Source organism: Oncorhynchus nerka, linkage group LG27, assembly GCF_034236695.1.
Source record: "Oncorhynchus nerka isolate Pitt River linkage group LG27, Oner_Uvic_2.0, whole genome shotgun sequence".
Taxonomy (NCBI): domain Eukaryota; kingdom Metazoa; phylum Chordata; class Actinopteri; order Salmoniformes; family Salmonidae; genus Oncorhynchus; species Oncorhynchus nerka.
Window position 1 is genome coordinate 80724795 of NC_088422.1, and position 71342 is coordinate 80796136.

Consider the following 71342-nt stretch of genomic DNA (forward strand, 5'->3'; position numbering starts at 1 on the left):
GAGATCCTGAGCCTATGTGATGCGGCTGGCCTAGCGTTGCTCTATGTGAGCTACTGATGAGAAAGAGATGCATGGCTTTGTTCAGCCACTAGACGGAAATGATACAAATCCACAACCCTTTCATGATGAAGCATCAAAGAGGTTCAATTTGAGCAAACACTATTGGCCTATTTATCTATACCAACTCAGTGGCCTTGTGGTTAAATGTCTGTTGGAAGGTTGGGAGTTCGATTCCCAACCAAGTCACTGCTTGGCACTAAGCATTAAGGAGATAGATAGATTAGTGTCTTGTCCAGGGGGTGTAGTTGTACATCAAGCTGCCTCGCCGAACAGGGCAGGCTCCTGCTCCTATGAGCTGCCCTGGCTCGTGGAAGGCTACTTACTATATATCTGTTCTAGAGTATAACAACAGCTCAAGAATACAATGTTTAAAGGGACTGCATTCAGCTTGATGATATGGGCCAAGATTGCCATTGGTTCAATACAGCACAATGTACAGTAGCATACTGTATGGAAACAGAGGTAGCAAACATGAGTCAAGAAACACCTATGTCTTTAAACAAAACACATTTCTAAGTGAGATAATGACAGCTAGCCAAAGTCTATGTTGCTTTGTGTGGTGCCCAATTAAATAGTTCCCCATGATTTTTCTGACTGCACTTCTCTCAGTACATAATGTATGTACACAGCATGACCACCAGATGTCAGCCTTTCACCTCATATTGCATCACACTGAGAGTTTAGAGATGGAGCATAATCTGGCCCAGATTGAGAGGACCTCCATGTATGCAATGTTGTAATGGGTTACATTTTATGACTTTATCTGGTGGTTTCCTTGGTCTACTACAATTTAAATAAATGCAAAATGTAAGTAAAGTCCTAATGAAAGGAAAAGATCAAAGCAGAAGCTGCTCGATGTCTGATGTTTAGCCATTCGACACATTCAACAAACCGCCATTATGTTGTATAGGCTGCTATACTCTACCAAACCTGTCATACTGAGCAGCCTATGAACATAGACCCATTATTGGGCCAATGGGTCCAATGGGTCAGATCGCGATTTTAGGGAGGTCAAAACCTACCGATACCAATATATCTGCCAATTACAGCAGGAAATTAAAAAGTGACATTGTTCCACACTGAGTTCTCTCAAATTGCCATTAAAGAGCAATTGTCCAAGAAATGCGCTTCAAATGTTGATTTCCTACACACTGACAATAATGACACATCATGAGAATGGCCACAAGTGTTCAGATAAGCATGAGATAAAAAAAAAAATGGAATATCAGTTATCGGTGGGATTATCACAGATATTGATATATCGGCTCTAATCTCCATGACAACACTAGAGATGACGTATTGTCACCACCGCAGTTGAATTATGAAATTGCCTTCGTTTTGCAATAGACTACTTATTTTCCAAGATGATCATTTATTTTCCATAATACATTTTCCAAGAGGCACATTTTGGAATAAAAAGACAGTCCCACAAGATCAGCACAGAGGCTGTGTGAAGAGATTAAGGGATGATTTACTTTGCATCCATTGGTTGGCATTGGCACCACTGTTCACCATCAGAGTCCGAACAGCAAACGGTCCAATAGCAAACTCTCAGAAGCTGGGAAAAAAGAGCAGAATAAAGTGCATTCCATGACAAGTTCACATGGAATTAGTGCTTGATATAGCTAGTGCTTGATGTAGCCTAGTCTATGAGAACAACATTGCTTTTCTTATCATGATTTGAAGCTAAACATATTTTTTTAGTTAACATAACATATTTTTTAATGTATTTTTTGTAATGGTAAGATACAGTATTAGTAGGCGGTCTAAGTTTGCTAAGGTACATTCTTAGAAAAAGGGTTCCAAAAGGGTTCTTCGGGTGACCCATAGGAGAACCCTTTTTGGTTCCAGGTAGGACCCTTTTTGGCTCCAGGTAGAACTCCTTAAAACTCTCTGGAAAGAGTTTTACATGGAACTCAAAAGGGTTCTACCTGGAAATAAAAGGGTTCTACCTGGAACCAAAAATAGTTCTTCATAGGGTCCTCCTATTTTGACAGCTGAATAACTCTTAGTTTCAAGATAGCATCTTATTCTCTATGAATGAAGTAGTAAACCACACCTAGGTCTATGATACTAAATGTACTGTTCCTTGCAGCAACAGGTGTCAGGGAAACATTTTGCTAACATAATCAGAAACGTTTTAAGAGGGGCGCTGCTCACCTTGTAGCCTATTTTGCGCATTTCGCTGCGTCACCCTTCCAACACACCTACAGTGTTCCGGGATTTTGGTACACCAGAATTACATTAATTTCCAATGAAACACTGCGTTTAGCTTGCACCATTGCAGTTGCTGTGCGTTCTGTGTGGTGCATACGTTGGATTTATCGAATGTATGCGTCAAACTTTATGCGTAGACGGCTTGACAGAAATGGTAGCAGAAGTTGAACTTTTGTTACATACATATCAAGATGATGCTGCATACCATTTTGCGCAAAAGCCCTTTCGGTGTGATCGAAGCGTTACAAGACATTCCCTGGAGTCCCGCGGTCCATGGCCTCTGTTTGTCGGTAGCCTAGAAAGGCGCACTCTTTATGCTGAATTTTCCCTATCTGTTTGGTTTCATTGTCAATCCATCTACTATTTATGCTGGATTTGTGCCAGCATTGTACCCGCTTCAATATATGTGCAAATACAACGAATAGGCCTAGCCTACAGTGCAAAGAACACCGACCACAGAGGCCAAGGGAGGCTAGGAATTACGCAGTAAACTCGTAATTGGAATAGGTCTCCGGTTACATTTCTCCAACGTTCCCCGATTTGGGGAGACTGCGCAGTCTGTAGCTTACACTTCCCGTAGAAAGCAGCATACAAAATTGCATGTGTAAGAACAACTGAGTTAGCAGACCTGGGTTGCAGTGCAGAATGTCCCGTTGAGGAGAAGATAAAGCAACAGAAGAGGCAAGAGGACATCCAACCCAGAAACGTTCTGTTTTTCTCCATCCTGATTACATACACAGCGATTCTCCACCGGGGAAAGATGGGGTGCCAGACGGCATTTAGCCCCCGACACCTTGTCCTCAAAGTGTTTTTGGTACAGTTAATCGCCTTTCTCCAGAAAACCTCTGCAGCCCCCTCGCCCATTATCAAGTTCCCAGGAGACGATAGTCCAAAAACAGACAAAGAAGTGGCTCTGGTAAGTGTTCCTTAAACAACTTTTCATAGTGGGAATGTAATGTGACTTTTTCTTCAAACTTCTTTATCGGTTATTTTCAATAAATTCAGGAAGATAGAACTTAAATTCCATTCTACCATTTGTGAATTACTTTAAAATGACAAATCATTCATGAAACTCATAATGTTTTGGCTTCAGACCTTATAGTTGGACACCCACTGGGCACACACTGGTTGAATCAACATTGTTTCCACTCATTTCAATGAAATTACATTGAACCAAGTGGAACAGACATTGAACTGACATCTGTGCCCAGTGGAGATGTTTCATTGTGTAATGCACACAAATGTTCATGTATTCATTGATACAGTATGGATGAATGCACTATATAGAGTAGGAAGGCATCAGAATAGATCCTATATCAACTCATAGGCTTGTCTTGTATTCTCTTCTGCAGCACTATCTGAACAAGTTCTATGGCTGCCCACAAGACAGATGTAATCTCATGGTGCTGAAAGACACCCTGAAGAAGATGCAGAAGTTCTTCTCTCTGCAAGAGACAGGCGAGATCGACCCAAAGACAGTGGAGATCATGAAGAAGCCCCGCTGTGGAGTTCCTGATGTTGCCCAATACAACTTCTTCCACAGGAAACCCAAGTGGCAGCAAAACGCCATCACCTACAGGTCAGTGGTCAAAACATGTTCGTTTGGCCCAAATAGTGTTCTGGTATAGGGAGTTGTGCATTAGGCTTTGAACCCCATGTGCAGTAGGGTTGTACTCCATATAACTCCCTATGTTGCTGTGCAATGTGCTGACTGCTGAACTAAGGAAATGACTAAGGAAATGACTCCTCCAGCCCCTGCAGTTTGTTTTGGGGAGATGAAAACCTCAACTATGTGCTGCCCACCAACCCAACCACAATCTGCTAACTCCAAGATTCCTGTACAATGTGTGCTTGTTTGATATGTTTTATTTGAGGTTAAGAAGAGAGTAAAGTTCTGTTGTTTACATCAGCCCTTCTGTGTCCTCATGACCACTCAGACTCACTGTATGTACCATGGAGAAAAACAAAGATGGGGAGGAGTTAACCAAAACAACAAGAGACAGAGCGTTATCCTGCTCAGACAGGCTCACATAGCAGGGGTTAGTTGCTGGACTCTCTCATGGAGCATTCTAACCACATGAGTCATAGGCAAGGCCTGAAGACTGATGGACTTTATGTCCAGAAGGGGAGTTTAGGAAAGCTCTGATCTATTGCTTTTGTCCTGTAAATAGAAGAGAGATGGGTGTACAAGCTTTTGTCTTCTGCATTTTGACATTGGTGAATCTCACGTTTGAGGGTTTTATATGCTGACATTGGTCCCTCTTCTGCTTGTAGTACATGTATTTCCTCAAGCATACCTAGTCAATCACACAGTAATATTCCATTATGTAAGATGTATCATGCAGCACATCTTCATCCAGGGATGAGCTGTTTAATGAGTCTCCTCCTCAGTTTCTTCTCCTCTGTGTTCCACCTCTCAGGATTCTAGGCCACTCTCCTGACCTGGACGAGGAGACTATTGATGACGCCTTCTTAAGGGCCTTCAAAGTCTGGAGTGACGTCACCCCACTCAAGTTCACCCGCCTCATGGATGGAGAGGCTGACATCATGATTAACTTTGGCCGCAACGGTACGGTATTACAGAACAGTTTTGACTTTTATATTCTGCTGAATGTACTGTATGAAACGTCAGCAATGCCAGATGATGAGTAGCCTAGTTAAACCAGACTTTATTCTGCTCTCACCTTCGTTCAGACTAGTTTAACCAGGCTACTCATCACCCGACTATTGCGCAAAAGGGCGGAATTGGCTGGGAACTAGATTAGAGGATGGGTGCTCAGTGCTGCTAATCGTATAGTGTGGTAGGCCTGCCTGAGTTACTAGTTCCTCTTTCTCTGGGTTCCCTGTGTCTCACATAAAGTCAATATTCTCGTGGCGAGGCCATACCTCACGTAAGAACATATAGAGGTCACTGTCTGACCGACTTGTGGTCAAAACAAGCACAGAATGACGTGTTTTCATTACATGTCTTCATGGCACCATCCCATACGTGATCTACACTACACTCCTTCCAGTTCTCTGCTGCCAATGACTGGAACGAACTATAAGAATCTCTGAAACTGGAAACACTTATCTCCCTCACTAGCTTTAAGCACCAACTGTCAGAGCAGCTCACAGATTACTGCACCTGTACATAGCCCACCTATAATTTAGCCCAAACAACTACCTCTTTCCCTACTATATTTATTTATTTATTTATTTTGCTCCTTTGCACCCCATTATTTTTATTTCTACTTTACACATTCTTCCACTGCAAATCTACCATTCCAGTGTTTTACTTGCTATATTGTATTTACTTTGCCACCATGGCCTTTTTTTGCCTTTACCTCCCTTATCTCACCTCATTTGCTCACATCGTATATAGACTTGTTTATACTGTATTATTGACTGTATGTTTGTTTTACTCCATGTGTAACTCTGTGTCGTTGTATGTGTCGAACTGCTTTGCTTTATCTTGGCCAGGTCACAATTGTAAATGAGAACTTGTTCTCAACTTGCCTACCTGGTTAAATAAAGCTGAAATAAAAAAATAAAAAGTCTAACACTAGCTACTTCAGAAACAGTTCTATTCTGAGTTGAATCCATCCAGTAAGGCTGTAATTGTATACTGATCTGTGCCTTGAGTCCTTTTGTTTTGACCCTTGTTATGTGAATCCACAGAGCATGGTGATGGCTACCCCTTCGATGGTAAAGATGGTCTGCTGGCTCATGCCTTCGCTCCTGGACCAGGCACCGGAGGAGACTCCCACTTTGATGACGACGAGCAGTGGACCCTGGGAGAAGGACAAGGTACTGGAGACTGTACTGTCTGAGTTGTAAATAAAGTCTGTAAATACAAGTTCATCCTGATCTAATATATAAACCTACTTGTTTTTATTTATCACCTATTCTTTCATGGTCATACATGGCATGTTTTTAAAGCAATCTGCGGTTAACATTTCACAAAAGAAATGGAGATAGCTGAACCACACAGTATCTGAAACAGCTCTGTTTGAGCTCTTTGGATCATCACCTCTCCCCTCACCCCCATCCCCCTCCTCTCCACAGTTGTGAAGGTGAAGTTTGGTAATGCAGAGGGGGAGTTCTGTAAGTTCCCCTTCATGTTTATGGGGAAGGAGTACAACAGCTGTACCAATCAGGGCCGTGATGATGGATTCCTCTGGTGCTCCACCACATACAACTTTGACGACGACGGCAAATACGGTTTCTGTCCCCATGAGTGTGAGTAGGAGCCAACATGGCTGTGTTTTTCTTTTTCCTCTAAATACTTCCTGGGTTTCTGTCCCCATGACTGTGAGTAGGAGCCAACATGGCTGTTCTTTTTCCCCTAAAGACTTCCTGGGTTTCTGTCCCAATGAGTGTGAATAGGAGCCAACATGGCTGTGTTTTTCTTTTTCCTCTAAAGAGTTCATGTGAATGTATTGTGCAAAACAGTTATAGTGTGCATTTTGATATCTACATGGACTGTATAAAGTTAAGAGTGTTGCATTCAGCAGTCCCTCAAGGAATGTCTATTGTGGTGTTTTAGCTATAGTTTCTGATGAGGAGTTGGCCAGGAGTTACTCCAGATGAGAGGTTTGTGATTAGTTAGAAGAAGCTGTGTTGCTGTTGGACTGGGACCAAATGGGTGGGAGTACATTCTGGGAAACTAGTGTTGTTGTCTGGGTCATAAAATACTCCCACTTCTCTGTGTTGCTGGGCAAGATTCATTAAGCTTTTCATCAGTCCTTTTGTCTGTCTGTTTGTGCTGCTGTCCATGATACTGACATTAGAGTATAGACTCACCATAAATGAGCGCAAAGACATATTGATACATATAGGCTTACAGTCGACTCATATGAGACCAACAGTCTTATGAAACATCATAACTGGTTATCCTTTGATCTTGAGAAAATGGCCTACTCAGTGAAGTCTTGTGAAACAGTTCTCTTGTTGATAGTTTTATACACTGCTGATATACTGTAGCAATAAACATTTTAGTCTGGACAGAGTGGATGTGTAACACCCTGACAAACAATGATTTTGCGGTTCAGTTGGCTTATGATTGAGTCTGTGAAATCACTCAAACTCAGGCTCAACGTAACTGCCATGGCATTTGATTAAATTATGGAAACCTACTGTAAACTGTATAGATAATTCCTTCAACTTCCTGTGTTACAGTGCTGTTCACCCTGGGTGGAAACGCGGACGGAGCTCCCTGTAAGTTCCCCTTCACGTTCCAAGGGGAGAACTATGATGGTTGCACCACTCAGGGGCGTGACGACGGCTACCGCTGGTGTGCTACGACTGAGAACTATGACAATGACAAGTCCTACGGGTTCTGCCCTGAAACAGGTGGGTTCCCAGTTCATACTGCCCAAGCCCAAAGGTGTCTCTCCTTCCATATAGCATACAAGCCTCATCAGTTGTGTTAACCCAAACAGCTAAGGGCACTGATGCATCCAACAGACCTGACTGTTGCATGGAAACCTTAATCTGAGGATTATACATAAATATGTGTGCTTTCAATTGTACTTGAGCCAGTTTGTGTGTGTGCTAGCGTGTGTTAGTGGTGTGCGGGTCAGCTGTTTCTTCACCCGCCCACTATTGCTATTAACCCATCCGCAACCGCCCGACTATATGTGATAGTGAAAATCTGAGGCCTTCCCCCATCCCTAACCTGTGATAGTGAAAATCTGAGGCCTTCCCCCATCCCTAACCTGTGATATTGAAAATCTGAGGCCTTCCCCCATCCCTAACCTGTGATAGTGAAAATCTGAGGCCTTCCCCCATCCCTAACCTGTGATAGTCAAAATCTGAGGCCTTCCCCCATCCCTAACCTGTGATAGTGAAAATCTGAGGCCTTCCCCCATCCCTAACCTGTGATAGTGAAAATCTGAGGCCTTCCCCCATCCCTAACCTGTGATAGTGAAAATCTGAGGCCTTCCCCCATCCCTAACCTGTGATAGTGAAAATCTGAGGCCTTCCCCCATCCCTAACCTGTGATAGTGAAAATCTGAGGCCTTCCCCATCCCTAACCTGTGATAGTGAAAATCTGAGGCCTTCCCCATCCCTAACCTGTGATAGTGAAAATCTGAGGCCTTCCCCCATCCCTAACCTGTGAATGTAGAAAATCTGAGGCCCTCACCCATCCCTAACCTGTGATAGTGAAAATCTGAGGCCTTCCCCCATCACTAACCTGTGAATGTAGAAAAATCTGAGGCCTTCCCCTATCCCTAACCTGTGATAGTGAAAATCTGAGGCCTTCCCCCATCCCTAACCTGTGATAGTGAAAATCTGAGGCCTTCCCCCATCCCTAACCTGTGAATGTAGAAAATCTGAGGCCTTCCCCATCCCAAACCTGTGAATGTAGAAAATCTGAGGCCTTCCCCAACCCTAACCTGTGAATGTAGAAAATCTGAGGCCTTCCCCCAACCCTAACCTGTGATAGTGAAAATCTGAGGCCTTCCCCCATCCCTAACCTGTGAATGTAGAAAATCTGAGGCCTTCCCCCAACCCTAACCTGTGAATGTAGAAAATCTGAGGCCTTCCCCCATCCCTAACCTGTGATAGTGAAAATCTGAGGCCTTCCCCCATCCCTAACCTGTGATAGTGAAAATCTGAGGCCTTCCCCCATCCCTAACCTGTGAATGTAGAAAATCTGAGGCCTTCCCCATCCCTAACCTGTGAATGTAGAAAATATGAGGCCTTCCCCCATCCCTAACCTGTGAATGTAGAAAATCTGAGGCCTTCCCCCATCCCTAACCTGTGAATGTAGAAAATCTGAGGCCTTCCCCCAACCCTAACCTGTGATAGTGAAAATCTGAGGCCTTCCCCCATCCCTAACCTGTGAATGTAGAAAATCTGAGGCCTTCCCCCATCCCTAACCTGTGAATGTAGAAAATCTAAGGCCTTCCCCCATCCCTAACCTGTGAATGTAGACAATCTGAGGCCTTCCCCAACCCTAACCTGTGAATGTAGACAATCTGAGGCCTTCCCCAACCCTAACCTGTGAATGTAGAAAATCTGAGGCCTTCCCCCAACCCTAACCTGTGAATGTAGAAAATCTGAGGCCTTCCCCCAACCCTAACCTGTGAATGTAGAAAATCTGAGGCCTTCCCCAACCCTAACCTGTGAATGTAGAAAATCTGAGGCCTTCCCCAACCCTAACCTGTGAATGTAGAAAATCTGTGAATGAGGCCTTCCCCAACCCTAACCTGTGAATGTAGACAATCTGAGGCCTTCCCCCATCCCTAACCTGTGAATGTGAAAATCTGAGGCCTTTCCCAACCCTAACCTGAAAATCTGAGGCCTTCCCCAACCCTAAACTGTGTAGAAAATCTGAGGCCTTCCCCAACCCTAACCTGTGAATGTAGACAATCTGAGGCCTTCCCCCAACCCTAACCTGTGAATGTAGAAAATCTGAGGCCTTCCCCAACCCTAACCTGTGAATGTAGAAAAGGCCTTCCTCCATCCCTAACCTGTGAATGTAGACAATCTGAGGCCTTCCCCCCATCCCTAACCTGTGAATGTAGAAAATCCCTAACCTGTGATAGTGAAAATCTGAGGCCTTCCCCAACCCTAACCTGTGAATGTAGAAAAAGGCCTTCCCCAACCCTAACCTGTGAATGTAGAAAAAGGCCTTCCCCCAACCCTAAACTGTGAATGTAGAAAATCTGAGGCCTTCCCCCAACCCTAACCTGTGAATGTAGAAAATCTGAGGCCTTCCCCCAACCCTAACCTGTGAATGTAGACAATCTGAGGCCTTCCCCCATCCCTAACCTGTGAATGTAGACAATATGAGGCCTTCCCCCATCCCTAACCTGTGATAGTGAAAATCTGAGGCCTTCCCCCAACCCTAACCTGTGAATGTAGACAATCTGAGGCCTTCCCCATCCCTAACCTGTGATAGTGAAAATCTGAGGCCTTTCCCAACCCTAACCTGTGATAGTGAAAATCTGAGGCCTTCCCCCAACCCTAACCTGTGAATGTAGAAAATCTGAGGCCTTCCCCCAACCCTAACCTGTGAATGTAGAAAATCTGAGGCCTTCCCCAACCCTAACCTGTGAATGTAGACAATCTGAGGCCTTCCTCCATCCCTAACCTGTGAATGTAGACAATATGAGGCCTTCCCCCATCCCTAACCTGTGATAGTGAAAATCTGAGGCCTTCCCCCATCCCTAACCTGTGATAGTGAAAATCTGAGGCCTTCCCCCAACCCTAACCTGTGAATGTAGAAAATCTGAGGCCTTCCCCCAACCCTAACCTGTGAATGTAGAAAATCTGAGGCCTTCCCCCAACCCTAACCTGTGAATGTAGAAAATCTGAGGCCTTCCCCCAACCCTAACCTGTGAATGTAGAAAATCTGAGGCCTTCCCCCAACCCTAACCTGTGAATGTAGACAATCTGAGGCCTTCCCCCATCCCTAACCTGTGAATGTAGACAATCTGAGGCCTTCCCCCATCCCTAACCTGTGATAGTGAAAATCTGAGGCCTTCCCCCATCCCTAACCTGTGAATGTAGACAATCTGAGGCCTTCCCCCATCCCTAACCTGTGATAGTGAATATCTGAGGCCTTCCCCCAACCCTAACCTGTGAATGTAGACAATCTGAGGCCTTCCCCCATCCCTAACCTGTGAATGTAGACAATCTGAGGCCTTCACCCATCCCTAACCTGTGAATGTAGACAATCTGAGGCCTTCCCCCAACCCTAACCTGTGATAGTGAAAATCTGAGGCCTTCCCCCATCCCTAACCTGTGAATGTAGACAATCTGAGGCCTTCCCCCATCCCTAACCTGTGATAGTGAATATCTGAGGCCTTCCCCCATCCCTAACCTGTGATAGTGAAAATCTGAGGCCTTCCCCCATCCCTAACCTGTGAATGTAGACAATCTGAGGCCTTCCCCATCCCTAACCTGTGATAGTGAATATCTGAGGCCTTCCCCCATCCCTAACCTGTGATAGTGAATATCTGAGGCCTTCCCCCAACCCTAACCTGTGAATGTAGAAAATGTGCTATAGGCTACAGTCAAAGACGACAGAACAATTTTGTCGACGGGATTTAGATATGTGTCTGCTTATAATTTACAACATTTTGGTGGGCTATTTGTTAGCCAACTTGTCTATAATTAGATACATGTAGCTGTCATTATACAGTGCACACATTTTGTAACGTTACAGCCTTATTTAAAAAATATATATATAAATTTATCCCATAATGACAAAGCGAAAAAAGGTTTTTAGAATTTTGTGCAAATGTAATTAAAAATAAAAATCTGAAATACCTTATTTACGTACACTACCATTCAAAAGTTTGGGGTCATTTCATACATGAAATGAGTTGCAAAACAAATAGGAAATATAGTCAAGACGTTGACGAGGTTAAAAATAATTATTTTTAATTTCAATAATAATTGTGTCCTTCAAACATTGCTTTCGTCAAAGAATCCTCCATTTGCAGCAATTACAGCCTTGCAGACCTTTGACAATCTAGTTGACAATTTGTTGAGGTAATCTGAAAGGATTTCACCCCATGCTTCCTGAAGCACCTCCCACAAGTTGGATTGGCTTGATGGGCACTTCTTACTGTCAAGCTGCTCCCACAACAGCTCAATAGGGTTGAGATCCGGTGACTGTGCTGACCACTCCATTATAGACATAATACCAGCTGACTGCTTCTTCCCTAAATAGTTATTGCATGTTTGGCGCTGTGCTTTGGGTCATTGTCCTGTTGTAGGAGGAAATTGGCTCCAATTAAGAGCCGTCCACAGGGTATGGCATGGCATTGCAAAATGATTAGCCTTCCTTCTTCAAGATCCCTTTTACCCTGTACAAATCTCCCACTTCACCACCACCAAAGCACCCCCAGACCATCACAGGACCACTAGGATAGCCTAGTGGTTAGTGTGTTGGACTAGTAACCAAAAGGTTGCAAGTTCAAACCCCTGAGCTGACAAGGTACAAATCTGTCGTTCTGCCCCTGAACAGGCAGTTAACCCACTGTTTCTAGGCCGTCATTGAAAATAAGAATTTGTTCTTAACTGACTTCTTAACTGCCTAGTTAAAGAAAGGTAAAATAAAAAACATTGCCTCCACCATGCTTGACAGATGGCATCAAGCACTCCTCCAGCATCTTTTCATTATTTCTGCGTCTCACGAATGTTCTTCTTTGTGATCCGAACACCTCAAACTTAGATTTGTCTGTCCATAACACTTTTTTCTAAATCTTCCTCTGTCCAGTGTCTGTGTTCTTTTACCCATCTTTTAATCTTTTCTTTTTATTGGCCAGTCTGAGATATGTCTTTTTCTTTGCAACTCGGAGTCACCTCTTCACTGTTGACATTGAGACTGGTGTTTTGCAGGTACTATTTAATAAAGCTACCAGTTGAGGACTTGTGAGGCATCTGTTTCTCAAACTAGACACTCTAATGTACTTGTCCTCTTGCTCAGTTGTGAACCGGGGCCTCTCTCTCCTCTTTGTATTCTGGTTAGGTCCAGTTTGCACTGTTCTGTGAAGGGAGTAGTACACAGCGTTGTACGAGATCTTCAGTTTATTGCCAGTTTCTGAATAGCATTAATTTCTCAGAACAAGAATAGACTGACGAGTTTCAGAAGTAAGGTCTTTGGTTTCTGGGAATTTTGAGCCTGTAATCGAACCCACAAATGCTTGGGAGTAAAACAGTTTTTACCCCCAAGCCATAAGATTCCTGAACAGGTAAGCAAATGGCTACCCGGACTATTTGCATTGTGTGCCTCCCCCAAACCCCTATTTTACGCTGCTGATACTCTCTGTTTATCATATATGCATAGTCACTTTAACTATACATTCATGTACATACTACCTCAATTGGCCCGATCAACCAGTGCCCCCCGCACATTGGCTAACCGGGCTATCTGCATTGTGTCCCGCCACCCCCAAACCGCCAACCCCTCTTTTACACTACTGCTACTCTCTGGGTATCATATATGTATAGTCACTTTAACCATATCTACATGTACATACTACCTCAATCAGCCCGACTAACCGGTGTCTGTATGTAGCCTCGCTACTGTATATAGCCTCGCTACTGTTATTTTTCACTGTCTTATTACTGTTGTTTTATTTCTTTACCTACCTATTGTTCACCTAATACCTTTTTTGTACTGTTGGTTAGAGCCTGTAAGTAAGCATTTCACTGTAAGGTCTACTACACTTGTTGTAGACCTGACAAATAAACTTTGATTTGATGCTCCAGATACTCAACTAGTCTAAAGAAGGCCAGTTTTATTGCTTCTTTAATCAGAACAACAGTTTTCAGCTGTGCTAACATAATTGCAAAAGGGTTTTCTAATGATCAGTTAGCCTTTTAAAATGATAAACTTGGATTAGCTCATTTCCAGCTACGATAGTCATTAACATTTACATTTACAACAATGTCTACACTGTATTTCTGACTAATTTGATGTTATTTTAATGGACAAAAAATGTTATTTTCTTTCAAAAACAAGGACATTTCTAAGTGACCCCAAACTTTTGAACGGTTGAAATTGAGCTCAGGTGCGTCCTGTTTCAATTGACCATCCTTGAGATGTTTCTACAACTTGATTGGAGTCTACCTGTGGTAAATTCAGTTGATTGGACATTATTTGGAAAGGCACACACCTGTAACGTCCCACAGTTGACAGTGCATGTCAGAGCAAAAACCATGCCAAGAGGTAAAAGGAATTGCAAGAAATGCTTAATTCTGCAGGAGTTATTTTTAAGGCTATGTGAGAGGTTATAGACCTACAGTCAGTGTCCAGATTTCAGTTTCCCATTAACCAATCTGAACAGTAGGCTACAGTTCCCTTGACATGCCATAGGCCTATTTGAAGTCCCGTCTTGTGGCTGTGGAATTTGTGTACCACCTCACAATCATCACACATAACGTAGCCGGTACTGCTATAATCCTCTTTTACCACTTCACCAAATATTTTCTGAACATTACTTTTCTGGCCCTCCCTCCTATTTGTTTTCAGTTCTTCTTTCGCAGCTTTTGTCTCATTGAATTCAGCTTCGACAATGTCCTTTTTGTCTCTGTGTATTGACGCAAACTTTTTTCTGCCCATTAAGAAAAGTATTATTTGGCTTTGTGCCCATTCCCAAAAGCATTATTTGGCTTTCTGCCCATTCCCAAAAGCATTATTTGGCTTTCTGTACATTCCCAAAAGCATTATTTGGCTTTCTGCTCATTCCCAAAAGCATTATTTGGCTTTCTGCTCATTCCCAAAAGCATTATTTGGCTTTCTGCTCATTCCCAAAAGCATTATTTGGCTTTCTGTACATTCCCAAAAGCATTATTTGGCTTTCTGTACATTCCCAAAAGCATTATTTTTTTTATTTCACCTTTATTTAACCAGGTAGGCTAGTTGAGAACAAGTTCTCATTTGCAACTGCGACCTGGCCAAGATAAAGCATAGCAGTGTGAACAGACAACACAGAGTTACACATGGAGTAAACAATTAACAAGTCAATATCACAGTAGAAAAAAAAGGGGGAGTCTATATACAATGTGTGCAAAAGGCATGAGGTAGGCGAATAATTACAATTTTGCAGATTAACACTGGAGTGATAAATGATCAGATGGTCATGTACAGGTAGAGATATTGGTGTGCAAAAGAGCAGAAAAGTAAATAAATAAAACAGTATGGGGATGAGGTAGGTGAAAATGGGTGGGCTATTTACCAATAGACTATGTACAACTGCAGCGATCGGTTAGCTGCTCAGATAGCTGTTGTTTGAAGCGATTTTTGCAATTCGTTCCAGTCACAGGCAGCAGAGTACTGGAACGAAAGGCGGCCGAATGAGGTGTTGGCTTTAGGGATGATCAATGAGATACACCTGCTGGAGCGCGTGCTACGGATGGGTGTTGCCATCGTGACCAGTGAACTGAGATAAGGCGGAGCTTTACCTAGCATGGACTTGTAGATGACCTGGAGCCAGTGGGTCTGGCGACGAATATGTAGCGAGGGCCAGCCGACTAGAGCATACAAGTCGCAGTGGTGGGTGGTATAAGGTGCTTTAGTGACAAAACGGATGGCACTGTGATAGACTGCATCCAGTTTGCTGAGTAGAGTGTTGGAAGCCATTTTGTAGATGACATCGCCGAAGTCGAGGATCGGTAGGATAGTCAGTTTTACTAGGGTAAGCTTGGCGGCGTGAGTGAAGGAGGCTTTGTTGCGGAATAGAAAGCCGACTCTTGATTTGATTTTCGATTGGAGATGTTTGATATGAGTCTGGAAGGAGAGTTTGCAGTCTAGCCAGACACCTAGGTACTTATAGATGTCCACATATTCAAGGTCGGAACCATCCAGGGTGGTGATGCTAGTCGGGCATGCGGGTGCAGGCAGCGATCGGTTGAAAAGCATGCATTTGGTTTTACTAGCGTTTAAGAGCAGTTGGAGGCCACGGAAGGAGTGTTGTATGGCATTGAAGCTCGTTTGGAGGTTAGATAGCACAGTGTCCAATGACGGGCCGAAAGTATATAGAATGGTGTCGTCTGCGTAGAGGTGGATCAGGGAATCGCCCGCAGCAAGAGCAACATCATTGATATATACAGAGAAAAGAGTCGGCCCGAGAATTGAACCCTGTGGCACCCCCATAGAGACTGCCAGAGGACCGGACAGCATGCCTTCCGATTTGACACACTGAACTCTGTCTGCAAAGTAATTGGTGAACCAGGCAAGGCAGTCATCCGAAAAAACCGAGGCTACTGAGTCTGCCGATAAGAATATGGTGATTGACAGAGTCGAAGGCCTTGGCAAGGTCGATGAAGACGGCTGCACAGTACTGTCTTTCATCGATGGCGGTTATGATATCGTTTAGTACCTTGAGTGTGGCTGAGGTGCACCCGTGACCGGCTCGGAAACCAGATTGCACAGCGGAGAAGGTACGGTGGGATTCGAGATGGTCAGTGACCTGTTTGTTGACTTGGCTTTCGAAGACCTTAGATAGGCAGGGCAGGATGGATATAGGTCTGTAACAGTTTGAGTCCAAGGTGTCTCCCCTTTTGAAGAGGGGGATGACTGCGGCAGCTTTCCAATCCTTGGGGATCTCGGACGATATGAAAGAGAGGTTGAACAGGCTGGTAAAAGGGGTTGCGACAATGGCGGCGGATAGTTTCAGAAATAGAGGGTCCAGATTGTCAAGCCCAGCTGATTTGTACGGGTCCAGGTTTTGGAGCTCTTTCAGAACATCTGCTATCTGGATTTGGATAAAGGAGAACCTGGAGAGGCTTGGGCGAGGAGCTGCGGGGGGGGTGGAGCTGTTGGCCGAGGTTGGAGAAGCCAGGCGGAAGGCATGGCCAGCCGTTGAGAAATGCTTATTGAAGTTTTCGATAATCATGGATTTATCGGTGGTGACCGTGTTACCTAGCCTCAGTGCAGTGGGTAGCTGGGAGGAGGTGCTCTTGTTCTCCATGGACTTCACAGTGTCCCAGAACTTTTTGGAGTTGGAGCTACAGGATGCAAACTTCTGCCTGAAGAAGCTGGCCTTAGCTGACTGCGTGTAATGGTTCCTGACTTCCCTGAACAGTTGCATATCACGGGGACTCTTTGATGCTATTGCAGTCCGCCACAGGATGTTTTTGTGCTGGTCGAGGGCAGTCAGGTCTGGAGTGAACCAAGGGCTGTATCTGTTCTTGGTTCTGCATTTTTTGAACGGAGCATGCTTATCTAAAATGGAGAGGAAGTTGCTTTTAAAGAATGACCAGGCATCCTCAACTGACGGGATGAGGTCAATGTCCTTCCAGGATACCCGGGCCAGGTCGATTGGGAAGGCCTGCTCACAGAAGTGTTTTAGGGAGCGTTTGACAGTGATGAGGGGTGGTCGTTTGACTGCGGCTCCGTAGCGGATACAGGCAATGAGGCAGTGATCGCTGAGATCCTGGTTGAAGACAGCGGAGGTGTATTTGGAGGGCCAGTTGGTCAGGATGACGTCTATGAGGGTGCCCTTGTTTACAGAGTTAGGGTTGTACCTGGTGGGTTCCTTGATGATTTGTGTGAGATTGAGGGCATCTAGCTTAGATTGTAGGACTGCCGGGGTGTTAAGCATATCCCAGTTTAGGTCACCTAACAGAACAAACTCTGAAGCTAGATGGGGGCGATCAATTCACAAATGGTGTCCAGGGCACAGCTGGGAGCTGAGGGGGGTCGGTAGCAGGCGGCAACAGTGAGAGACTTATTTCTGGAGAGAGTAATTTTCAAAATTAGTAGTTCGAACTGTTTGGGTATGGACCTGGAAAGTATGACATTACTTTGCAGGCTATCTCTGCAGTAGACTGCAACTCCTCCCCCTTTGGCAGTTCTATCTTGACGGAAGATGTTATAGTTGGGTATGGAAATCTCTGAATTTTTGGTGGCCTTCCTGAGCCAGGATTCAGACACAGCAAGGACATCAGGGTTAGCAGAGTGTGCTAAAGCAGTGAGTAAAACAAACTTAGGGAGGAGGCTTCTGATGTTGACATGCATGAAACCAAGGCTTTTTCGATCACAGAAGTCAACAAATGAGGGTGCCTGGGGACATGCAGGGCCTGGGTTTACCTCCACATCACCCGCGGAACAGAGAAGGAGTAGTATGAGGGTGCGGCTAAAGGCTATCAAAACTGGTCGCCTAGAGCGTTGGGGACAGAGAATAAGAGGAGCAGGTTTCTGGGCATGGTAGAATATATTCAGGGCATAATGCGCAGACAGGGGTATGGTGGGGTGCGGGTACAGCGGAGGTAAGCCCAGGCCCCGGGTGATGATGAGAGAGGTTGTATCTCTGGACATGCTGGTTGTAATGGGTGAGGTTACCGCATGTGTGGGAGGTGGGACAAAGGAGTTATCAGGGGTATGAAGAGTGGAACTAGGGGGTCCATTGTGAACTAAAACAATGATAACTAACCTGAACAACAGTATACAAGGCATATTGACATTTGAGAGAGGCATACAGCGAGGCATACAGTAATCACAGGTGTTGAATTGGGAAAGCTAGCTAAAACAGTAGGTTAGACAACAACAGCTAATCAGCTGGCACGACAACAGCAGGTAAAATGGCGTTGACTAGGCAACGGGGCCAACAGATAAAACAAACAAGCAGAATGGAGTACCGTGATTAATGGACAGTCCAGCGTGCATCAGCTATGTGGCCAAGAGATCAGTGTCCAGGGGGCAGCGGTGGATGGGGCAGGGAAGCTGGACTGGCGAGTGTTATCCAGGTTAAAAAAAACGAACAATGGCTAAATTGCTTGTAGCTAGTTAGCTGGTTAGCTTCTGGAGGTTCTTGAGTGTGTTCTAAAAAAATTAAAAATAATAGCGATTCCGTATCACATTTGGGTGAGGCAGGTTTCCGGAAGGTATAAACAAATTAAAAATCAAAAGCATTATTTGGCTTTCTGTCCATTCCCAAAGGCATTATTTGGCTTTCTGTCCATTCCCAAAGGCATTATTTGGCTTTCTGTCCATTCCCAAAGGCATTATTTGGTGATTGGCGGTGTAGGCTTTTTGGCACACGTACAGTTAAGCCCTGAAGCTTAGGCTTATGCACTAATACCAGATAGCCTAAAATAATCAAAGAAAAACCTCAGTGTAACCTATATATATCGCACAAGAATTATACATTTATGGATTTTCTAAGGTATTGTTTCTCTTTATTCAACCCACCCGTCTACCCACCCACCCTTCAGCCACACAATATTTAATGACCCTAAACCCATCCTCCCGGGACTGCAGGTTATGAGTCAACCTGCGCATCACTAGTGTGGGTGCTTGCATTTATTAGTCAAGCTGTGCTGATGCCTCCATGTATTGGTGTAGGAGAATGTTATAATGTTCCAGACGTATGGTTTCCAATCTTGCAGCAGCTAGTCTCCTGAATGACTGTAAAAGTATTTTACTGAGTGGCTGCTGGCGGGGGTTATTTTCCATTGTGTCAGTGGGGCTGGCTCAGGGGTTTGGGGTAGAGTGGGGATATGGGGAGGGAGAGAGGCGGGGGGGGGGTTTAAGGCTGAGGTTTTCATCTGGTTCTAATTGGTTGGGAATGCTGGCATGCAGTGTAGCCTTGTGTGTAAGAAGCACTGAATAAGAAACAGGCTGCTTAAAAAACTACACAGGCCCAGTATTGTGCTGTACCAACCCAGATCCCAGATATAATATTATCATGCAGAAAAAGAAAAGCCCCTTTTTGGAGAGTAGTATTTGGTTTTGTTTTGGATATACCGTAGCTACAAAATACATCTGATGTCAATGTCATTACAGTCATGGTAGTTTCTCAAGCAAATCCATTTAGCAATTCAACCCAAATCAAGTTGATAACTTTTAGCACGACCTCATCGGCACACAAAGAAAAGTCCATTTGGTCCTGAAATATGTGTTTTTGTTCACCCATGCAGCCATGTCCACCGTTGGAGGAAACTCTGAGGGTTCCCCCTGTGTGTTCCCCTTCACGTTCCTTGGAGACACTTATGACAGTTGCACCGCCTCTGGACGTAGCGACGGTAAGATGTGGTGCGCCTCCACCAAGAGCTACGACGATGACCGCAAGTGGGGCTTCTGTCCTGATCAAGGTAAATATGTCATCAATGACCTTTGACATTATGCTTGTTTGTAGGTGGTTTTAGCAGTTTAGTGGACAATGACAATTCATATTTATTTGAATCATTTGTATTATTATTCTGTTTTATTCATTATTGTATTCAGTCATTGTCTATGCAGAATGAAGGGAAAGTGGCCAACAGGAATTTCCCAACATGGAAACTATTTTCATTCACCTGAATATAACTTGACTTGTTATGCTTTTAATATATATATTTTTAACCTTTAGGCGAGTCAGTTAAGAATAATGGCCTAGGAACAGTGGGATAACTGCCTGTTCAGAGGTAGAACGACAGATTTGTACCTTGTCAGCTTGGGGACTTGAACTTGCAACCTTTCGGTTACTAGTCCAATGCTTTAACCACTAGGCTACCCTGCCACCCCAACATATGTGTTGCTGTATCTCTCACTCCTATTGGTGTTGTCCAGGCTACAGTCTGTTCCTGGTTGCGGCCCATGAGTTTGGCCACGCCCTGGGCTTGGAACACTCCCAGGACCCTGGTGCTCTGATGGCCCCCATGTACACCTTCACCAAGAACTTTAGACTGTCCAACGACGACATCAAGGGAATCCAGGAGCTCTATGGTCAGTTTGAAATTCTTATGTACTGCTTATGGGTTATGTATGGGTTATGAATGTGTTATGAAGTCATTATGTAGGTACCTTTTAAAATAACGTGTAACCATGACTTCACCCACTGTTCATAACCAGAGTGCTTTGGTGAATGTCCTGCAGGTAACACATGTATTTCTCCTTGTTGAAGGATATCAATCTCATCTACTCAATGCTCACCATGTTGCCTCTCCTTTTCCTCTCAGGTGCTGGTACAGACAAGCCTGTGCCTCCCACCCAGGGCCCAGTCACTCCTATGGACATCTGTAATGAACCTGTGGTGTTTGATGCTGTGGCCCAGATCAGAGGAGAGACCTTCTTCTTCAAGGACCGGTAAATTATTTACTGGGGATTCTACAGTATTACTTCTGATCGCCAATGGTTAGAGCAACATTTGACTTGTAGGTAATCCACTTTTGTTTGGTCTTCTCAAAAAGCATGTTGCCAATCTGACCACTGATCTGTCTACAGGAAACAGGCAGAAAGAACATATAACCTGAAGACTCTTATTTTAAGACTCTGTGGTTAGAGTCATTGGAGCAGACCAGTCCTCACAATCCACAACTAAATCATTTCACCACAAACAATCGGTAGTTAAATAGGGGGCTTTGTTTGGTCTCACAATGCATTCTTTTCTCTTGGCAATCAGGTGTTTTGTTTGAATGAAGGGGGTGGTGTTCTCTGTTTGTCTGAGCTCTAATGCTTATCCCATGCTGTGATAAGTATAAAGTTATGAATCAACTGGTAATAATAACCACTCTCACAATCCTGTATCAACTATGGTAAACCAAAATGGCTGCCTGTTATTAAGATTGTAAACCATTGCCTACTGTACAGTACAGGCTACAGACTTCAACTGGGATTGTCCTATAAGTGTAGAAAAGGAGAAAAGGAATAGGCCTTCTGTATCTCTCCATCTTACATTATCTGTTGTGGTTCATTCTCAGCTTTCCATGACTCAGTGTACTTTTCCTCTGAAACATGAACTCTTCACCACAACAGATTAATCCTGTCTGGGACAAATTATGTTAGGAACACTTTCAACCCAAACAATAAGCAATTGCATGGCATCCAAATGACAAAATGTTGACTGAAAAGCAGGTTTAGATTAGGATTCATTGGACATTGATATGTTCCTTCTCAGACTTTGACGCCACATCTTTTAGCCTTCAAGGTTTTAAGGTGAGCTTTACTATATAGCTGTCATTGCTGACTTGGAACGGTGTCCAAAGCAAACAAGTAGACTTTTTGGACTCAAAAGACTGCAGTCATTCAGCCTGCCTGGCTTTGCCCCCTGCACACCGTGAATCTGGGGCTGGAGGGAAACCACCCTCAAATCATGCTTACAAATCCTGCTTTAGTTCATAGAATCCTGCTTTAGTTCATAGAATCCTGCTTTAGTTCATAGAATCCTGCTTTAGTTCATAGAATCCTGCTTTAGTTCATGGAATCCTGCTTTAGTTCATGGAATCCTGCTTTAGTTCATGGAATCCTGCTTTAGTTCATGGAATCCTGCTTTAGTTCATGGAATCCTGCTTTAGTTCATGGAATCCTGCTTTAGTTCATAGAATCCTGCTTTAGTTCATAGAATCCTGCTTTAGTTCATAGAATCCTGCTTTAGTTCATGAAATCCTGCTTTAGTTCATAGAATCCTGCTTTAGTTCATAGAATCCTGCTTTAGTTCATGGAATCCTGCTTTAGTTCATGGAATCCTGCTTTAGTTCATAGAATCCTGCTTTAGTTCATAGAATCCTGCTTTAGTTCATAGAATCCTGCTTTAGTTCATAGAATCCTGCTTTAGTTCATGGAATCCTGCTTTAGTTAAGCGTTAAGTCTTTACTCGCTGTGGTTCACCATGCATTAACACTGTTCAGGGAACAGGGACAAACATCATGCTGAAGGCTGTTCTGTGGACTATAAACTACTGTATAAACAGTGTCGTGTTTGACTTCACTTTTGTTTGATCTTCTCAAAAAGCATGTTGCCAATCTGACCACTGATCTGTCTACAGGAAACAGGCAGAAAGAACATATAACCTGAAGACTCTTATTTTAAGACTCTGTGGTTAGAGTCATTGGAGCAGACCAGTCCATGTGTCAACGTAATATTAACTGTTAAAGGAGGGAGGACTGCCAATTAAAACCGGAGTATGGTTTTAACAGTAGAATTTCTCTCAATAGTTAGTTTAGAAATTATTTGACTATGCCTGTAAGTCATATCTTTGATTGGGTTAGTTTGGTTATTTTTTAGGTATATCATCTGTTGTCTGCTGCTCAAACATCCTAGAGCATCCAAATCCACAAGATATCCAGCCACCATGATAAAAGCTGGCAGAATACCTATACAATGATGTGTTGTGGACAAGACACTGGACCTGGGGATTCCAGGAGAGATTCTCCATTTCCTCATCAGCAAGTTCATTGTCTCATTCAAAATGATTTGCGGTGTTCTAGTTCTAAATATCACAAATACCATGATATCATTAACAATGACACATATTCACTGATAGCTATTATTATGGGGTGTATCTCTCAGATGGAGGGAAATGCCATTACGGAGGGAGTTACGGCTGAAGGATCTTAATTTGAGCCAGTTTGCTGTAGTAAGGAAATAATCCTGAAGCAAAAGGAAATGTGAGTAATTATGTGGATCATAATTAATGGAATTTTTTTGTAGGGGTTGATACATTTTAAGTTCGTGCAAATTCGAGTCTGAAATGTTAAAGTGGAAATTACAAACTATAGAAGCCTTTTTAAAACTTGAATAAACTGCTGTGCAGGACAATTCTCATCAACAAAAGAGTGGTCAAATTAAAATCCGACATCTCTATGGAGGAGTTACAATACCAAACCCATAGCTGAAAGATATCTGGACTCAGAGGGCCAGTTAGGCTGTATCTCAGGTTTCAGTGGTGGGAGGACGTGGGTCCCTAGTTATTCATTGTTGGCTCTAGGTCACCAGATGGTTTAGCTATCAGAGCCATGGAGCAGAGGAGTGAGAGTGAGGAGAGATTCAATAAAGAGAACGTGAGGAGAGATTCAATGTAGAGAGAAAGAGTGAGGAGAGATTCAAAATAGAACGTGAGGAGAGATTCAATGTAGAGAGAAAGAGTGAGGAGAGATTCAATATAGAGAGAAAGAGTGAGGAGAGATTCAATATAGAGAGAAGGAGTGAGGAGAGATTCAATATAGAGAGAAAGTGAGGAGAGATTCAATATAGAGAGAAAGAGTGAGGAGAGATTCAATATAGAGAGAAAGTGAGGAGAGATTCAATATAGAGAGAAAGAGTGAGGAGAGAGAAAGAGTGAGGAGAGATTCAATATAGAGAGAAAGAGTGAGGAGAGATTCAATATAGAGAGAAAGAGTGAGGAGAGATTCAATATAGAGAGAAAGTGAGGAGAGATTCAATATAGAGAGAAAGAGTGAGGAGAGTCAATATAGAGAGAAAGAGTGAGGAGAGATTCAATATAGAGAGAAAGAGTGAGGAGAGTCAATATAGAGAGAAAGAGTGAGGAGAGATTCAATATAGAGAGAAAGAGTGAGGAGATTCAATATAGAGAAAGTGAGGAGAGATTCAATATAGAGAGAAAGTGAGGAGATATTCAATATAGAGAGAAAGAGTGAGGAGAGTCAATATAGAGAGAAAGAGTGAGGAGAGATTCAATATAGAGAGAAAGAGTGAGGAGAGATTCAATATAGAGAGAAAGAGTGAGGAGATTCAATATAGAGAGAAAGAGTGAGGAGAGTCAATATAGAGAGAAAGAGTGAGGAGAGATTCAATATAGAGAGAAAGAGTGAGGAGAGATTCAATATAGAGAGAAAGAGTGAGGAGAGATTCAATATAGAGAGAAAGTGAGGAGAGATTCATTATAGAGAGAAAGAGTGAGGAGAGATTCAATATAGAGAGAAAGAGTGAGGAGAGATTCAATATAGAGAGAAAGAGTGAGGAGAGATTCAATATAGAGAGAAAGAGTGAGGAGAGATTCAATATAGAGAGAAAGAGTGAGGAGAGATTCAATATAGAGAGAAAGAGTGAGGAGAGATTCAATATAGAGAGAAAGAGTGAGGAGAGATTCATTATAGAGAGAAAGAGTGAGGAGAGATTCATTATAGAGAGAAAGAGTGAGGAGATTCAATATAGAGACAGAGTGAGGAGAGATTCAATATAGAGACAAAGAGTGAGGAGAGATTCAATATAGAGACAAAGAGTGAGGAGAGATTCAATATAGAGACAAAAAGTGAGGAGAGATTCAATATAGAGACAAAGAGTGAGGAGAGATTCAATATAGAGACAAAGAGTGAGGAGAGATTCAATATAGAGACAAAGAGTGAGGAGAGATTCAATATAGAGACAAAGAGTGAGGAGAGATTCAATATAGAGACAAAGAGTGAGGAGAGATTCAATATAGAGACAAAGAGTGAGGAGAGATTCAATATAGAGACAAAGAGTGAGGAGAGATTCAATATAGAGAGAAAGAGTGAGGAGAGATTCAATATAGAGAGAAAGAGTGAGGAGAGATTCAATATAGAGAGAAAGAGTGAGGAGATTCAATATAGAGACAAAGAGTGAGGAGAGATTCAATATAGAGAGAAAGAGTGAGGAGAGATTCAATATAGAGACAAAGAGTGAGGAGAGATTCAATATAGAGACAAAGAGTGAGGAGATTCAATATAGAGACAAAGAGTGAGGAGATTCAATATAGAGACAAAGAGTGAGGAGAGATTCAATATAGAGACAAAGAGTGAGGAGAGTGGGTCAATGTAATGTCTGGAGGGCAGTCACCAGTCTAGTGGGTCAATGTAATGTCTGGAGGGCAGTCACCAGTCTAATGGGCCAATGTAATGTCTGGAGGGCAGTCACCAGTCTAGTGGGTCAATGTAATGTCTGGAGGGCAGTCACCAGTCTAGTGGGCCAATGTAATGTCTGGAGGGCAGTCACCAGTCTAGTGGGCCAATGTAATGTCTGGAGGGCAGTCACCAGTCTAGTGGGTCAATGTAATGTCTGGAGGGCAGTCACCAGTCTAGTGGGTCAATGTAATGTCTGGAGTCTGGAGGGCTACTAGACTGGACACAGTGTGCATCAGTTTAAAAGTGTTGTCACCCAGCTAACACTTTTTTGAGAGTAGATCCCTCTGGTGTGGGTAGAATTCTCTCTCTAATCTCTCTGGTGTAGGTTTGAATCTCTCTCTAATCTCTCTGGTGTGGGTAGAATCCTCTCTCTAATCTCTCTGGTGTAGGTAGAATCTCTCTCTAATCTCTCTGGTGTAGGTAGAATTCTCTCTCTAATCTCTCTGGTGTGGGTTGAATCTCTCTCTAATCTCTCTGGTGTAGAATCCTCTCTCTAAATTCTCTCTCTAATCTCTCTGGTGTGGGTTTGAATCTTCTCTCTAATCTCTCTGGTGTAGGTAGAATTCTCTCTCTAATCTCTCTGGTGTGGGTAGAATCTCTCTCTAATCTCTCTCTGGTGTAGGTAGAATCCTCTCTCTAATCTCTCTGGTGTAGGTAGAATCCTCTCTCTAATCTCTCTGGTGTAGGTAGAATCCTCTCTCTAATCTCTCTGGTGTAGGTAGAATCCTCTCTCTAATCTCTCTGGTGTAGGTAGAATTCTCTCTCTAATCTCTCTGGTGTCGGTAGAATCTCTCTCTAATCTCTCTGGTGTAGGTAGAATCCTCTCTCTAATCTCTCTGGTGTGGGTAGAATTCTCTCTCTAATCTCTCTGGTGTAGATAGAATCCTCTCTCTAATCTCTCTGGTGTAGGTAGAATCCTCTCTCTAATCTCTCTGGTGTGGGTAGAATCCTCTCTCTAATCTCTCTGGTGTAGGTAGAATCCTCTCTCTAATCTCTCTGGTGTGGGTTTGAATCCTCTCTCTAATCTCTCTGGTGTGGGTAGAATTCTCTCTCTAATCTCTCTGGTGTAGGTAGAATCCTCTCTCTAATCTCTCTGGTGTAGGTAGAATCCTCTCTCTAATCTCTCTGGTGTAGGTAGAATCCTCTCTCTAATCTCTCTCTGGTGTAGGTAGAATCCTCTCTCTAATCTCTCTGGTGTGGGTTTGAATCCTCTCTCTAATCTCTCTGGTGTGGGTAGAATTCTCTCTCTAATCTCTCTGGTGTAGGTAGAATCCTCTCTCTAATCTCTCTGGTGTAGGTAGAATCCTCTCTCTAATCTCTCTGGTGTGGGTAGAATTCTCTCTCTAATCTCTCTGGTGTAGGTAGAATCCTCTCTCTAATCTCTCTGGTGTAGGTAGAATCCTCTCTCTAATCTCTCTGGTGTAGGTAGAATCCTCTCTCTAATCTCTCTGGTGTAGGTAGAATCCTCTCTCTAATCTCTCTGGTGTAGGTAGAATCCTCTCTCTAATCTCTCTGGTGTGGGTTTGAATCCTCTCTCTAATCTCTCTGGTGTGGGTTTGAATCCTCTCTCTAATCTCTCTGGTGTCGGTAGAATCCTCTCTCTAATCTCTCTGGTGTGGGTAGAATCCTCTCTCTAATCTCTCTGGTGTAGGTAGAATCCTCTCTCTAATCTCTCTCTAATCTCTCTGGTCTCTCTAGGTAGAATCCTCTCTCTAATCTCTCTGGTGTAGGTAGAATCCTCTCTCTAATCTATCTGGTGTAGGTAGAATCCTCGCTCTAATCTCTCTGGTGTAGGTAGAATCTTCTCTCTAATCTCTCTGGTGTAGGTAGAATCCTCTCTCTAATCTCTCTGGTGTAGGTAGAATCCTCTCTCTAATCTCTCTGGTGTAGGTAGAATCTTCTCTCTAATCTCTCTGGTGTAGGTAGAATCCTCTCTCTAATCTCTCTGGTGTAGGTAGAATCCTCCCTCTAATCTCTCTGGTGTAGGTAGAATCTTCTCTCTAATCTCTCTGGTGTAGGTAGAATCCTCTCTCTAATCTCTCTGGTGTAGGTAGAATCCTCTCTCTAATCTCTCTGGTGTAGGTAGAATCCTCTCTCTAATCTCTCTGGTGTAGGTAGAATCCTCTCTCTAATCTCTCTGGTGTAGGTAGAATCCTCCCTCTAATCTCTCTGGTGTAGGTAGAATCTTCTCTCTAATCTCTCTGGTGTAGGTAGAATCCTCTCTCTAATCTCTCTGGTGTAGGTAGAATCCTCTCTCTAATCTCTCTGGTGTAGATAGAATCCTCTCTCTAATCTCTCCTGTCTCAACATGTAGATGGAAAGCAGACCTGGACATGAAGGATGAGTAAAACATGCTGGTGGTCTAACTTCACTGTGTGCTCAGCACCTTATTTACAGTCAATGGCTCAGCACAGGGCTGGGTGGGAAGTCTGCAGAATAATCCACTGAACTGAACCCACTGTTCACTGTCACTGTTCACTGGCCTAGTGATTAAAAAAATCTATATATTTAACCTTTATTTAACTAGGCAAATCAGTTAAGAACAAATTCTTATTTACAATGACGGCCTACACCGGCCAAACCCAGACGACGCTGGGGCAATTGTGCACCACCCTACGGAACTCCCAATCATGGCAGGTTTGGCCGGTGATGAGGTGGACCTGTATGGGATCGAGACACTGAACACAGACAGCCCTGCTAGCTAGGTTTCTCTAACCTCTCTGGCTGCATCTTATGCAGGAAGTGTATTACATATGCATCCAGAATGTGACAAGAATGAGTGAAATGATTAAATCTCTGTGACCCAGATATACAATTTCCTGTTATCTCACAATCAGAGGTGCACATGGATTGTCTTCCTGTCTGATTCAGGGTCAGGTTGGCTTGTTTTGTGGGGCTAATTCAACATACCTCAACCTTGAATAGATTTCTATAGCAGATCATCATATGACTACTTTGTCCATATCTGCATAGCATTTTATAACCATTAACAGGCTTTATCTATCTGAGAAATATCTGGCTCTTTGAAAAATAGGTCAATGGACAAGACTTGTGGAGCTGCTGCTGCTGTTGTTGCTCATGCAGCTGCCTGTTGGAAATCTGTGCAAGATGGGTCTTGTTCCCCTGGCTTCTATAAACCCCGGTCCTAACGAGAACCAGATGCTGAATGAATCAGGCTATTGTGGCTTCGCTGCCTGGGCTGCTGAAACTCTCCCTCTCACTCACTGCCCCTCTCTCTCTTTCCCCCTTACTTTCCCCTCTCCCCTCTCTCTTTCCCCCTTCCCTCCTCTTCTCTCTCTTTTCCCTCTCCCCTCTCTCTTTCCCTCTTCCCTCCTCTCCCCTCTCTCTTTCCCCCTTCCCTCCTCTCCCCTCTCTCTTTCCCTCTTTCCCCTTTCCCCTCTCTCTTTCCCTCTTCCCTCCTCTCCCTCTCTAGTTCCCTCTTCCCTCTCTCTTTCCCCCTTCCCTCCTCTCCCCTCTCTCTTTCCCTCCTCTCCCCTCTCTCTTTCCCCCTTCCCTCCTCTCCCCTCTCTCTGTCCCTCTTCCCTCCTCTCCCTCTCTCTTTCTCCCTTCCCTCCTCTCCCCCTCTCTCTGTCCCCTCTCTCTTTCCCCTCTCTCTTTCCCCCTTCCCTCCTCTCTCTCTCTCTCTTCCCATCTTTCCTTCACCCCTTTCTCGCTGTTTCTCTCCCATATCTCCTCTCCCCTTCCCCCTCTCCTCTCTTCCCCACTGTCCTCTACTCTCCCTTCACCTGCCCCCCCCCTTTTCTCTCCTCTCCTCTCCTCTCCTCTCCTCTCCTCTCTGCACCCTCTTACATGATTTGAACCCGTAGGTAACTCCTCTCTCTGCTCTCTCTATCAGGTTCATATTCAGGTCAACCAACTTCCGGGGCAAGCCTTCAGGTCCCATGCTGGTAGCCACCTACTGGCCTGAGCTCCCGGTCACCATCGACGCTGCCTATGAGAACCCACTGGAGGAGAAGACTGTGTTCTTTGCAGGTAATGTATGTATGGGAGACTGAGTTGTGTCATCCACCGTTGAGATACAGTGCTTTGGGAAAGTATTCAGACCCCTTGACTTTTTCCACATTTTGTAATGTTACAACTTTATTCCAAAATTGCTTCTTTTTTTAAAACACACAATATCACAATAATGACAAAGTCAAAACAGGTTTTTAGATATTTTGGGGAAATTTATTAAAAATAAAAAACAGAAATACCTTATTTACATAAGTATTCAGACCCTTTCTATCATAAAGTCAAGGGGTCTGAATACTTAAAAATGCACTATACATACATACATACATACATACATACATACATGTATTGTCTATGGTTTTTGTATGTCTAGGGTTTTGTAGGTCTAGGGGTTTTTGTAATTCTATGTTGGCCTGATATGGTTCCCAATCAGAGACAGCTGTTTATCGTTGTCTCTGATTGAGGATAAAATTTAGGTAGCCATTTCCCTTTGGTGTTTGTGGGATCTTGTCTATGTGTAGTTGCCTGTCAGCACTCGTTTGTATAGCTTCACGTTTTGTTTTGTTATTTTGTTAGTTTGTTCAGTGTTCATTCTTTAAATAAATAAGAATGTACACATGCCACCCTGCGCCTTGGTCCGATCCTTATAACGAACGTGACAATAAAGAATATAAATATGTCTGGATTTGATTAGAGCTTTGATCAGCATGAAGATTAAAACCTGATGCTACCTGAGCCTGACGAGCCATATATTAAATACATTTAATGAGCCCTACATTAACCACATTTAATGAACCCAAACCCAAAAACGCCCAAATAGTTGTAGCTAGCAATATGCTCTCTTTGGTAGTAAAATGAAACTATCTCCCGTAGGCTAATCTTTTTGAGTGTGAACAGTATTACTGTACTGTATTGTATTATTTGGACTGGAATTACACACATCATTCAAACCATGATAAAGCAGAATAGAACATGCAATTCTGAAGCAGAACATGTGGCCTACAAAGTTACAAGTATAGCCTAGAAATTTGATTTTAATTTTGGAATTTGTATAATTAGTAGGCTGACGCTTCATTCCTTCCTCACTTTCAACAGTTAAATGAAATACGTTTTTGATGTCCTTATCTTCATCATTCCAGCAAGCTATTCTAGTCTGGCTTTTCCAGCATTGGACTCCCAGAGCTAAGGAGCGTTTTTTTAAGGAGGCCAGGGGAGCAGAGGTGCTTGTGTATTGCACAAGAGACAGGGGCTATAAGTTATAAGCTTATTATGCATAACTCATCATTAATTAGCTAAATATAAGGTTAATACCTTATTGAATGTATTACCTGATAGCGGTAGGTGAGGACATCTATATATAGGGCTGTATGTCAATCTAGAACAGGATGATCTATTTTGAATAGAGTTGATGGAGAGAGAGAGAGACTACACGGGCACTGATTTAAAGCAACGACAGGCTGTTTTACAACTCTGCAGCTGCAATACAAAACATGTTCTATCTTTGCAGTTAAAAAACAAGGCGACCCCTGGAAGCCAGATGGAGATGGGTAAATTAGAGGTGCATTCAGTCGTTCTATTACTGAGCATAGATGCTGTAGCAAATATAGGCCCACCTGTCACAAGAAGAAAAGTTACCATGATGATATGATAGGTCTATATGCACAGTGAACTACGCTCCATACTGAGATGGGCTGTCTGTCCCCACCCTGAGATGGGCTGTCTGTCCCCACCCTGAGATGGGCTGTCTGTCCCCACCCTGAGATGGGCTGTCTGTCCCCACCCTGAGATGGGCTGTCTGTCCCCACCCTGAGATGGGCTGTCTGTCCCCACCCTGAGATGGGCTGTCTGTCCCCACCCTGAGATGGGCTGTCTGTCCCCACTCTGAGATGGGCTGTCTGTCCCCACTCTGAGATGGGCTGTCTGTCCCCACTCTGAGATGGGCTGTCTGTCCCCACCCTGAGATGGGCTGTCTGTCCCCACCCTGAGATGGGCTGTCTGTCCCCACTCTGAGATGGGCTGTCTGTCCCCACCCTGAGATGGGCTGTCTGTCCCCACCCTGAGATGGGCTGTCTGTCCCCACCCTGAGATGGGCTGTCTGTCCCCCACCCTGAGATGGGCTGTCTGTCCCCACCCTGAGATGGGCTGTCTGTCCCCACCCTGAGATGGGCTGTCTGTCCCCACCCTGAGATGGGCTGTCTGTCCCCACCCTGAGATGGGCTGTCTGTCCCCACCCTGAGATGGGCTGTCTGTCCCCACCCTGAGATGGGCTGTCTGTCCCCACCCTGAGATGGGCTGTCTGTCCCCACCCTGAGATGGGCTGTCTGTCCCCACCCTGAGATGGGCTGTCTGTCCCCACCCTGAGATGGGCTGTCTGTCCCCACCCTGAGATGGGCTGTCTGTCCCCACCCTGAGATGGGCTGTCTGTCCCCACCCTGAGATGGGCTGTCTGTCCCCACCCTGAGATGGGCTGTCTGTCCCCACCCTGAGATGGGCTGTCTGTCCCCACCCTGAGATGGGCTGTCTGTCCCCACCCTGAGATGGGCTGTCTGTCCCCACCCTGAGATGGACTGTCTGTCCCCACCCTGAGATGGACTGTCTGTCCCCACCCTGAGATGGGCTGTCTGTCCCCACCCTGAGATGGGCTGTCTGTCCCCACCCTGAGATGGGCTGTCTGTCCCCACCCTGAGATGGGCTGTCTGTCCCCACCCTGAGATGGGCTGTCTGTCCCCACCCTGAGATGGGCTGTCTGTCCCCACCCTGAGATGGGCTGTCTGTCCCCACCCTGAGATGGGCTGTCTGTCCCCACCCTGAGATAGGCTGTCTGTCCCCAACCTGAGCGTTGATTCATCATGAGGCCGTAGAAATGTAAGATTTAGAAATTGCAAATAATTTAACAATTCCATTTCACGCCATGCTGTTCATATAAATAATTTATTATAATTTACCGGTTTCTCACAGTTACTGTATTAATCCCGGGAAAGGGGAGTGGTAAATCTCAGTAACCGGTTTCTCTCAGTTACTGTATTTATCCCGGGAAAGGGGAGTGGTAAATCTCAGTAACCGGTTTCTCACAGTTACTGTATTTATCCCGGGAAAGGGGAGTGGTAAATCTCAGTAACCGGTTTCTCTCAGTTACTGTATTTATCCCGGGAAAGGGGAGTGGTAAATCTCAGTAACCGGTTTCTCTGTTACTGTATTTATCCTGGGAAAGGGGAGTGGTAAATCTCAGTAACTGGTTTCTCAGTTACTGTATTTATCCCGGGAAAGGGGAGTGGTAAATCTCAGTAACCGGTTTCTCAGTTACTGTATTTATCCCGGGAAAGGGGAGTGGTAAATCTCAGTAACCTGTTTCCCGCCATTCAACCCTAATACATACATACAGTTTTTTTGGTATGTATGAATGGGATAGTATGTAGATTAGTTGTCATTGATGTTGATACTCAGGAGAACAATCCAGGACTGCACGCTTGCATATATGCATTTCATTGTTGTGCTTATTGACTTGATCAGAAAAACACACAATGACATTTTCATGCCGGTTTCCTCTCTCTATCACCATTAAACGGTTGTGACAATTTCCAATAAATAACATCCTATTTCTAAGAAGTTCACCGTTAGGAGAATCATAAGTGTGTCTTTTAGTATTTCAGTCAAGTATACTGCTAGTATGTGGTTTGGACATTTTGGACATTAGTACTGTAAGTAGTTACTAGTGGTCTATAATACATGCCATGCATTGTAGAAGCATGCTATTCTACTTTAGAAAAGCTCCATGAAATCAGAGCCCTTCCAAAACATAGTGTCTCTATTTAAGAAGATGAATGCTTGGCCTTGTAGAACAGAACCATTTATTTTCCATCCAGCCCTTTAATTGTAAAGCTAGGAGTCACATTTCCTCAATCATTTATCCAGTCCTCCCTAACCACACGATATGATCAAATGTTAGCCTGGCCCCAGATCTGTTTGTGCTGTCTTGCCAACTCCTATGATCATTGTCTCTCTGTGGCTAATGAAAAGGTAAGAGTTTAGAGAAACTCTATCCTCACAAACCCTTCCCTGTGAGCATCTTGACCTGTGCTCATTTGTCATCTCTCCCCTCCTCTCTCTCATATAGGCAATGAGATGTGGATCTTCAATGCAGACCAGATAGAGAAAGGCTACCCCAAGAGAATCTCCTCTATAGGCCTGCCCACAGACCTGAAAGGCATTGACGCAGCCTTCTCCTTTGGAAAGAGCCAGAAGACCTACCTGTTCGCTGGAGACCAGTTCTGGAGGTGAGTCACCACAACACAACCCCTACCAAAGCCTGTGTCTGATCCACTCAGGATTGTAGCGATGACATCGCTATAGAATTAGAATTACTTTCAAATCTAATTCTATAGACGTCACTGTGTGTTGATGTGTTGGTGGGCTGCTGTGCTGAGCCATGTCTGCTTTTAATGAGAGACCTTAGCTTCCAATGGACTGTTAAAACAGCTCACTCTGCTCTTACCTAATACAGGGATAATGTAAGATACTGTTGCTGTATGTACTTAACTCTTTGTCAACCAAAACGGCCCAATTTTCTCGTACCTAACAGACTAACATAGTATCATGTACTCATGACTAAACATTGATATCATGGCCTCTGTGTGTTATCATGCCCCTCCAGGTACAATGAAGCCAAGAAAAAGATGGACCCTGGCTTCCCCAAGCTCATCGCTGACTCCTGGAACGGAATCCCAGACGGCATTGACTCTGCCTTTAGTCTGAATGGCATCGGTAAGCATACTAGAATACAATACTGTATAATAGATATTTTATTGAACATCACCACACATACAGAGCAGGGGGATAGAGGTAGAGAGGGAGCGAGAGAGAGAGAGAGGGAGGGGGTAGAGGTATAGAGGGAGACAGAGAGAGAGGGGGAGAGAGGGAAGAGAGATGAGGAAGAGAGGGGATGAGGAAGAGGGGTACTTTGGGATATTTATTGAGAAACAAGCTTCAACCAGTGTGTGCCCATTGGGATATCTACTGAAGAGAGAAATAGAGAGAGAAAGAGATGTCAACTGGAAGAGAGAGAGGTAGCTGGGGCCTGTGGGAACATGGAGGGAGCACTGCTTCCTGCTTCAGTCTGAGCTGTACTGACACACCACTGGCTGCAGGCTTACATTCCTGGCAGTTAGAACCCAACCTGACGCCGCCAGTCCTCTCATTATGAACTGGCACCTGGCCTTAAAGCTGGAATCCTTAGTGGTGAAACTGCCACGTCTGTTTAGATATTACAACAACAAAGACGTTACTTAAAACAACCAAAACTGTTTTACCCCCCCCCCCCCCCCATCATTGCACGCCCGATAGGCAGGAGGAGAGAGAGGGAGCAGACGCAGGAGGAGTGAGAGTAGAGGGCAAGAGAGGGTAAGAGAGGGTAGAGGCAGGAGGAGAGAGTAGAGGCAGGAGGAGAGAGCAAGGAGAGAGAGTAGAGGGCAAGAGAGGGTAGAGGCAGGAGGAGAGAGGGTAGAGGCAGGAGGAGAGAGGGTAGAGGCAGGAGGAGAGAGAGTAGAGGCAGGAGGAGAGAGAGTAGAGGCAGGAGGAGAGAGAGTAGAGGCAGGAGGAGAGAGAGTAGAGGGAGTAGTAGAGAGAGTAGAGGCAGGAGGAGAGAGAGAGGAGGCAGGAGGAGAGAGAGGGTAGAGGCAGGAGGAGAGAGCAAGGAGAGAGAGTAGAGGGCAAGAGAGGGTAGAGGCAGGAGGAGAGAGATTAGAGGTAGGATGCGAGAGAGAGCAAGGAGAGAGAGTAGAGGCAGAAGGCGAGAGAGAGGAAGGACTGAGTAGAGGCAAGAGGAAAGCGAGAAAGCAAGGAGAGAGAGTAGAGAGAGGAGGAAGTAGAGAGCAAGCAGCGAGAGTAGTATAACACAGGAGGTAAATCTTAAGTTAACCAGGTTTTTTTTTACCCTTGCTTCTGACACACTTATACTATACATCACACACCACGCTTCCCGACTAAGAAACAGTGTTTGATAGAGCCAGCCTGTGCTGCTTCACAGAGGTACCTCTGTCTTCATTCTAATTAGCCTGAGCTCCTCCACCGCTGATTCCTGATTGGGTGTTTTTACTGAGGAGACGAGTGACATCATCATGTCCTCTTCCTCTGGCTGAGATGATAGTGTGTTACTAAGTTATAAGCTTCTAGGGGACATATTTTACACTAGCTCAAATTTCCCTTCTAGTGTGTAAGGCCTCGTGGCTTGCTCAAGGTGAAATTAGATGTAAATTTGATGCACTGAATGTGATGATTTTGATGTACCTTGTCTCTCATCATAATGTTTGTTTTCCAGATTACACCTACTTCTTCAAAGGTGCCCACTACTTCAAAATGGATGACAGTAGCCTGAAGATCGTCAAACTGGGCGAGATTACAAAGGACTGGCTGGGTTGTCACTAAGCAACAGTGAGACGCATAGACGTTGGCTAAGCTCTCAGCGGACTGATTCCCCCATCCCTATCCAACCAGCCTATCCTGCACCCTAGCCTAGAAACTAAAGACACCCTCTAACACACCGTGGGGCCATCTACACAGGCTGAACATAGGCAACAGGATTTTGTATTATATTACTGTGTGATATTATCAGTTTCTATGTTATGATGATGCAGATTTACTTTGATCTCTCTACCCTGTTGTTTGTTATTAGAAACTCAGACATCCGGTATGTCCACACTACATAGAGACAGGCAGTGTTGTACTGGAAGATATTCTCCTATATAAATGTACCTTCACCTGAGCAGTATTGCATCATCTGGAGAATGAATGCTGTCTATATTTACTGCTATGTCTGCAATCTAGAGACTACATGATACCGCATTAGAATGAGAAATAGTCAATAGCAATTTCAGTGTTGTGGAATACATTTGAAAATATGAATTTGCACAATATGTCTGGACAGATAATGGTGCTTATAGAAAATGTTTATTTGCATGATCCTATATTTGATATGCAGTTTTTCTACATTCTGTTCAGACTATTTTCAGAAGTAAGTACTTATAGACACACCTTATTCTTCAAATAGGGCTAGCACTTTGTATTAGACTATACAGGGGTACTGCACAAATGTGGAGACCAAATTCTCCTTTTTTTGTAGGATCTGTCTATTGTTTCACTGATGGTACAGGGAGATGAAAGGCACGGACTGCCTAGAGACTGTATCTGGTTTGTTGTTGTATGATGGAGTCATGACAAGAGAAGTACCACAGAAGTATTGTGTAATAATCTTGTTGTTTTGATACTAGTCATTTTGTTTTTGATTCATATGCTTTTTTATAATGTTTTGTGCAATGTGTCATTCTCTGTCTGTAAAATAATAAAGATGGATGGTCAATATATATGTGTGTGTGTGAGAGAGAGAAACGCCCTTAACGTTTCTTACTAGATGGGACTATGTCACACTAGATAGGACTATGCCTTTCTGTAAGCCTACTAGCACACAATTTGTAATCAGTAAATTAATAGCCTATAAATAGGTGTAGTTCTAATACGTTTTTTCTCAAGTACACTTCAAACTGTACATTTGTATTCAGGTCCTTGTTGAGCCGTTCTGAGGGCCCTTACATACAGTACCTCTGGTCAATGTAAATGCCATATTTGACTAACAGGTGACATCTTGTGGATGGATGAAGGTCTGAAAAACGCTTTGTTGTGGTTTTTATTATGGAGCAGAGCACATCATCATGCCAGCCATAGTATGCCTTTGCACTTGAGATATGACTTAGTTAATTTCATACAAATGAACACAACAATTTGACCCCAATTGCTAAGCTGTGAAACGAAACCTCAATGACTATTCTTATTCTTCTATGGGTATTTCTGTGTTTTCTTTTCTTTAGGCCCTATATCTAGTCTATTGAATGCCACCCTGATGTACATGAACTAATCTTGTAAAGTTGCTTCAAAATTATACATTTTGTAATTCAACATGAATATTTGACTTGTTCACTCCATTTATTTCAGCCAATCAATTTCAATTTAAGGGGCTTTATTGGCATGGTGTGCAAATAGTTCAAGTACAAAAGGGAAAATAAATTAACATAAATATAGGTTTATTTACAATGGTGTTCTTCACTGGTTGCCCTTTTCTTGTGGCAACATGTCACACATCTTGCTGTTGTGATTGCAAACTGTGGTATTTCACCCAATAGATATGAGAGTTTTTAAAATTGGATTTGTTTTTAAATTCTTTGTGGGTCTGTGTAATCTGAGGGAAATATGTGTCTCTAATATGGTCATACATTTGGCAGGCAGTTGGGAAGTGCAGCTCAGTTTCCACCTCATTTTGTGGGCAGTGTGCACATAGCCTGCCTTCTCTTGAGAGCCAGATCTGCCTTCGGTGGCCTTTCTCAATATCAAGGCTATGCTAACTGTGTCTGTACAGCATACATAGTCAAAGATTTTAGGTCAGTCAAAGTGGTCAGGTATTCTGCCACGGTGTACTCTGTTTAGGGTCAAATAGCATTCTAGTTTGCTCTGGGGTTTTTGTAAATTCTTTCCAATGTGTCAAGTAATTAAATTTGTGGTTTCACCCCACCACTGCTCACCAGGCAAAAGGTTACAATCCCACGTAAACCCAGTGCAGTAGGTGGGGCCTAAAAGTAATCGGAGGCAGAGTGCCAGATCACTCGTCCTTGCTCTACGGTTGTTGTGAACGATGTTATCGCAACATTCGGAGAACGAACAGAATTCGCAAGATTCGAAGTGGGGTGATTGCAGCACTACTGTGCAATTCTAAAGCTTCTTGACGCCATACCGCGACCCGAGCGAGAAGAATGACTCCCCGGAGAGTGTTCGCGCTACCCAGGCAGCAATCTCTGTTTCTTCCGGCCGTCCTTAATCCTTTTGTGCAGGAGGTGAAATTGGCCAAGGCTGACATTATCAAAGTGAGTATAAAATGTAAAATAAATCGATTAACTCATTAATTTATCCGTCACAGAACTGGGGTTGGTATTAAACGTAAACAGTTGAGCGCAGCCGGGTAGTTGTCCACAGCTCCTCGGCTGTGTGTGTGTCTGGTGGTGCGTGACTATAGCATACAGTACAGGTACATAGCTAATCTAAGCCTATGAAACCCTGACAATCCTTTTGTAATGCCTTGTTATTGTGTAACACAAACAATGGAGGCATTTATGTAGCCTCTAGAAATTCCTCCAACCATGTGAATTTCTAGAATGAAAAGTCTATAACGTGCGTATCCCTTGGTCAATGGTTGTAATCGTTGCGCATTATATATGTTGGTTAGGAAATGTGTGTTTTAAAATGGCTCTTTAAAGTCCTTTGAGTGGCATGAAGTCAGTCATCTTAACACGTTGTAGATCTGTAAAAAAAACTGGCGTGTGTATGATGTGTTTTTTTCTCTCTTTGCAGTGTGTATTCCGGGGAATCTTCCTGGTACCTATCCGTGCCATCTTCCTGACTCTGGTTCTCATGGTAACATGGCCTGTTGCTGTCATAACAACATTCATGCACCCTCTCAAAGGAGCAGTGGCACCCATGACCGGATGGAGACGGTAAATATACTGCAAAATACCATCCTGTGCCACTACTGGTCTGTATGTATAACTATATTTCAACTATGCATCCACTATGAGTACTTTAATCATTAGTTCCAGAGGATGTACAAAGCATTGTTGTTTATGACTTAAGTAGTTAGGCCTATGGGCAGTTCCATGGTAACAGAGTTTTGAGAAAGGAAAGAAGATGAGCTAGCTCGTGTTTTGGACAATACAGACAAATATCTAATGAAGACAGCTTCAGCTACACAGAACGAGCTGATGTAGGCTACATTCCTTAACAGCTTGACAGTTTGTTTTTAGTTGAGGATGAACAATAATTAAACTAGTGTGAAATTACATAGTTGTTACTCCTCCCTCCTTCCTGCGTTTCTCAATCCCACAGCTCTTGATGCGTAGGGGTATTTCCACATTAACAGAACTGCACAAACAGCACAAACCATCATTCTTTTACCAAATGTTGCATGTGCACTGTGTGTTTTTGGAACATTTTCTGTGGAAATTGTTCAAAGTAGTCATTGTGCATATAGTTGTATGGTTTGTTTAAAGTGAAAATATGTAAATGTTTGGGCAACGGACCAAATTCACAAATTTCAAATATGAGTTATAGATCGATCATTCTGCTTGAAAGCAAGTATAGGAATTGGTAGATCTGTGCACTATTTCTATGCTTTCCGTCAAGTTTTGTTTTTGCGTCTATTACTTTCGGTTTTGTACACCAGTTTCAAACAGCTGAAAAAAATATTATTTTGATTATGGAAACTATATGTCACAGGGGTTTTGATGGTACAATGATTCTCTACACTATACTAGCTTATTTTGTCATATAAACTGAAATTAGGCTAGCTATTAGAGTTTTAGCAACCAGGAAATTGCGTAGAGATTCCTGCATAGTGCAACTTTAACTTTGCAGTTTTTGTTTGACCTAGATTTTAAAGTGAAAAATCTGTCTCAGCATCACTCTGTTACCATGGAATTGCCCCTATACATCAAGAGCTGTGGGATTTTTACACATTGAGAAATGCAGGAAGAACAAAGGAGTAACAACTATGCAATTTCACACTAGTTCTTGTTCATCCTCAACTAAAAATGAACTGTCAAGCTGTTAAAACCTCTTAAAGGATCCACCACTTTTTTCCAATTGTCGCCTAAAATGACATACCCAAATCTAACTGCCTGTAGCTCAGGACCTGAAGCAAGGATATGCATATTATTGATACCATTTGAAAGGAAACACTTTGAAGTTTGTAGAAATGTGAAATTAATGTAGGAGAATATAACACATTCGATATGGTAAAAACAAGTGTTTTTTGTACCATCATCTTTGAAATGCAAGAGAAAGGCCATAATGTACTATTCCAGCCCAGGCGCAATTTAGATTTTTGCTACTAGAAAAAAACAAGTGTTTTGTACAAAGCAGTGTATGTACAAAGTTTTGGATTGATCCATTAAATATCACCATAATTTGCAAATAAATTCATTAAAAATCCTACAATGTGATTTTCTGGATTTTTTTTCCTCATTTTGTCTGTCATAGTTGAAGTGTACCTATGATGACAATTACAGGCCTCTCTCATCTTTTTAAGTGGGAGAACTTGCATAATTGGTGGCTGACTAAATACTTTTTTGCCCCACTGTATATTAACAAGAATTTAAGCTTTGAAACCTTAAATGCTAATCACCTCATGCTAATCACATTAACCGTCCCGTGAGGGATACCGATCCTGTAGAGGTTTTAAGGAATGTAGCCTACATCAGCCCTTTCTGTGTATTTATGTAACCTTTATTTAACAAATCAAGTCAGCTAAGAGCAAATTGTTATTTAAAATGATGGCCTACCAAGAGGCAAAACGCTTCTTGCAGGGGCTGGGATAAAAAAAATAAAAAGTAGGACAAAACACATCAAGACGAGAGACATCACAACACTACATAAAGAGAGACCTAAGACGACAACACAGCATGGCTGCAACACATGACAACGCAGCATGGTAGTAACTAGAGGTCGACTGATTAATCGGAATGGCCGATTAATTATGGCTGATTAATTAGAGCCGATTTCAAGTTTTTTGGACACCGATTTGGCCGATTTAAAAATAAATATATATATTTACACCTTTATTTAACTAGGCAAGTCAGTTAAGAACACATTCTTATTTTCAATGACGGCCTAGGAACGGTGGTTTAACTAACTGCCTTGTTCAGGGGTAGAACAACAGATTTTTACCTTGACAGCTTGGGGATTCGTTTTTGCAACCTTCCGGTTACTAGTCCAACGCTCTAACCACCTGCCTTACATTGCACTCCATGGTTGATGATATTACTGGCTACCTGTTACGCGAGGGCAGCAAGAAGCCACGGTAAGTTGCTAGCTAGCATTAAACTTATAAAAAACAATCAATCTTCACATAATCACTAGTTAACTACACATGGTTGATGATATTACTAGTTTATCTAGCGTGTCCTGCATTGCATGTAATCGATGCGGTGCCCATTAATTTCTCATCGAATCACAGCCTACTTCGCCAAACAGGTGATGATTTAGCACTGTCGTTGCACCAAACCTAACCATAAATATCAATGCCTTTCTTTAAAATCAATACACAAGTATATATTTTTTTACCTGCATATTTAGTTAAGATTGCCTGCTGACATGAATTTCTTATAATTAGGGAAATTGTGTCAATTCTCTTGCGTTCCGTGCAAGCAGTCTGGGCCGCCTGGCTAATTGCGAACTGTGTGAAGTCCATTTATTCGTAACAAAGACCGTAATTAATTTGCCAGGATTGTACATAATTATGACATAATATTGAAGGTTTTACAATGTAACAGCAATATTTAGACTTAGGGATGCCACCGTTAGATACAATACGTAACGGTTCCGTATTTCACTGAAAGAATAAACGTTTTGTTTTCGAAATGATAGTTTCCGGATTCGACCATATTAATGACCAAAGACTCGTATTTCTGTGTGTTATTATATTATAGTCTATGAGTTGATAGAGCAGTCTGACTGAGCGATGGTAGGCAGCAGCAGGCTCGTACGCATTCATTCAAACAGCACTTTCGTGCGTTTTGCCAGCAGCTCTTCGCAATGCTTCAAGCATTGAGCTGTTTATGACTTCAAGCCTATCAACTCCCGAGATTAGGCTGGTGTAAACGATGTGAAATGGCCAGCTAGTTAGCGGGGTGCGCGCTAATAGCGTTTCAATCGGTGACGTCACTCGCTCTGAGACTTGGAGTAGTTGTTCCCCTTGCTCTGCAAGGGCCGTGGCTTTTGTGGAGCAATGGGTAACAATGCTTCGAGGGTGGCTGTTGTCGATGTGTTCCTGGTTCGAGCCCCAAGTAGGGGCGAGGAGAGGGACGGACGCTATACTGTTACACTGGCAATACTAAAGTGCCTATAAGTACATCTAATAGTCAAAGGTATATGAAATGCAAATGGTATAGAGAGAAATAGTCCGATAATTCCTATAATAACTACAACCTAAAACGTCTTACCTGGGAATATTGAAGACTCATGTTAAAAGGAACCACAAGCTTTCTTATGTTCTCATGTTCTGAGCAAGGAACTTAAACGTTAGCTTTTTTTATGGCACATATTGCACTTTTACTTTCTTCTCCAACACTTTGTTTTTGCATTATTTAAACCAAATTGAACATGTTTCATTATTTATTTGAGGCTAAATAGATTTTTTTTATAAGTGTTCATTCAGTATTGTTGTAATTGTCATTATTACAAATACATTTAAAAAATTGGCTGATTAATCGGTATCGGCTTTTTTTGGTTCTCCAATAATCGGTATCGGCGTTGAAAAATCATATTCGGTCGACCTCTAGTAGTAACACAACATAACAACAACCTGATAGCGACACAACATGGTAGTAGCACAAATGTGGTACAAACATTATTAGGCGCATAAAACAGCACAAAGGGCAAAAAGGTGGAGACAACAATACATGATGCAAAGCAGCCACAAGTGTCAGTAAGTGTAAATGATTGAGTCTTTGAATGCAGAGATGGAGATAAAACTCTCCAGTTTGTGTGTAGCTGAAGCAGTCTTCATTAGATCTTGTCTGTATCGAACGAAACACTATCTACCTCTTCTTTATTTCCTCAGAATGGAGGGGGTCATAGAGATATGTTGCATGAGGCCTGATGCAACACATGATAAATAAACCAAATGTGTTCTTCTGTGACTCAAAAGCAGCCCACTTCCCTCTCTCTTTGATTGTATGTGTTGATATGACCACAGCTACATGCAGCTGCTGGTTGTTTATCGCTCGTGTTCAGGTCTGTTTTATTTGATAGTTGATAACACTAACTAGCTGATGAACATGGAGCACCAACTTAGTACAGTACTACTGACCATCAAAAGGCTAAGCTGAGGTCCTGACAACACACAGATCTATGTTGACTGTAATATTGGTCCATTCAGATGTAGGCTATATGTATCCATGTTCAGTGTCTCTATGTGAATATTCCTGACAGTATACAACTGTTAGTTTAATCTGTATAGTTTCATGCTAAATCTCTGTTGTTTGACTCTCTGGTTCCCCAGGTTCATGTGTCGGCGTGTGATGGCGTTCCTGGGGAGGTCCTACTACTTCTTCATGGGCTTCAGGGTGGTGGTGAAGGGCCAGCAGGTGAGCAGTGCAGAGGCCCCCATTCTGGCTGTGGCCCCACACTCCACCTTCTTTGATGGCATTGTGTGCATCGTAGCAGGCCTGCCCTCCACTGTGTCCCGCACTGAGAACCTCGCCACTCCTATATTTGGCAGTGAGTGTTGTTTCTGTCTGTTTTTTTTTAGAGGCTTAGGTTTTTTTTTTTAGAGTGTGTGTTTGTGAGTCAGCGATCAGTGTGTGTAGGTCTGTCAATGATAAGTGTGGGTATTTATGCTGATTCTGTTTGCAGATTTAATATCCGTTAGTGTTTATCTGATGTGTGTTTCCTCTCCAGGGTTTGTGCGGTGCCTCCAGCCTGTAATGGTGTGCGTTAGTGCTGAGCGATTAACTGACATTTTTAACAACTAATTGACCAACAGCGGTTCAATTATTTCATTTCCATTTAGTTATTTTTTTTGTTGCTGTGAGCTCAATGCGTACATTCTCGTACATTCTCTGGACATAAATCAGATCCAGCCTGAAGTGTGTGATGTCGTAGGGGGTTGTAGTTTCCAACAGGCCAATATTATGCGTAGTTTAGTGCATAAAACGTGGTAATTAACTACAATGACCATAATCTATTGCACATCTGCTTGTCCGGTCTGTGTTTCTTTTACACCTGCAACGGAAGACAGAAGAATGCGAGATCGTGAGGTGATATAGAGAGCAGATGTAACTTCGTGAGGCATCTCTAACTAAAAATACATGATCTTAGTGATTGATAGTTGGTATTCAGCAGTCATAAAGTATGCCTTATTTACTTTGAGGAACTACAAAATAGTGATTTTGTCAGACAGCATAGGTATAGAGATGAGATGATGACTTGGAATGAAATAATGAATCCATCAAATTAAAAAAATGTAATATACACAGCAACTTAAATATTTTATTAAAGAAAAGTAATGTGAATAAATGATGGTTAATAGGTGATAAGCAGTAATGGACAGTCACTACCATCATGGGACTTTTATTAATTGTTTCATTCTGTGTTACAGCATTCAACCCACATAATGCATAGTGCATTTAATCTTTAAAAAAATAATCGTAATCTAAACACTAAAAAACTCTAATTGCTCAGCACTAGTGTGTGAGTTTATCTTTCCTTTCTCCATCCAGGGTTTGTGCGGTGCCTCCAGCCGGTGCTGGTCTCCAGACAGGACCCAGACTCCCGTAAGAACACCATTATGGAGATAGACAGCAGAGCCAAGTCTGGAGGCCGCTGGCCACAGGTCTGTCGCAGGCATACACACACACACACACAGTTTTGAATAACTAACCTTGTGGGGACACACAATTCAGTCCCATTCAAAATCCTATTTTCCCTAACCCTCAACCTAATTCTAACACTAATTCTGACCGTAACCCTAAACCCCCCATAAATACCATTTGATCTTGTGGGGACTAACAAAATGTCCCTAGTTGGTCAATTTATTTTCTTAATTTACTATTCATGTGGGGACTTCTGTTCCCTTGTAAACCTCTTCTCGCGTGACATATTCTTCAAACACAATTGCTCTTGCTTCTTCTTTGTGACAGAAAGTCTACTTCATTCAGCATAGAATGAAACACTGGAATAGATCCATCTACATTGTCAGTGGTGGTAGCCTAGTGGTTAGAGCATTGGGCCAGTAACCGAAAGGTTGCTGGAGCGAATCCCCGAGCTGACAAGGTAAAAATCTGTCGTTCTGCCACTGAGCAAGGCAGTTTAACCCACTGTTCCCTGGGCACCGATGATGTGGATGCCAATAAAGGCAGCCCCCTGCACCTCTCTGATTCAGAGGGGTTGGGTTAAATGCAGAAGACACATTTCAGTTGTACAACTGAAAAGAAACATGTAGTTATTTATGTTCCAGATCCTGGTCTTCCCTGAGGGGACTTGTACAAATCGCTCATGTCTCATCACTTTCAAACAAGGTAGGTTGAACTTCACTACAATGTTTGTTTTTTAAATAGGAGTAGAAACACCTTTGTATGGATCCAAGGTATCAATATTATACCAAACAGTGTACTGTTGATAGGGTTTGAAAATCATGTGGGACCCTACAATGTCCATGTTGTGTTCCCACTTAACAGGCTGGTTGTCATTTGTTTATAGTGGAGACAGACAGCCTTCCAGACAGTCTGCTGGGAGAGACACACAGTACCATCCACACTAGTGGTGTCATTTACTTAATGCAAATTCACTCGTAAACTAATGGCAGAGATAGGGCCATCATGCGGTTGCAGAATGGTGTTTATTTAGCTTCTTTCTGGGGTGCTTGTGTAACCGGTGTGAAATGACTAGCTAGTTAGCTGTGCACGCCAGTAGAGTTTCAATCACTGACTTCACCGGCTCTGAGACCTTAAAGTAGTTGTTTCCATTGCTCTGCAAGGGCTGTGGCTTTTGTGGAACGATAGGTTCAATCACTGACTTCACCCGCTCTGAGACCTTAAAGTAGTTGTTTCCATTGCTCTGCAAGGGCTGTGGCTTTTGTGGAGCGATAGGTAATGATGCCTCGAGGGTGACTGTTGTCGACGTGTGCAGAGGGTTCCTGGTTCAAGCCCAGGCTGGGGTGAGGAGCGGGACAGAAGTAATACTGTTATAGTTGTTTTGACACAACACCTCTTCATTTACTCCCAGTATGCTACATGCCATCTGCCTCATTGTGTGGTCAGTCACCTGATGCACACTCAATGGGCTTCTCCAGAGTGAAGGGGCCTGAGTGAATCCATTACTTCCTGAAACAGTAGCCATAGGTAAATGGAATAGATTCCACAATGAGATAATGAACTTCAGAAGGAAATGACTGACTGATCATCTTCACTCAATACCAAGAACTAGGCTATTAGGATCTGAGGGAATTATACAGTAGCAATTGCTATGGTTCAATCCTAAAGCTGTAAACCTGAGAATGCATCTAATAATCAATGCAAATAACAGCATACAAGACCATCAATTACACTCTATGGCATGTTACAGTTTTTGCATAGACATTTGCATCTAACTGAATGACTTTGTTCTACTACAGGGCCAATAGCCAAACCAACATACCTAATACTAGTGGCTTCCTTACAGTACTGATTGGTATATTGATCAGGGTTAGATGAATCCAGCTTCAGGTCTTGTTATTGGTAGGACGTGTACTGTGGGTAAATGAGTTGTCACCGGCTGTCTGTGCTCCTGTGTTTGCACATATAGGTTGTGTGTGTGTGTGCTCAGTAAGTTAGAATAGTAGTCAGTGCTGGTGCTGGAGGTCAGTAGGGTCTCACTCTGTCCCTCTCTCCCCGTCAGGTGCCTTCATCCCTGGGGTCCCGGTGCAGCCTGTGGTCATGAGATATCCCAACAGACTGGACACTGTGACTTGGACTTGGCAAGGCTTCAGCTCGTAAGTCTGCAGTGCACTCAGTGGATTACAATCATCAGTGTTGCCTCAACGCTTCGACGCTACATGTCCCCTGTTGTTTTCTGTACCGTGTCTCATATTGCAACTATGTTCCTGTGACTTCTCCTCATGGGCCATAGTTAGGCCTCAAACTCTGGGAATAGAGATTTTCACTGTTGAGCGATGAATTGTTTTTCAGTTTAGTGGGCTTACATTTCAATCTTGTTGTATGGGATTACCGTTATGCCCTTTGAATAGAGGTGATGATGATTTGTGGTGATGTTCTTTCAGGAGAACCCTGCTGCTTCTCACTCTGTCTCAGCTCTACACCAATGTAGAGATAGAGGTTAGTATTAACACACTGCACAGGAATACTTACTTAGAAAGCCAAGAGATAATGAATTTCATAACACATTCATTATCAGTACCTATGTGTTATGTATGGTTTATAAAGGTGTTATGTATGGCTTATGAATGTGTTATAAAGACCTTATCTAGGTAGCCCTCCAGTTAGCCTGTACTTCCTGGTTAGTCCCTGTTTTGACCTTTGCCCTCTCCTCCAGTTTCTTCCTCCAGTTACCCCTACTGAGGAGGAAAAGAAAAGACCTGTGCTGTTCGCCAGGACCGTACGAAATGTTATGGCCCAGTAAGTGTGTGTGTGAATGGTAATACAGCATTTAATGATATCTTCCTTATGTATATTCTTACCCATCTCTTCTATCCCTATGTGTGTGCAGGGCCCTGGGTGTGCCAGTGACGGACCACACATATGAGGACTGTAGACTGATGATCTCGGCTGGGGAGCTCACCCTGCCAATGGAGGCTGGTCTAGTGGAGTTCACTAAGATCAGCCAAAAACTTGAGTAAGACTGGCTCCTCTACCGCTCTAATACTGTGCTATTGCCACTGTGGCAACACACTGTGTCCTGTTATGTACTGTTGTGTCACCCACTGGCAAGCTCCACACTGAAGTAACACTGCCTTACACAATACTGCTACATTTGGCCAACTGCTACATCGGCAATTGGTAATAGTTGGACACACACACAGACCTACACCCTCTTCCACCCCTGAGTAAGTCCTTGTGTCCTGCCCTCCTCCTTTCCTCCCCGGTCCCCCTCAGCCTGAAGTGGGACAACGTGAAGAAGGAGCTGGAGGGCTTTGCAGCCGTGGCCTGCTCCTGTAAAGGAGGCCGCATCACCATCCAGGAGTTCGCCAGCTTCCTCAAGCTGCCCATCAGCCCCGCCCTGCAGGAGCTGTTTGCTCTATTTGACAGGGTGAGAGCCAGTCACATCTAGTTCGGTTCAATCTCTCTTCTAGGCTTTCCTAGGTTGTGTTGGATTGGTGCAAGCTTGACTGGAGGAAGTCTGCACCATATTTCTTACAACATTCCTTTGAAATCCACAAAGGGAAGTGTACGACTGCACTATTCTTTCAAAGCGTAGAGAATCAGACCACAGCCATTCTGTCTGTTCTCTCCAACCGGTGACTGGATGGGCGAAGTAACCGAGGATTTAGTATGCTGTCCCCCACTGCTTTGTTCATAGAGAGGGTAAACAAACTGTCTGAAGAAATAAAGGAACCATTGTTCATCTTGGAAAAACATACTGTATTTGTAGAGTATTGTAGTCCACCGAATGCAATGTGTAGTCTGGCTTTGTTAACTGATACTTAGCTGTCACTCTGTCTCTCTAGGATGGAGATGGCACCATTGACTTCAGAGAGTATGTCATCGGTGTAACCATCTTATGTCGGCCAGCTAACACCGAAGAGGTCCTCCGCACAGCTTTCCAGGTTCGGCCAATAAAAACCCTGCTTGTTGCGAATGTTACTGTGTCACATTTAGCTGTCCAACACATGACATTGGGGCCTATGTATGTAGCTGACGCAGACTGTGTCTGTGAGGTCTACCCATGGTTTGGAAGCAATAGACAAGCACTCAGTGGCTATGATAAAGTTAAATATGTGTGTGTGGTTGTCGAAGGGGAACATGAAGTCGGTTTGAAAGCCACATGGTCATAAAAGCAATCTCGATTTCAATTAGCAATCCTATGTGTTGTCATTACTTAACTAATTGTCTCCCTCTCCTCTCAGCTGTTTGACACTGACGAGGACCAAATAATCACTCATGAAGAGTTCTCCTCCATGCTTCGCTCTGCTCTAGGCCTGTGTGTTGTCATTACTTAACTAATTGTCTCCCTCTCCTCTCAGCTGTTTGACTCTGACGAGGACCAAAGAATCACTCATGAAGAGTTCTCCTCCATGCTTCGCTCTGCTCTAGGCCTGTGTGTTGTCATTACTTAACTAATTGTCTCCCTCTCCTCTCAGCTGTTTGACACTGACGAGGACCAAAGAATCACTCATGAAGAGTTCTCCTCCATGCTTCGCTCTGCTCTAGGCCTGTGTGTTGTCATTACTTAACTAATTGTCTCCCTCTCCTCTCAGCTGTTTGACACTGACGAGGACCAAAGAATCACTCATGAAGAGTTCTCCTCCATGCTTCGCTCTGCTCTAGGCGTGTGTGACCTCAACGTCTCCAAACTCTTTAAGGAGATAGATACAGACAGCTCTGAATTCATCACTTTCTGTAAGTAGACCCTTGTGAAGGTGAAAGGTTATCTGAAGTGGAGGACTCCAGCATGCTGCTTCCCTTGATGGAACCATTTGGTTACCTGTTCAGGAGTCTTATGGCTTGGGGGTAAAAACTGTTGAGAAGCCTTTTTGTCCTAGACTTGGCACTCCGGTACCGCTTGCCATGCAGTAGTAGAGAGAACAGTCTGTGGCTGGGGTCTTTGACAATTTTTAGGGCCTTCCTCTGACACCGCCTGGTGTAGAGGTCCTGGATGCCAAATTTTTTTTGTTTCCTGAGGGGGAATATGCTTTGTCGTGCCCTCTTCACAACTGTCTTGGTGTGTTTGGACCAATCTAGTTTGTTGTTGATGTGGACACCAAGGAATTTGAAGATCTCAACCTGCTCTGTCGAAGAGAATGGGGACGTGCTCCTTTTCCTGTAGTCCACAATGATCTCCTTAGTATTGGTTACGTTGAGGGAGAGGTTGTTATTCTGGCACCACCCGGCCAGGTCTCTGACCTCCTCCCTATGGGCTGTCTCGTCGTTGTTGGTGATCAGGCCTACCACTGTTGTGTCGTCAGCAAACTTAATGATGGTGTTGGAGTCGTGCCTGGCTATGCAGTCGTGGGTGAACAGGGAGTACAGGAGGGGACTGAGGGATTTTATCTTTATTTAACTAGGCAAGTCAGTTAAGAACAAATTCTTATTTTCAATGACGGCCTAGGAACAGTGGGTTAACTGCCTGTTCAGGGGCAGAACGACAGATTTGTACCTTGTCAGCTCAGGGGTTTGAACTTGTTCAGGGGCAGAACGACAGATTTGTACCTTGTCAGCTTGGGGGTTTGAACTTGCAACCTTCTGGTTACTAGTCCAACGCTCTAACCACTAGGCTGCCACCCCATATATACCAGATATACTACTGTAAGTTTTGATTTGACCCTCTGTCTCTCCATTTCCCTCTCCAGCCGAGTTCCAGGCGTTTGCCCTGAACCACCCAGAGTATGCCAAGCTGTTCACCACCTATCTGGAGCTCCAGCGGTACCAGGCCCTCCAGGGGGTGGAGTCAGAATTCTCCTCCACCAATCATGTCCCCTCTGAGGACAACCAGGAAGAGAGCATCTCTGACAAAAAGGACGACTAAGTCTGAGGCAGAGACTGTCGTTGTGTTTGAGAGCATTACCATACATTTTGTTCAGTAGCTGATCACGGACTGAGCAAACTGACTGATCTACTGTTAATAATACAGTTATTTAAGATCCAAGGTGATTTGTTGATCAAGTCTGCAGTTGCCGACTGCAATGTTGTCGATCTAGATCATATACAGAGACGGAACTCTTTTTGAGCTCTCAGTTGAATACACAGAGAGACGAACTACTGAGTCTGATGAACCACAACAGGATCTTTTCTATTGCACTGATTTTAGAGAACTGGAACCTCATTTTGACCTCATAGGAAATAAGATGATGTATGTTTAAATTAATGTTGCTTTTCTGCAAAAGTGAATCATATTTTTTGCTTAAATTCTTTCTATGATTTTTTTAGTGCCTTAAAAAGATTTGTAAGCGAGGTTTGTAGGAGCTATTGTTTGTGTTTCTGTACAGATGGGGTGGAATCAGACCTCCAAGTATATTTTTTCAGATCCTTGTTTATGGCAGTAATGTGGTCATAGGAAGGTTGAACAATATACGGATATCCACTTAATCCTAACGCTTTTAGGAATTTACTTAGCAATGTTGAACTTTTTTATAGATTCCCCTGCTGATTTTGATTTAAGGCATCCCATTGTTTTGTCATAGTTTTGCCTCTTCAGATGAAAACTACCTAGTGCCAGCCCATAATGTATTTAAATGACCTGGATACCCTTCTGAGATGACTGTATCCTGTACTCTTTAATGTGTCTACCTGTTCACCTCTGTTTTCTACACATTTTCCTTGAAGATAACTGGAAAGGCTGCCAAACGTTGCTTTTGTATGAGTTGAAAGTCTTTAATGTATGACTGGATTGCAGAAAATTGTCATTAATACATTTTTCTAATGATATCAACCCAATCTGGCAACCCAGCAAAGGAGCAATAAGACAAGCTATAAGGATACATGCTGTGCTTTACAGTTTTTCCACTGCTTAGGGACACACACTGTAAGTAGTGCTGCTGTATAATTAGCTAAAGGTTTTGCTCTGCATCTGTTTCTATTTGCATTTCCATTGAAGAGTGATGTTGCTGAGGCAGCAGTGGAACCTTATGGCTTTAGCCAAACTAAAGCCCAAGCATCTACTGAAAAATAAGGCAATTTGTGAGCAAAAAGGCAAGTGTGCCTAGTAATACATACCCCCTGGAATACACTGTTGTATGGTTTCAAGTTAACTAGCGTGCATTGTTATTTATTTAGCAGAGCGCGTTGTTGCAATTATGTTAATTTTTGTGAACACAGCAAACTTTCTGTTTTGCAATAAAATCCAGTGCAATTTTAACTCTTCGATGACTTGTATTTTATAGCTTTTAAACTTCTGTAATTAGTCTTTTTGCTTTCAACTTTCTTGTTCTATTTATGTGTATTCTCCCTGTTAGTGTACTTACTTGTGTGTATGGTTGTTTGACTCAGTTGATTCGAGCTTGGCATGAGAAACTCCAAGGTTGAGGGTTCAATTCCTGTAGGAATCACATACACATACTATACATGTGTGCACGCATTTTACTGTAAATCCCTTTGTATAAAAAGTGTCTGCTGGATGGCATATATACTAAACAAAAATATAAACACAACATGCAACAATGTCAAAGATTTTACTGAGTTACAGTTCATATGAGGAAATCAGTCAATTGAAATAAATTCATTAGGCCCTAATCTGTGGATTCCGTATGACTGAGTAGGGGTGCAGCCATGGGCGGGCCTGTGAGGGCATAGGCCCACCCACTGGGGAGCCAGTGTTTTTCTCTGCCAAAGGGCTCTATTTCAAACAGAAATACTCCAAAGCATCCCCTGTCCCCCTCAGACGATCCCACAGGCGAAGAAGCCAGGATTAAAGGTCCTGGGCTGGCGTGGTTACACGTGGTCGGTCTGCAGTGAGGCCAGTTGGACATACTACCAAATTATCTCAAATGACATTGGAGGCAGCCTTTGGTAGCGAAATTAACATTCAATTATCTGACAAGAGCTCTGATGGACATTTCTGCAGTCAGCATGCCAATTGAACACTCCCTCAAAACTTAAGACATCTGTGGCATTGTGTTATGTGACAAAACTACACATTTTAAAGTGGCCTTTTATTGTCCCCAGCACAAGGTGCACCTGTGTAATCATCATGATCTTTAATCAGTTTATTGATATGCCACATCTGTCAGGTGGATGGATTATCTTGGCAAAGGAATAAAATGCTCAATAACAGGCACGTAAACAAATTTTTGCACAAAATTTGAGAAAAATATGCTTTTTGTGCCTATTATTTTTTTTTTTTACCTTTATTTAACTAGGCAAGTCAGTTAAGAACAAATTCTTATTTTCACTGACGGCCTAGGAACAGTGGGTTTAACTGCCTGTTCAGGGGCAGAACAATAGACTTGTACCTTGTCAGCTCGGCGGTTTGAACTTGCAACCTTCCGGTTACTAGTCCAATGCTCTAACCACTAGGCTACCCTGCCGCCCCATATGGAACATTCCTGGGATTTCTTTATTTAAACTCATTAAACATGGGACCAACACTTTACATGTTGCGTTCATATTTTTGTTCAGTGGTTTATCTGCATGTTCTGTTCTGCAACCCACCACCAGGTGACAGCAGTCATCCACCTGACCAGCATCATCCCTCTCTCCAAGGGAAGAGGATAGAAGTTGAACAAGCCAATTGTAAACTGGGGATGATTACATTTCTTATTGTATGATGGCCACGGGATGATTGTGGCTATAATTTAGATTCATGTCAGCAGAGGTGGTGCAGTGCACATCTACAAAATGCTTGCTTTTAGCTTTTGTTACTTGATTCTTACAACATTCATTGTAAACGGAGACAAATACAACATTTTAACCCCATGGTGGAGATAGTGATGTATGTATCAGCCCAGCTAATATTTTTTCACTAATTGTTATTTTGAGCAATCAGATCAGCTCTGTACATGTATTTATTTAACCTTTATTTAACTAGGCAAGTCAGTGAAGAACAAATTCTTATTTTACAATGACAGCCTAACCTGGCCAAACCCTCCCCTAATCCGGACGACGCTGGGCCAATTGTGTCCCCGCCTATGGGACTCCCGATAACGGCCTGTTGTGATACAGCCCCGGATAGAACCAGAGTCTGTAGTGACGCCTCCAGCACTGAGATGCAATGCCTTAGACCGCTACGCCACTCAGGAGCCCAAAGGGGATCTGATGTGAAAAGATCTGATGTGATTGGTCAACAGATCAATTGGTAGAAAAAGTGATCTGAATTGGGCTGGTTGTGTAGACGCAACCAAACTGGCCCAACATCTTTTCACTGGCATCTATTTACCAACATGCATTTTAGTTAACTATTTCAATTTCATTTTTACTGGTGTCCAGATTACCACAATTTATATATATATATATATATATATAATAGAGAGTTTTCTTTCAATTGTAAATTAATGTTTTGGCCTATTTCTTCACATTATGCTGGATAGCTATGATGTTGATACCATTGATACCTTATTAATTGCTCTTCTTTTCCCACAGTCAGGGGCATTAGTTAGCTCTGTGTAGTTTGTTTTTTACTCTCTTCTTTCTGTGTAAGTCTCTTAGTTGACTTTGGACCAAAAAATTATTTTCTGAAGAATTGTCCCTCAGAAAAGAAGGGGATTTAAATGAATGGGATTTAAACCTGACCGCAGAAGAAAATCTAATAGTTTATGAAAGAAAAGTATAGCATTGATTACCATTCTCTAATATCTGGCCTAAGGAGGATAAAGTCTATCCAATTACCTTTGGCTGCCACCATCGTTAGCTTGACGGGCCCTCCAGCCAGTCGGTCCCTATTGTCTGACTTACTGAGATGCCAAACACAGGGACAATGGCTGCCATGCAGTGAGACGGTCCTAATTAGAGGCTGCTGGCTGGGTATGGTAATACCTCCAATGTAAAACCTCTACTAGGGTAATACCTCTCCTCTCAACTAAAGCTGTTTTACCAATCTCTTCTGTGGGCTGTGGGATGTTTTTATTTATTTCACCTTTATTTAACCAGGTAGGCCAGTTGCGAACAAGTTCTCATTTACAACTGCGACCTGGCCAAGATAAAGCAAAGCAGTGCGACAAAAACAACAACACAGAGTTACACATAAACACATGTACAGTCAAAAACACAACATAAAAATCTACGTACAGTGTGTGTAAATGTAGAAGAATAGGGAGGTAAGGCAATAAATAGGCTAAGGAGGCCAAATAATAAAAATGTAGCATTAACACTGGAGTGATAGATGTGCAGATGATGATGTGCAAGTAGAGATACTGGGGTGCAAAAGAGCAAGAAGATAAATAACAAAATGGGGATGAGGTAGTTGGGTGTGCGATTTACAGATTGGCTGTGTACAGGTGCAGTGATCGGTAAGCTGCTCTGACAGCTGATGCTTAAAGTTAGAGAGGGAGATATGTCTCCAGCTTCAGTGATTTTTGCAATTCGTTCAGTCATCGGCAGCAGAGAACTGGAAGGAAAGGCGGCCAAAGTAAGTGTTGGCTTTGGGGATGACCAGTGAAATATACCTGCTGGAGAGCATGCTACGGATGGGTGTTGCTATGGTGACCAGTGAGCTGAGATAAGGTGGAGCTTTACCTAGCAAAGATTTATAGATGACCTGGAGCCAGTGGGTTTGGCGACGAATATGTAGCGAGGGCCAGCCAACAAGAGCACACAGGTCGCATTGGTGGGTAGTATATGGGGCTTTGGTGGCAAAACGGATGGCACTGTGATAGACTACATCCAGTTTGCTGAGTAGAGTGTTGGAGGCTATTTTGTAAATGGCATCACCGAAGTCAAGGATCGGTAGGATGGTCAGTTTTACGAGGATATGTTTGGCAGTGTCGTGTCTTTACTATCATTAAATTGAAGACTTGGTTTTTATCAAAGATTCTCTGTAATTAGTATTACACGATCATGTAATCATGTAGCCGTAATTAACTAGGAAGTACCAAGGAAAATATTCAGATTACAAAGTTATCATTTCCTAAAATAACTTTTCAGATATTTTCATATCTGATCCATAGTCTTCTGATTAATTAATTATTTACTTTACCTCACGTTAGTCTCATTCCAAACGTCGTAAATTGTTGGTTATCTGCACGAACCCAGTCTATGAGTCATCCATACATCAATTGTCTTAAATCATTTATTTATTACTAACTAAGTTATTCACAGAAATGCATAAACAAACAAACAAGGTAATTATGGTTACAAGAAAGGACAGGGGAATGTGCCCTAGTGGGTTAAACCGGCATCGCGGCTTGGTGGACAAAAGGGAGAGTCAGCTGAGAAGTCACTACAGAGTGATAATTATAACAATTGAAATGCTAATCCTTTGCACATGATCGCTCACTCATTCGGGAACAATTGCAATCAATATATATATTTACGCTCAGTGTGTCGTCTTGATCGCTGGTGAAAAGTTTGTTTCTGTTGGAGAGTTTCGTCCTCTCTCTCTCTCTCTCTTTCTCTCTCTCTCTCTCTGTCTTGGTTAGAGGGGATAGTTCAGAGTGACATTCATTCATTTGTTATAGAATGGATGTTTCGGCGGTTGTCGTTCTTCGCGTTCATTGATACCGAATTCCTAGCTGCAGACTACCGTAGTAATTAATATCAAAGACTTGTTCTTATTCTGTCGGTGTCGATAGTCTAAGAGTTTAACCACGTGGTATGGTTAAAAGATTCAGCAATGGTCCTTCGTCCCCTCCTAATGGAGAAAAACATGGTCTGGTGATAATTTCTCAAAGTTGGGTTTTATTCGGAATTGCAGACAAGGATGCCTGACCCTAACTGGGCTCAGGGGCGGTCCTCTGATTTAGTTCAACTCAAAAGGGAATTGGAGTTTCCTTCATTAGACAGTCCAAAATCACAATGTAAAATTGTGTAAACAGTATCATACTCATTCATCTTATACAACATTTAGATGTAAACCTCATATCTGAGGCTCTTATATAAACAGCATTATGGTAATGTGGCCACACCGTCTCCCATGAGCTTCCCCAAGTTGTAACAAACAGACCAGTTTGTAGCTGGATTCTTCACCGATCTTTTATACTTTCTCCGGAACATGAAATTTGTTCGGACCTCAAGGTCTGTGAGGTGGAAGAAATTCCTTTGTTCTCTATGAAAATTCACTCTGTCTCTTATACTGTGTGGCCATGAGGCAGGTCTTCTCCTCGGGAATTTACGACCTCTCTCTGACCACAGCAGCCTAGTTGAAGGTGGCAGTGGGAGGCAGGGAAAGGAGGATGGGGCTTGCTGTACCCAAAGAGGGCAACGTCATGGCAGCAGCATGAGTGAAGGAGGCTTTGTTGCGAAATAGGAAGCTGATTCTAGATTTAATTTTGGATTGGAGATGCTTAATGTGAGTCTGGAAGGAGAGGGGTATGTGGAGAGTGACTGAGTGTTTCTTTTTTTCTTCTTAAACAAACTGAGTGTTTCTCCATCTCCAGCCTGTCTCAGTTTCAGGTTGTGTCCCAAATGACACCCTATTACCTATGTAGTGCACTACTCTTGACCAGAGCCTTATGGGCCCTGATCAAAAGTAGTGCACTTTATAGAATATGGTACCATTTGTGTCAGGCAGCCACATTCTGCTGCCAGTACAGTGAAGGCCAAGGGAGGCTCCCAGCCTAGAAAAGGCTGCTGTAAAACGTGTCATGTATATTCTCTGTTTGGACCATAGATTGTGGGTTTGGACCAGCCAGAGACAGATAGAGTTGGTTTTCTTCCATTCAAAGTTTGTCTCTATCTGGAATAGTTATTGCCAACCAGAATGACGACAGTCAGAGACAAAAGAAATCCACTTTATCCTAGTTAAGTATTACAGTATAATCTCCTGTTGCTGTTATAGCTTCATGTAGTCTCTTCCAACAGCTGTGTGCCAGGCACACAAGGCTGGCCTTTTTGTCTCTCTAGGCTAAACATAATGCCTCCTTTTCACATCTAAATCCCAGAGTTTGAGTACGGTAAACTAAGGTGGTCAGGGACGGACAGGTTAATACCCGATCCATCAAAGGGCCAACACATACCCTAACTGACTGACTCTGCACCTGTTGGATGGACAGGACAAGCTCCAACTGGGCTCTGGCCAAGCTTCCTATTGACCCATTCAAAGACTCTTGTCTCCCCTGCAATTCTCCAGGTCGTTGCTGTGTAAGATAATGTTCTCAGCTCAAATGACCATTTAAAATAAGGGTTAAATAAGACAGAACAGATGAGAATATGCAAAATTGCTTGAATTTCAGTAGAATTGCTTGAAATGGCTGACAGGTGTTTAGGGTTAGAATCATATATTGTATGAGGGGTGTTTATGTAGTTTATACAGGGTGTGCAGGTAGTTAATGCGGGGAGTGCAGGTAGTTTATGCAGGTAGTTTATGCAGGGTGTTTAGGTAGTTAATGCAGGGTGTTTAGGTAGTTTGTGCAGGGTGTTTAGGTAGTTTATGCAGGGTATGCAGGTAGTTAATGCAGGGTGTTTAGGTAGTTTGTGCAGGGTGTTTAGGTAGTTAATGCAGGGTGTTTAGGTAGTTAATGCAGGGTGTTTAGGTAGTTTATGCAGGGTGTTTAGGTAGTTTGTGCAGGGTGTTTAGGTAGTTAATGCAGGGTGTGCAGGTAGTTTATGCAGGGTGTGCAGGTAGATTATGCAGGGTATGCAGGTAGTTTGTGCAGGGTGTGCAGGTAGTTTATGCAGGGTGTGCAGATAGTTTATGCAGGGTGTGCAGGTAGTTTGTGCAGGGTGTGCAGGTAGTTTGTGCAGGGTGTGCAGGTAGTTTATGCAGGGTGTGCAAGTAGATTATGCAGGGTGTGCAGGTAGTTTGTGCAGGGTATGCAGGTAGTTTATGCAGGGTGTGCAGGTAGATTATGCAGGGTGTGCAGGTAGTTTATGCAGGGTGTGCAGGTAGTTTGTGCAGGATGTGCAGGTAGTTTATGCAGGTTGTGCAGGTAGTTTATGCAGGATGTGCAGGTAGTTTATGCAGGATGTGCAGGTAGATTATGCAGGGTGTGCAGGTAGTTTATGCAGGGTGTGCAGGTAGTTTGTGCAGGATGTGCAGGTAGTTTATGCAGGTTGTGCAGGTAGTTTATGCAGGATGTGCAGGTAGTTTATGCAGGATGTGCAGGTAGTTTATGCAGGTTGTGCAGGTAGTTTATGCAGGGTTTGCAGGTAGTTTATGCAGGGTGTGCAGGTAGTTAATGCAGGGTGTGCAGGTAGTTTATGCAGGGTGTGCAGGTAGTTTATGCAGGGTGTGCAGGTAGTTTATGCAGGGTGTGCAGGTAGTTTATGCAGGGTGTGCAGGTAGTTTATGCAGGGTGTGCAGGTAGTTTATGCAGGGTGTGCAGGTAGTTTATGCAGGGTGTGCATGGTGTAAGCCCATAATACTGTAAGTGTGGGGGGGGGGGCTGACAGCTGGAATGTAGTGAATATAGTAGTTACTGTAAGGACCAAGGGTCCAATGGTTTTCTAATTGTATTCTAAGTGCCACTCCATCTACTGTATGGCCACTGTAGAACAGCAGCATAGAGCTCAGATCTACCCGAACCAGGTGCCCTGACATGGATAGAAATCTACCAGATAAGGATATGGATATCTTACTCAAGTCCTGGCTCAAACACCTATTGTACTGTTTCCTCAGATCACGAAAACACTCTGCCACAGGATAACACACTTAGGGACTTTACAGAGTATGTAACTAATTGTAACATGAAGAGACCTCTCTGTAAAACACAGGATAAAATGGTGCTTATAGATGGATTGTTTCCTTCTTTGACAGAAGCATCCTACTGTACTCCCATCCCTGGGTTTTTGTAACTCTTTCAGAGAACAAACACATATTTTACAGTATCTAATAGCTACTTTAAGTGTTCTTATTGTTTCTCCCTTGATTCATGAAATAGTAGGACTATAATAGTACTGCATGTGTTTCACAAATACTTGATATGAAAACATGCATATGAACTCCTCTATGTTTTGTCTATGTACTTTTATTTTGCAATATTGTATTGTCTGCCTGCAGACACACACACACACACACACACACACACACACACACACACACACAGAGAGTGAGAGAGAGGGAGAGAGCCTGGTCTGACGATGCTCCAGGGGCCTCACACACACACACATCGCCGGTCCTCGCCTCGGCCTCCCAGGAAATCCGCTGCAGATGGACAGGATAACATCAAGTCCACTTCCCCAAGCCCGTGGTATGACTGTAACAGATCCCAGAGAGAGACGCTGCTGAGCAGAGGACTAGAACTAGAAAGGATTAGAGAAGAGGGAGAGATAAGATCTACAGTATACTCCATAACTCTGAGTCAGGGAGACAAACACTACAGAGCTCTCTCTCTCTCTGTCGCTCTCTCTCTCTCTCCCTCTCTCTCTCTCTCTCTCTCTGTCGCTCTTTCTCTCTCTCTCTCCCTCTCTCTCTCTCTCTCTCTGTCTCTGTGTGTGTGTGTGTGTGTGTGTGTGTGCGTGCGGTAGCCACATATCCCCTCTGCCCACGTCTCCGCCTTTCCCCCCTTCCCTGTCTCTCTCCACCTCCCTCCTCTTATTTGTGTTGTGTGTTGGCAGCGATATCACGGATGTTGTTGCAGTGTTGCACATGGTGGGAACTAGCACCGGAGTTGTGACCACCACCACTCTGACTGGGTTCAAAGTGTTCAAACAGTCTGTGTCCCAAATGGCCCTGGTCAGAAGTAGTGCACTATAAATGGAATAGGTTGTAATTTGGGACACAACCAATGTGTTATGTAACTATAACCTTCTGTGGTGATAATGTGTTCTTCTGGTTCCTGAATGTACATTGCGTCTTCTTGGGCAGAAGGTTTTCTAGTGATACTGTACCCTGAGGTCAACATTTTTAGCAAATTGCTGAAGCGCCACTTCTCCTTGCTCATGAGTTCATTGGATTTCAAAGGGCTTCCTCATAGTGCAAGTGCAATGATATTATGCAAGGCCATAGGGGAGATGATGCTGTAATTGTATAACTACAAGATGTGCCGAGTAGGGTTTAAGAGGGACAGCTACAAAAATGGTATACTGTACTTATCATATTCCTAGAACTGACTTACCAGGCATTGGTCATGGATTTACTTGTCATTGTTTTGGAGGTTAAGTCCATAAATTCTTTGTTCCGAGGTCTTCAAATGTTCCACAGACGTCTCATATAGCCTACAGACATAGATTATATACTGTTGTAGACGCTGATGAAATAAACTCCTAGAATCGTTTAGGAAACAGCTTCTCATTGTTATTATGTGCATGATGTCAAGATTGAGTAAAGATAGTCTTGTATATTGGTTCTTGACGACAATAGGCTACAACACATTAATCTACCATGTGAATGTAGGACACACGAGGCTCTGAGGGCCGACTGTATCTTAATTTCTAATACATAAAAAGCTAGGGTTTGTTATCATAGCAGGGATAAATAGCCAGACTACTAGAGTTCATTGTGGGTTCAGTTTCAGTGACGCACTGTAACTCACTCATCATAATAAACAACAATGATTGGGATACAGTAGCTTTTAGACTGAACAGCCTGCTTTTCTTACCTGGACATTGGAGTATGTGCATTATGATGCCGTGTAACGTAAGACTTCATTGTATTCTGACTTGATATATAGATATGTTTCAATGGACGTTAAACAGCAAAGACATATGCCTACAAACGTACAAAAAAAACCTGACTCGGGACTCTATTTTTTGATCATCACAGTTGGTGTACGTCAATGAGAAATCAAGAGAAAATCAAGCCAGAGTTGGGAGACATTTCCTGTTGATACTTATCTTTACTTGACAGCAGAACGGGTTGGAAGATAGCAACCCACTGTCTTCTTATCTTGTTGCACAGTCATCATGCCTTTATGTTGCATTTCCTGGGCCCACCTGGGGCCCAGGAACGAATGGCCAAATCTGCAAGAGTTGAATCCCTGCTCAGACACATGTAAGCCCATATGGCAAGGTCAAGCAGATACCCGCTTGACCTCCGAAAGACGTCAACGCACCCTGGCAACAGACAAAACAAGACACAGTACTGCAAAACAAAAACAGCTGTGGAGGAAACATACGTGATGTGAACCGTTAACAAACTCTTAGAAGAGCTGAGGAGTGACTGAGTGAGGACTGCCCACGGCCTGCTCGCTGGCTACACAGTGCAGAGCAGCAGCAATTGTGTATCCAACCTGTGATCTCACTTTGTTCATGCATATCATCTCATAGGCATTCTCATCTCAAGAGAATATATCTATTTTTTAAGAATTCTCTTTGCATTCTTGCAGCTCCATCAAATTCAGTTTTTCCTACTAGAGATATATTTTAGGGCTCTATTCCATCCATAGCGCTGAATATCCACTTTATAGCACGATTGACAATTAAAGGCAATGTTGCCGCGGTCTCGCGGACTGCATTCACATTCACAATCAATCGCATTTTAACGCGGATTAAATCCAGCCCTTAGTTATGAAATTAAGGTGTAACCTTTTACCTAGATAATGTTCACCATATACTTTTCTCAGCATAATGAAACAGCACTATTCAATATTGTTGTGCTTCATGTCATGTTATACTTTATATGTAATATGTCTGACAGGAGTTTCTGTCTGTCCTGTTTGTTAAAGTCCAGAGCCTAATACTAATATTCCAGTAAATTGATAGGGTTGTTGTAACGGTCGTCGGTGGAAGAAGGTGAGGACCAAAGTGCAGCGTGGTACTTGTTCATGTTATTTATTTAAACTGAACACTATTAAACAAAGAAACAAAAAGCACAAGCGAAACAGCCCCGTCAGGTGCAAACCACACTAACCAGAAACTATACTCACCCACAACTCAAGGTGGTAAACAGGCTGCCTAAGTATGGTTCTCAATCAGGGACAACGATTGACAGCTGCCTCTGATTGAGAACCATACCAGGCCAAACACAGAAATACTAAATCATAGAAAAATCTAATGAATCTAATACATCTATTATATGCTAAATCATATCAGAGTTTTTTTTCTGCCGTGAGACTCTCTGAGTTCAAGCTCAGGTCCACAAGATTTAGGAGCCATTGCCAATTCATTCATCTGTTTTCTGTGAAAATCCTACAATGTTATTCCAAACAGTGACATCATGTGTTATAGTCGTTTGATGGTGAAAAAAGACATTGTTCTGGCAGGGGGACATTAACTGAGCAGTTAAGCAGAACAGTTGTAATGTTATTAGAAGCCATTGTCGTTGCAAACCCAAATTTTAGAGAGAGGGCCAAGAGTTCATTCTTAAGTATCTTATAGAATCACAACAGGGATGTCTATACTTATCTAACTTTGGTGTTGTAGGCAGACATGTCTGGCTATGATAGAGAGCATTGCTTAACTTCTACGACTAAAAAGATTGCAGTAATGAAATAATAACAATATGGATGATGAATGTCTATTCCATTACTAACTATATGTCTCAAAATGATAGTATCTGTAGGTTGGCTTAGATAGTTGATAACATGTAGACTATATTTCGTCTCCAATGTTTATTGAAAACATGCATTAAGTTGCACAAGGAGCACTTGTCTCTTAAATACATTGTTACAGTTGTTGGTTAGCCAGTTAGCAAATTTGAGCCATATTAGCATAGATGTGACATCATCCAAAACACCTCAAAACAAGATATGGTATCAATAACAAGACTAAAATAGCTGCAACGATCCACTTACAATTCACTACATGGCAGTTTATTGTCATTGTTGCTAGTTATCTGGCCATCCACAATCACAACAATACACACATTGGGAATAACAAAAATGAATGGAACAGATTTCGTCATGCATGTGTCCCACTATCTAATGGAAAGAGTTACCTCTCTTAGTTGGAAAGACATCTCCCTCAACCATTTGCCAGTTCATTCTAAAAAACATGTTTATAGATTTGTATTTTTTTATTTAACCTTTATTTAACTAGAATGAGTACCAATCTCTGTCCTGTCGATTTTTAAGACTGGCCTGCTCTTAGCAACCCAACAAAGAAAATTATAGCAGATATTTTTTTGGGGCAGCTTCATTAAACAGTACCCGCAAAACATCGGTCTCAACATCAACAGTGAAGAGGCGACTCCGGGATGCTGGCCTTCTAGGCAGATTTGCAAAGAAAAAGCCATATCTCAGACTGACCAATAAAAAGACTAAGATGGGCAAAGAACACAGAAGGCCAGCATCCCGTAGTCGCCTCTTCACTGTTGATGTTGAGATTCTTTTTTTTTTAGGGTACTATTTAATGAAGCTGCCAGTTGAGAATTTGTAAGGCGTATGTTTCTCAAACTAGACACTCTAATGTACTTGTCCTCTTGCTCAGTTGTGCACCAGGGCCTACCACTTCTCTTTATATTCTGGTTAGAGCCAGTTTGCACTGGAGAAGTACACAGCTTTGTACGAGATCTTCCGTTTCTTGGCAATTTCTCACATGGAATAGCCTTCATTTCTCAGAACGAGAATAGACTGACGAGTTTCAGAAGAAAGTTCTTTGTTTCAGGTCATTTTGAGCCTGTTATCGAACCCACAAATGCTGATGCTCCAGATACTCAACTAGACAGTTTTATTGCTTCTTTACTCAGAACAACAGTTTTCAGCTGTGTTAACATATTTGAAAAAGGGTTTTCTAATGATCAATTAGCCTTTTAAAATTTATAGACTTGGATTAGGTAACACAACGTGCCATTGGAACACAGGAGTGATGGTTTCTGATAATGGGCCTTGGTACGTCTATGTAGATATTCCATAAAAAGTGTGCCGTTTCCAGCTACAATAGTCATTTACAACATTAACAATGTCTACACTGTATTTCTGATCAATTTGATGCTATTTAAATGGACCAAAAATAGCTTTTCTTTCAAAAACAAGGACATTTCTAAGTGACCCCAAACTTTTGAACGGTCGTTTAGATACGTGGTTGCAAAGGGCATCAGTGTTCTAAGTCAGGATACTATGAGCGCAGCCCAATCCAGAAATCTGGCAGTGGCTTCTGATGAAATTACATTTTCACAAAACCGCTTGTTGCCATTTCGATGAGGCTCTCTTGTTCAGATATCGGTAAGTGGACTGGAGGCAGAGCATGAAAGGGATAACGAAGTTAACAAAGTTAACCATTTTCACTGTAGTGTCCAAGACGTCTTTCAAACGTCTTTGGCAGCAAGAGCCTCTCGGTGGATGCTGCAATGTACCCAAGTGGCTTCGGGAGCAACTGCTTGCATACGCGCTACCACTCCACTATGTCTCCCTGTCATGGCTTTTGCACCATCAGTACAGATACACATCTTGACCACTAAAGTCCATTTGATGTCACAAATCTGTCCAGTACTTAAAAAATATCCTCTCCTGCTGTCCTGGTTTCCAGTGGTTTGCAGAAGAGGATGTCTTCCTTAATTGACCCCCCATAAATGTAAAGGTCATATACCAGGAGCTGTGCCAGGCCCACCACGTCTGTAACGCACAGCTGTAATGCATAAAATTCACTGGCTTATATGTGAAGCAGTAATTGTTTCAACACATCTCCTGCCATGTCAGTGATGCGTGAAACAGTGTTGTTTGATGAGGTCATTGTCTGTATAGTTTTTTGGGACTTTTGCCCCAGCATTGTCTCAGCCATATCCACGGCAGCAGGAAGAATTAAGTCCTCCACAATAGTATGGAGCTTGCCTGTCCTAGCCACTTGGTAGTTCACCATATAAGTGCTTCTCACAACTGTCAGTGTCCATGCTAGCTGGGCTAACAACAAATGTAGAATTACTGATGTTAGCGTTGGATGTGCTCATGGAAGCAGAACAACTTGCGTTGTCGACAGGTGCAGGTGTAGTACTGCTGGTAGTAGCAGTACTATCAGTAGAGCTGGTATGTGTCTCTATGGACGCGGGTCTTACTTTACTGAACCATTTATCAATTTTCGAGCAAACGGAATGAGCAGCAGCTATGTTTGGCTACATACAGACCGTTAGTAGAATTTCCATGAGAGAGTTACGGTTAATGTGATTGGATATTAATTATTTGACTAGGCTACCTGTATTTGTGTTGTTACGTCGCTGAATACTAGATGGTTTAATTTTATTTTTGGCAGTGAAACGAGGCTACTCAGGCGAGAATAAAACCTCACCCAAATGTATAGCCCCATTGGAAAATATAAATGGACTGTTTGAAAATGTGAAAAAAAAAGAATGTTTATTTTGTATTTTTTTATGTGAATCACATTTTTATTTGGCGTACCCCCGACGGCATTGTGCGTACCCCAGTTTTGGGAATACTTGAACTACAGTATACTGTCATTCACACTGTGCCACAGAAAGAGAAAGGGACCTAGAGTCCTAGACCGTGTCAATGTGGTAAAGTCTGATAACAGATGAATCCAGGCCTGATCATTAAAGAGGCTGGACAACCTTGGAGAGCATCTAGTGTCCTCTGAGAGGAGAAGATACATCTGCACTGTCTATCTCTATCTCTCTCTCTCTCCATCTTCCTCTCTATCTCTCTCTCCTTCTTCCTCTCTCTCTCCTTCCTCTTTCTCCTTCTCTCTTTCTCACTCTCTCCCTCTTTCTCTCTTTCTCCTTCCTCTTTCTCCTTCTCTCTTTCTCACTCTCTCCCTCTTTCTCTCTTTCTCTCTCTCTATCTCTCTCTTTCTTTCTCTCTCTTTCTCTCTCTTTTTCACTCTCTCTCAGTCTCACTCTCTTCATTTCTATATTTCTCTCTCTTGCAGTCTCTCTCTCTATTTTGCTCTCTCTCACTCTCATTTGCTCTCGCTCTCTCTCTGTCTCTGTCTATCTCTGCTAATTACACTGTTCTTATTATCTGCCTCTGTATAGAGATAAGGGGAGGACTATATTGTATCAGAGACAACGGACACCTGGCTTTGACAAAGTGCTCAATCAAATCACAGAAAAAGCAGAACTGCATGGGAAATTGCGCATCTTGCTCATTTATTTTCATATAACCAAACTTCAATTTGCAGGAAATGTAGTTTTCATCAAGTCTATTAAATCCTTGCAAGATATTGAATAAAGAGATGTCTGGTTTAAATGTCTGTGGTTACTATGATCTTTTTATGTTTAACCTCATGGAAATACATGATTGATGGAAACAACATTTCCAGCAAATTAAAGTTTAGATATTTGAAAATAAAGTTTAGTCTTGTGTTCAGCTTAAGCAAGAAGATTGCTAAGTTACTGCTATAATGGGGTCTCCCAGTGGGCTTAATTAGACACTTGTGTGACCCACTACACTAGCTTTGGGGACAGGACAAAACAATCAATGACAATCCCTGTCAATATGGCCAACACAGCCACTGTGGACACCCTATCCATCCTTTGTACACCTCATCTTCAAAGCCCTCATCTATGTGGTTGCTTGTGGGGCAGGTCAGGGTCCAGTGTAGGTCTGCTGCTGGTGGTGGTTATGATGGTTGTAATGGGGGTGGGGGGAGAGGTTACTGCCGTGGTCCAGGGAGAAAACAGGAAACATGTGCACTGAGGCAGGCACATCCTCCCTGGAGTGTGCCCATGTGACGATAAATGTTTTGTAGCAGAAAGGAATGCTGGTCTAGCTGTTAACTGCGCCCTCGGTGCCCACAAGCTGCTCTCTTTTGTTCCTCTGAGTCTAATGGTCATATTGGTCATGTGGTCATGTTTAGCCTTGGTTAGACCCATAACGTTGTCATCATGACTTGCCTTTTGCCTGGAGTCCAGGTGAGTCTGATGATGCGCAGGTGCGCGTAACGATGGTGACAGGTGTGTGCCATAACGAGCAGCCTGGTGACCTAGAGGCCAGAGAGGGAGCACACGTGACACAAGGAGAGTAGGGCTCAAACAGAAAACAGACTCTCTGCTTCCTATACACACAACTGTACACTTAACATACCAGTAGTTTAATATGTCAAAGCTTCAAAAGAATGTGAATCTTCAATAAAGCATAAATCATGGTTCTGAGATGCAATAGTCTGGCCGGAGTCCCGCGGGAGAACACGTCCTCCCCACAAGTCCTCCATTCATTTCAATGTGTTGACAGCTGGAGAAGTTGCTTGATTTGGAAAAGTATGAAAGCCAACGGTAGAATATTCTAGAACACTGCTGTGTGTACGAGTACACGTTTGCTAGACCCTTACGTGCAACAATTGAAAGGACAAATTTGCTTCACAGCAGCATGCAGAATACCCTGTATCCTGGTGGGCTTTTGACTTAGAAATTATTTCCTGGCACAGCCACTTCTCAGTTCTGGGTGCTAAAAGTTCAGGAATGGGCTGGTTTAACATTCTTTCTAAGTAGTTGAAATAAACACCTGTAAATTGCAGGTAAAATCCTAAAAAAGTCTACCATTATTATAATGACTGCCTTTGTGTCATTTTCTGATTCTTTTCTAAGAAGAAAAAAACATGTAAAAGAAGATCTATTGGCATCATGTGGTCATTGAGCCACTACTGATGTTTTATATAACACTATGAGGACAATGATCAAGTGTGTTGCTAATGCAAAACTATGTTTAAACAAGCACTTCTATTGAATTGAACATCATGCTGGTTACTACTTAGTTTCCTAATACCTAGAACCATCTCAGGCGTGAACGTACGCTGGGGAGAGATGTCATTGCGTAACACAGGGAAATAGAACACAATTAAAGTCCAGGGATGCTTGTTATTGTGGTCATCCTAGTGAAATGTGCAATAACTCATGTTAACCTTAGCATTCGTTTGTGAGCTCATGGAATCTGATATTTGTTTTACTATCTCCATTCAGTTGCTCAATTCCTTCAATTTACAACATTGTGTACCTACTGTGGTCGTGGGTGGCAATGGTACTTTGATGTATCATGGGTAAAGCCTCAACAAAGATTTGGCTGAATAACGTTCTCCTCTATGCCAACCACACTTCTGACTTCCACCAAGCAAACCTCTGCATCAGGGCCTGGGCTCGAGCCCAGAGTCCCTTGTGGCACAGCTGGCACTGCGATGCAGTGCCTTAGACCACTATGCCACCAGGGAGGCCCCTCATTTTATCTATTTTTAACAACACCTTCTCTGTTCTCTCAGAGGCTACATCCAGCAAGGAGTCTTTAGCTGCCTGTCATCAACAGGAGGAAAGATCTGTCGGTCACATGGATTCATCTCCGCCATAAGTATAAGTAGAAAACAAGGCTTGGATATGAAGAGGAGGTAAACCTAAAAAAAAGTCCTTATTTTCTCCCCAATCGCATTAGCTCTGCACAGAGCCAGTAATTAGGAGGCTGTCTGTCGAAGGCCAGCTCCAGCTTGACTTTTATTGGCTAAAAAAAATTGATGAAAGTTTGTGGTTTTGACCTTTTTGCTGTGTTGCGTTAAGACCCAACGGGAGGTTCAGAGGCAGGCAGAGATATGAGGTCGAAATGGAATGGCAGACGATGTCAGGGGCTTATCAGAACAGATCACCAGAAAGGGAGAGAGGGAGAGAGAAAGAGAGAGTGAGGGATAGAGAGAGAGAAGGAGGGAGAGAGCGAGAGGGAGAGTATGATAGAGAGAGAGAGAGAGAGAGAGAAAGATGGAGGGAGGGAGGGATAAAGAGAAGGGAGAAGAGATTAGAGAGAGAGAGAGAGAGAGAGAGAGAGAGAGAGAGAGAGAGGGAGAGAGAGAGAGAGAGAGAGAGAGAGAGAGAGAGAGAGAGAGAGAGAGAGAGAGAGAGAGAGAGAGAGAGGAGAGAGATGGAGGGAGGGAGGGATAAAGAGAAGGAGAAGAGAGAAGAGAGAAGAGAGAGAGAGAGAGAGAGAGAGGGAGAGAGGGAGGGAGAGAGAGAGAGAGAGAGAGAGAGAGAGAGAGAGAGAGAGAGAAAGATGGAGGGAGGGAGGGAGGGATAAAGAGAAAGAGAAGAGAGAGAGAGAGAGAGAGAGAGAGATGGAGAGAGAGGAGAGAGAGAGAGGGAGAGAGAGGGAGAGAGAGGAGAGAGAGAGAGAGAGAGAGAGAGAGAGAGAGAGAGAGAGAGAGAGAGAGAGAGAAAGATGGAGGGAGGGAGGGATAAAGAGAAGGGAGAAGAGACAAGAGAGAAGAGAGGAGAGAGAGAGAGAGAGAGAGAGAGAGAGAGAGAGAGAGAGAGAGAGAGAGAGGGAGAGAGAGAGAGAGAGAGGCGGGCGTCTCCTGTAAATATCAATGGAAGTGTCCAATAATGGACTTCTAAATACAATGAAAGACATCCTGATTTTAGAAATGGTGTTATCTTCCACTCACAGCACTTTTCCCCCATTAGGTACCCAGCGGTACGGGTAATAACCATGTCACCAGTGTTGATAACAGTCTACTTTATGGCTGACAAAACCCCTCTGATATGACAATTGCCTACACATTGTGTTTGGTTCTTATCGTTGTCATAATGGGGAAAAGGCCCAACCTAAGACTGAGGCAACTGAAAGGCAGCATAGAAGGGCACATGAGAAGAGCATGTAAGTCCCTCATTGTCTACACGGGGAATGAGTTACAGTATATTCCTCTGTTGTTGCCAATAGAAACCATGGAGCGCTGCTAATAAAGGATTTTCTCAGTTTCAGCTTAGGTCTTAATCCTTTGGCTTCAAAGTCTCCTGCTACTTAAAGGAACCCCCTCTCAAAGAAAGACTGTTCTATCAAAGACTGACTGTTCTCTCAAAGACTGACTGTTCCATCAAAGACTGACTGTTCTCTCAAAGAAAGACTGTTCTCTCAAAGATGGACTGTTCTATCAAAGACTGACTGTTCTATCAAAGACTGACTGTTCTCTCAAAGACTGACTGTTCCATCAAAGACTGACTGTTCTCTCAAAGAAAGACTGTTCTCTCAAAGATGGACTGTTCTATCAAAGACTGACTGTTCTATTAAAGACTGACTGTCATATCAAACTGACTGTTCTATCAAAGACTGACTGTTCTATCAAAGACTGACTGTTCTCTCAAAGAAAGACTGTTCTCTCAAAGACTGACTGTTCTATCAAAGACTGACTGTTCTATTAAAGACTGACTGTCCTATCAAACTGACTGTTCTATCAAAGACTGACGGTTCTATCAAAAACTGACCGTTCTATCAAATCCCAGACGCACAGATTCTCAGGCTCCATCTCAAATGGCCCCCTGTAGTGCACTACTACTAGTACTTTACACTACAGTAAGAGACCTGTCGCCTGTCAATCGCTGTCATTTCAAATCGGATGAACTGTGTATGGTGGCCGTGAACATGCCTGAATGCAGAGAGATAAACTGTAGCATTGCTATCCCAGGAACATGTACTGAACATCAGTATGGGATTACCTGAGGTCATAAAGGACCATGGTACACCCCCGCTGTTACAGCACACCACCCACTCCCCTGACCTGTCATACGCCATGTTTGTCAGTTAAATGTAATGTTGCACAATGACTGGCTGTACATGCGTTAATCAGCCTTATTTCCCCTTCATTTGATTAGGTTTATCACACTGTGCCAAGGTGATGATCTCTGCACCAGCTGCAGATCTTTGCAGGATATGAAACTGTCAACATGGGCAGAAAAAAGAGGTTAGCATATTTCTTTGACGTTAATGAGGTGATCAGGCAGTGGAAGTGTCAATGTGGGCGAGAAAGATTAACATGCTTCTGGCCATTACAATAATGAAGTGGTCTTATTATGGAGCTGTGTCAGTCATAACTACTGTACTGTGTTAGATATAACTACTGTACTGTGTTAGATGTAACTACTGTAATGTGTCAGTCATAACTACTGTACTGTGTTAGATATAACTACTGTACTGTGTTAGATGTAACTACTGTAATGTGTCA

At 43.1% G+C, this 71342-nt stretch overlaps 2 protein-coding genes across 5 annotated transcripts; both read left to right on the forward strand.

Annotated features, from left to right (window-relative positions):
* The first annotated feature begins 2891 nt into the window (after window positions 1-2891).
* On the forward strand, window positions 2892-36630 carry LOC115125488 (72 kDa type IV collagenase-like). Its single transcript, XM_065012054.1, has 13 exons — window positions 2892-3193; window positions 3630-3856; window positions 4698-4846; window positions 5938-6066; window positions 6325-6498; window positions 7438-7611; window positions 19645-19818; window positions 20276-20431; window positions 20665-20791; window positions 29162-29298; window positions 33392-33551; window positions 33929-34038; window positions 35591-36630. Exons 1-13 carry the CDS (start codon window positions 3038-3040, stop codon window positions 35695-35697), a joined length of 1980 nt encoding a protein of 659 aa, XP_064868126.1. The 5' UTR covers window positions 2892-3037; the 3' UTR covers window positions 35698-36630.
* Window positions 36631-37699: 1069 nt separating this feature from the next.
* LOC115112492 (lysophosphatidylcholine acyltransferase 2) lies at window positions 37700-51876 on the forward strand. Of its 4 annotated transcripts, XM_065012058.1 has the most exons (13): window positions 37706-38180; window positions 38665-38807; window positions 43370-43587; window positions 44589-44701; window positions 45326-45386; window positions 46744-46837; window positions 47126-47180; window positions 47398-47480; window positions 47572-47697; window positions 47958-48111; window positions 48530-48628; window positions 49280-49421; window positions 50372-51876. In XM_065012058.1, exons 1-13 carry the CDS (start codon window positions 38070-38072, stop codon window positions 50545-50547), a joined length of 1575 nt encoding a protein of 524 aa, XP_064868130.1. In that variant the 5' UTR covers window positions 37706-38069; the 3' UTR covers window positions 50548-51876. The 4 variants fall into 4 exon arrangements, with proteins under 4 accessions (XP_064868128.1, XP_064868127.1, XP_064868129.1 ...); XM_065012056.1 differs by lacking the exons at window positions 49280-49421; window positions 50372-51876 and adding an exon at window positions 48929-49255 and having other exon boundaries at window positions 37700-38180; XM_065012055.1 differs by lacking the exon at window positions 50372-51876 and having other exon boundaries at window positions 37702-38180; window positions 49163-49359.
* The last annotated feature ends 19466 nt before the right edge of the window (window positions 51877-71342 follow it).

Excerpts from the sequence above, each read along its gene's own strand:
- LOC115125488 (XM_065012054.1), top strand. The coding sequence starts at position 3,038 with ATGGGGTGCCAGACGGCATTTAGCCCCCGACACCTTGTCCTCAAAGTG. Across the intron at positions 20,792-29,161 it reads ACCTTCTTCTTCAAGGACCG|GTTCATATTCAGGTCAACCA; the intron begins GTAAATTATTTA and ends TCTCTCTATCAG. Across the intron at positions 34,039-35,590 it reads CTTTAGTCTGAATGGCATCG|ATTACACCTACTTCTTCAAA; the intron begins GTAAGCATACTA and ends TTTGTTTTCCAG.
- LOC115112492 (XM_065012058.1), top strand. The coding sequence starts at position 38,070 with ATGACTCCCCGGAGAGTGTTCGCGCTACCCAGGCAGCAATCTCTGTTT. Across the intron at positions 38,808-43,369 it reads CCCATGACCGGATGGAGACG|GTTCATGTGTCGGCGTGTGA; the intron begins GTAAATATACTG and ends CTGGTTCCCCAG. Across the intron at positions 48,629-49,279 it reads TCCTCCGCACAGCTTTCCAG|CTGTTTGACACTGACGAGGA; the intron begins GTTCGGCCAATA and ends CTCTCCTCTCAG.